The sequence below is a fragment of the Zingiber officinale genome, chromosome 5B (genome assembly GCF_018446385.1).
Source record: "Zingiber officinale cultivar Zhangliang chromosome 5B, Zo_v1.1, whole genome shotgun sequence".
NCBI classification, from domain to species: Eukaryota; Viridiplantae; Streptophyta; class Magnoliopsida; order Zingiberales; family Zingiberaceae; genus Zingiber; species Zingiber officinale.
In genome coordinates this window covers 118,993,856-119,065,221 of record NC_055995.1, presented here as the reverse complement: position 1 = coordinate 119,065,221, position 71,366 = coordinate 118,993,856, and the positions used below count along the sequence as shown (strand labels likewise).

Here is a 71,366-nt window from a genome sequence, read left to right as displayed (position 1 = left end):
ATTTTACTTAACTTTGAATTTAAGTTGTCATAATCAAAAAAGGGGAGATTGTTGGTGCGGAAAGCATCCGACGATTGAACCAGTGTTTTGATATTGGCAAAGGATTCAAAGTTAAGGTTATGTTGTGATCTAACAGTTTGAATGAATTTGTAGGAAAGTCCTAAGTGTACTTAGGCAAAAGTCCTAACTGAGGTTGGGTAGGTGGAAAACCCTAGCGGGTGGTAACCCTAGGTCATAGGGGGTGATAACCCTATGCGGAAAGTCTTGGTGGGTCGAGGACTTCAGGCAAAAGTCCTAGGGGGTGGTAACTCTAGGTGGAAAATCCTGGTGTCGCGAACCAGGTGGAAGACTGGACGGGTCGGGGAGCGGACGTCCAGCAGAAAGTCCGGAAGCATCAAGCGCTGAGCAAAAGCTCAGTCGATCTGGAGGATTGCACTGGCAACAGGTAACTCTTCTAAGTGGAGTAGGTGAGGACGCGTTCCCCACAGAGGGAACAGTAGGCGTCGGGTCGACCTAGGGTTTCCAGTCGGAAATCCGAAGTCAGACCCGGATAGTTCAGAGATTGTCAAACACTATTCTTATCATATTTATGTGTGCTAACTTTGTCTTGCAGGGTATATGTGTATTTTGTGGACTAACACGTTGTGCAGGGACAAAAGAGCACACTTGGCCTCGGATGAATAGTATCCGAGGCGCCTCCATGGAACTTGGAGGCGCCTCGGGTGCAAGCCAGAAGAAGTCAGCGCAGCAGAGCTCGAGGCGCCTTGGACTAGGATGGAGGCGCCTTGAACCAGGCCTTGGAGGCGTCTTGGACCTGCCTTGGAGGCGCCTTCAAGTGGATGAGGTGCGACCGGATCAGTGTTGATCCACGCGGCTGACTCGGCAGGTTGGAGGCGCCTCGGATGAGCTTTAAGGCGCCTCCAGCAGGGTATAAAAGAAGCTCTCGAGACATCACTCAACAACACCTTCTAAGCCATCCTTGTGCAACAAGATGCTAACGAGACCTTCCGACAAAGCCACAACTTGACGCCGACGACCCGGAGCTCAGAATCTTCAATTTTCTACCGTTGTTGGTATAATTTCGTTGGTTCTTTTTAATTATTGTGCTTCATCTTGTAAACACTTTAACGAAATTATAGTTGTTGCCCAACGTAAACGCTCAACGAGCGTGGGCCTTGGAGTAGGAGTTGCCACAGGCTCCGAACCAAGTAAACGACCTGTGTCTTTCTGTGTTTGTCATTTATTTTATTCCGCTGCATTATTCAACTTTTATGATTCCGAAACGAGTGAAAGCCACGAGCGCTATTCACCCCGTCTAGCGCTTCTCGATCCAACAATTAGTAGGTATAGGATGAATGTTTCTTCTTGTAGGGTTTCAAATGATCTGAATGATTGCCCTGTTTTGGCACAAGGTTTTCTTGATTTCTGCTGAGATTCGGGGAGGTGTTGTTTGAATTTTATGTTCGCATTGTCTCCTCGTAATAGTTTGATTCATTAGGACAGATTTGAGGGATTTGTGATCGGTTTGGTTTTCTTGCATTGCCTTTGGAAGGATTTTTTATTTTGGCTCAGATTAAGAGGATGTGGTTCAAGGTTGTTGATTGTTCTTGCTTCCCAACAAAAAATTAGTAGTTGTAATTTGCTTCGAGGCTACTCTTGTTTCCTCACAATGACCTCTGATTTCTGGATCAGATTGCGGTGAATGTGATTTGATTTTTAATGATGCTTTGCTTCTTCATAATGATTTCAGATTTTGTTTCCGAAACGGAATACATAGGTGGTAGTTCGATTATGTTGTTTTTCTTGTGGCTCCATGATAGCTTTGGGATTTTCAGATAATTATGGGGACTTTTGGTTCGATTTTGGTGATGTGAACGCTTTCTTGTGTTAGCTAAATTTCGTGGACAGATTTAGTAGGTGGGTAGCAAGATTTTAATGTGGGTTTGCTTTATGTGATGGCTTCGATTTATTTAAATAGATTGGAAGATGGGGAAATTGTTTTGACGATAATGATGCTAGGATTGGGTTAGACATGGTTTGAGAATTGGTATTAGCTATTTAATTCATTTGAAGATAGCTAATTTGTGTGCGCTAGTGCAGGACGTTGATTGAGACGGTTGTTGTGATGGGGCATGATTTGGTTCAAACTACATATTAAAGGCGTGTACTCTTACTTTGACTCTTTAGTTCTTTGAACTTAGTGCATGAGCTATCTTTGGATAGAAACTGTTTTTACCTTGACTCCACTCTTATTTTCCTGCGTTTGATACTTCCACTCGATCTTTGAAATATTCATTTCCATATCTCGTTGTTATCTATGATACGTAGAAGATACTAGATACCATGTTTGCATGTTTTGATTATTGTTTACTTATGTTCCGTATTGAGCATGCTAGCTTCATGTAGCATACCTAATTTCTGTTTATATTTGTATGATGACTGTTGTATGTTGCGCATCATATTATTGCATACGTGTTAACGATAAATTCTCCCTTGCAATCGAGAGAGTCGTTAACTAGTGCCGCACGCTCAACCACTCGAGAGAGTGGTAGCTGGAGTAGATGCCGCTTGTCCTGTCGTGCCGCACTCGACCACACATGGGTAGTGGTAGCTGGAGTTGCGAGCAGATGGAACTCCCCTTCGCTGTGTAGCTAGTTAGCTACTCAGCACCTGTCCACTCGGTCACTCGAGAGTAGTGGCGGCCTTTGAGTGGTACAGTTATCATCGATCCGGCCTCTCGACCATACAGGGGTCGTGGTGCAGAGAGGTGGGCGGGATGACCATCCGTGCATACGCTGTTATTATACTTGCTTTGGCTGCTGCTGTTTGCATATGCTATTGTTGCTTACTTATGCTGTTGTTGCTAGCTTATGCTACTGTTGCTTACTTATGCTGATATGCTTATATATGTTGAGATATATATCTGTTGTGTGTGTTTAGACTGACTTACCTATTGATAATATGTATATACCTCACATGTTACCGTTGTAGTTATAAGTAACCCTGTAGCAGAGTTGTTCTACTCCTGATTTTACTAGCCTAGGATATGGTTACAGGTACGAACATTTATTGTGATTTTATTTTAGTATCTGCTATCTTTTCCTTATGAGGCTGTATTTCTTTTGGCATTTTCTATTTATATGTTATGTTCATGCACTATCTTTCCTATACCCGCTGAGTTCCATTACTCACCACCTCGCAAACTGATTTTCTTTCGCTAGGTAACAGGTAGATGATTGAGAAGTTGCTTGGAGAGTCCCGGCTGCCAGTCCCACGTCATACTTGAGGATAGTTTTTTTTTTTTGGTCTTTGTTACTGTTTGGGTGGTATATTAATTTTGCGTATTTTTCTTTTGAATAAGTCAATGTGGATTTTAAAGTCTAGTGTGGTGGTTACAGGTATTTTAGTTAGTGACTTGTTGATTTTACATTCGTATTATTTTGTGGTTTTCCGATGCATTTACTTTCGACCGTGTAGACTTATTATACTGCGTGGTTGTGCTTATATCCAGCTGTGTGAGTTGTTGAATATGTTATATGTTATGTGTATATGTATTTATTACTTCATATTGTTACCGGTACAGGGGAGATGCTGTCGGATTTTTGTCTGGCAGGGACTCTTCTGGGGCATGACAAAATGATACCTTGGGTTTTACCTTGGAAGCTCCCCCTTGACTTGTGATTCCTCCCTTGATTTTGACCGCGTTCTTCCCCTTTGGACATTGACTTTTGTAATGCCCTTTTTGATTGCATGAAAAGCACACAATATGCTCCTTGCTCTTCTTTGTTGTGGGGATAGTCTCTTTGGGCTTCTCCTTGCCTTTTGGTGCCACTTGGCCCTTCTTCTTGGTCAATTTAGGACACTTGCTTTTGTAGTGCCCATGTTACCTACACTCAAAACATATAATATAATTTTTATTTTTAATTGAAATATTTTTACCTTCGCATGTAGGGATGACACTTGATCCTCCATTTGATATCTCTTGATTTTTGGAGGATGCATCATCTTTTTCTCCATTTGACCCGGACGTAGAGGCTTCTCCTACTTCTTGATCCGGTGTTAATGAAGGTCTCTTCCCCTCAATCCTAGAGGTAGAGGCTTTTTCATCTTCATCTTGTACATGGAACAAGGAATATGCTTCTTCCTTGCTCTTTTCATTGCATTCCTTTGAAGATGAGGCTTCTTGAACTTCCTCTTCGGAAATTGAGCATCTCTCAACTTCTATGTCCTCTTCCTCTTGGTCTTGATCCACTGAATCACCCTCTTTGGATTCTCCTTGGTTTGGTACAGTGGAGGGGATCTCATGAATCTTTACCAATTTGCTCTAAAACTTCTTGGCATCTTTAAATTCTCCAATTTGAGCCAAAATATTTCTTGGCAATAAATTGATCAATAGCTTGGTCACTTTGTCATTTGCCTCACTCCTTTGAATTTGCTCTTGGCTCCATTTGCTCTTCTTGAGAATCTTGCCTTTTGAATTTCTTGGAGTTTCGAAGCCTTCCATTAGAGCAAACCATTGCTCTATCTCCATCATAAGAAAATTTTCGATCCTTGATTTCCAAGAATCGAAGCTCATCATTGTAAATGGTGGAGGCACCATTGTGTCGAATCCGAATTCATCTCCGAATTCTATTTGAAGTTGAGCTCTTGATAAAATCTTTGGCTTGATGAAATTTGCTCCAACTTCTTCACCCTCTAGCCTTGTTGCCCTTTCCGGCGATGATTCCGGTGAAGAGCGACCTCACTCTGATACCACTTGTTAGGGTCGAAATGTAGCTTGGGGGGGGTGAATAGCTCGTCGCGCTCTTCGTGCTTGTCGTTGCTTGCTCCTTGATGATGATATGCAGCGGAAAATAAACAAGAAACAAAATACAACGCTAACACAAGGAATTTACTTGGTATCCACCTCAAGAAGAGGTGACTAATCCAAGAATCCACACACACGACACACTCCACTATGAAAAACACTCCTTTACAGTAACTACCGAAGGCAGAGAAGCCTTACAACACTTTCAATACAAAAAGAAAGAAAGAGAAGCAAATTCAAGAGAAATCTTACAAGATTTACACCATAAAATCGTATCCCTAGCTTCTTCTTCTTGTTGTAGAAATGTCTGTTGACTTGGAAGTGCACCAGCACTTGCCTCCAAGAAGTTTCAAAAACTAGCGGTGAGAGCTTGGAAGAAGTCGCTGTGTATCGCTGTGGAGAAGAATGGAAACTCTACCGAAGGAATCGCACGCCAACGACTAAAACATGCGCCAACGGTCGAATCCTAATCGATTGGATTGCTCCCAATCGGGGGGAGGCTTTGGATCGATCGGTCGATCGATCCAGAGTGCCTCTATGCTCTATAGAAATCGCCTGGATCAATTGCCCGATCGATCCAGGACTTATCGCGCGAAATTCCATTTCCCAATCGATCGCCCGATCTATTGGAGGCTCCCAATCGATCGACCGATCAATTGGGAGGCTTTTTGTGCGACGTTGTCGGCTTCCTAATCGATCCATTGATCGATTGGGAAGGAGATTTTCGCGGGGACTCACCTAATCGATCAACCGATCGATTGAGCATGAGCCAATCGATCGGTTGATCGATCCAGTTCATGATTTCTTGCCCAAACAAGTCCAAAATCCCCTAAAACCAACATCCGGTCAACCATGACCTGTTGGTACATTATGCCTAGCATCCAGTCACCCTCGACCCGTTAGGACTTCCTCATCAAGTGTCCGATCAATCCCTTTGACCCACTTGGACTTTTTCTCCTCGTGCCAAGTATCTGGTCAACCTTGATCCACCTGGATTTCTACGTGCCTGGCTTCACTCACCATGTATTCTCTTCTGCCTAGCTTCACTCACTAGGACTTCCCATCTGTCTAACTTCACTCACCATGACTTCTCATCTGTCTGACTTCACTCACCAGGACTTCCCATCTGTTTGGCTTCACTCACCAAGACCTTCACCTAGCTTTACTCACTAGGGTTTCCCATCTGCCTGGCTTCACTCACCAGGACTTTCACCTAGCTTTACTCACTAGGGTTTTCCATATGCCTGGCTTCACTCACCAGGACTTTCACCTAGCTTTACTCATTAGGGTTTTCCATCTGTCTGGCTTCACTCACCAGAACTTTCACCTAGCTTCACTCACTAGGGTTTTTCACCTAGCTTCACTCACCAAGATTTTCCCTCTGCCTAACTTCACTCACTAGGTCTTTCACCTGGCTTCACTCACCAGGATTTTTTATCTGCCTGGCTTCACTCATCAGGACTTCCTCAGTCAAGTATCCAATCAGTCTTGACCTACTTGACTCTTCTTCACATCTAACTGGTCAACCTTGACCAAAAGAGAACAATCTCCCCAAATGAATGATTGCACCTGGTCCATGTATTATCAATGTATTGTCAAACATCGAAACCCAAACATCAAGACTCAAGCTTGAGCCTTCTCAAGCTTAGTCAACCAGGTCAACCTTGACCTAGGGAATATTGCACAAGCAATACTCAGGGTAAAACTCTAGGTTTAGGGTTTACCAATCGACTAATGAGTTTACTAGTTAACTAGTCGATTGGTCCTGGCACCAGTCGATTAGTATTAAGCCATTGGGGGTGTAATGGTCGATTTTTCATAGAGGTCAGTTGATTGATGATTTTACTAGTCTACTAGTAATAGGACAATAGCTTGGATGCTTTTCCCCAAGCTCTATATAATGGATCTTGGGATGGCTAACTTGAGTGATGAAATTAGAAGTGGTTAACCCCTAATTAGAGTCTCCAAGCTCTTGTAATCCAAGTGCGCATGATTGAGTTTATGGCGAGGTTTCTTCATCAAGGAGTCATTCACTAGCTAGAGTTTGCCGGGGATTGATCCACCGAAGGATCGCAAGGACCGTCTATCTTATGGACAGTGGAGTGAGAGCCCTAATCTCCAAACTATGTTAAATCAACATGTTAGAGGTTTGATTTTTTATTGCCTCTAGATTTAAGTTTTCCTTTGTTTGTTTTAGTATTTTGCTGCGCTAACAAACATAGGAAGCGATCAAAATGAGTGATCGACTATTCACCCCCTCTAGTTGGGCTTCAAGGTCCCAACAAATCCCACTATCTCCTACTCATTGAAAAATGCCTAAGGGGTCGAGCACCTCACATTTATGATGAAGTGGAGGGGGCAAGTGTTAGCTATTTTTCGTTTGCTTATTCAGTGTTTTCCTGATAAGGCCTCGTAAAAGTCATGTCATTCAGAAGGTCGCCTAGCCAAGGGTTACACATGCTAGCTAAAATAAAAGTTTACCAATTGGTTGGGGTGATGCTTAATCATTTGACATCTGTTTGAGCCCTACCAACACAAATTTGTGCACACAACTTGACATTATTGGTGTAATTTGTAGGACCGATGCGGCCGGCTAGAAGGGGGGGTTGAATAGCCCTGAGTAAAACACAACCCTTTCTCGGACAATTAAGCTAACACTTGAAAAAAAATAGATTAAACAGAAAATAAAGCATAAAAACGAGGCACCGGATTTGACTTGGTTACAACCGGGGAGGTTGTTAATCCAAGGAAGATTGTTGCACTAAAAACTCCTTCAGGCGGAGAAGCCTCGTTTACAGCAGTGTAGGCACAAAAAGAAAGAAGCTAATCAAAGCAATGGAAGCACACAAGTGTTGTTACAATTTCTGAACTGATGAAAAGCTTCTGGACCAAGGCTATATTTATAGCCTTGGTCGGGGCGCCTGGAAAGGTTCCGGGCGCCCTGGGGGGGATAAAATTTATCCCCCAACGTTCAGATCGAGATAATTCTCGATCTGGTCAAAATAATTGTTCCGGGCGCCCGGAAGGGTTCCGGGCGCCCCGGACCCCGAAAGTCAACACAGTTGACTTTTTCATCCGGGACCGCTTCTCTGGTTCAGTCCCGCTTCGGTCCGGTTCTTCCGCTCCGGATCCGCTCGTTTGGGTGATCTCTGCCTTCCGGAAAAGGGCTCACCCGAACCCAACTTCCGGTCTTCTCGAGCGTGCTTCCCTCCGGCTTCTCGTCCCTCGGAATTGCCGCGTGTTTCCTTCTCGTCCGTCAGCGTACTCATCCGCAGTCTTCGTCCCTCGGTCGTCGACCTTCTCGCTAGCTGCGTCTCTTGCTCCCCGAGCAATCTTCCGCTCCGGCTTTCGTCCCTCGGAACCACCGCGCACTTCCTTCTCGTCCGCCGGTGTACTCTTCCGCAGCGCCTCGTCCCTCGGACGCACAACGTGCCGTCCTTCTCGCTAGCTGCGTCTTCCACTCGAGTACCTGTGTTCCTAAGCTCCTGCACACTTAGACACAAGGTTAAATACACAGGACCTAACTTAACTTGTTGATCACACCAAAACAACCTTGGGGTTCCAACAATCTCCCCCTTTTTGGTGTGATCAACCCAAGTTAAGCTAGGGTTAAAATAGACATAAAATTGAATTAAGTAAATTAACTTAAATTGCAATTTAAAAAGATAGAAAAAAAATTAAATCTATCTACCTCCCCCTAGACTTATACTTTCCCTTCTCCCCCTTTGATCACAAAAAAAATGGGGTTCCAAGAAAAATAATCTAAGGGTTAAAGACTTAGAAAAAGTATTTCAAAAAGAAATCTAAGTTTTTAAGAAATTTAGAAAATTTTTCTAAGTAATTAAAGCTGAGATTTCTAGTTTCAAGAAAAAAATTCTTAACTTAATTTTTTTTTTTTTTGAGAATATTTCTAAGTATATAAATAAAATCAAAAAAAATCCTAAGTAGGTAAATTGAAATAAAATGTTTTGAATAACCTTTTTCAAGCACTAATTAATTCTTGTATTAATGCTTCATTAGTAAGTTAATTAAACATTTATTTCAATATTTTGGCTTCCAGGTCGTGGCGAGGCACTAGGCCTTCTTGGTTATTGGAGCAACAACCACTTCCTTAGACAAAGCCTTATAAAGAAATTCTTTATTTAATTTTCTCACTTAAAGCGCTAATTTTACTTTTAAAATTAATTTAAGCAAGATTTAGGAACCCAATATAGGTTCCAGCCTACTGGATTAACTAAAAAATTTTTAGGGACATATTTTCTAGAGATATTTTTAATTTGTCCCTGGTGATATCTATAATACCAATTCAAATTATTGAACCTTCTAAAATTAGATGAGCAAGCAGAGTTTTTCAAGTTTTCTACTTGAATTTTTAAATTTTGAATTTCTAATTTTAATTTTTCATTTTCTAAATTTGATTTATCTAGCATTTCTAACGGACAAGATGTAGCTAATATTGATTTTAAATCTTTATTTTTATTTTCTAATTTGCAACAATCTTTTGTTAAAATTTTAATGAATTTAAACATTTTATTAGGAGGAAGAGATCGTACCTCACTTACCTTGTCGATCTCGTTGTCGGTTTCTCCCCCTGAACTGCTGCTCTCTTCGGACGTGGCTCCCCCTTCATTGATGCTTTCGATGCTCATTTCGGAAGAGCTTGATTCGCAGTCGTCGTCTTGATAACTCGCCATTAACGCGAGCCCGGAGAACTCCTTGACTTCTTATTCCGACGACGTATCGTCCCACGTCGCTTTTAGGGCCTTGCGATTTTGGATAGGCTTCTTACCCTTGTCCTTCCCGTTGTTCTTCAGTTTAGGGCAATTGTCCTTGACGTGCCCTTCTTCATCGCAATGGTAGCAGCGGATGGTTCTTTTCTTTCTTCCCTGCGGATGGTTAGATTTCCTAGATTTACAAATATTTTTAAATCGTCTTACCATCATTACCATTTCCTCGTCGTCGAGAGAAGATTCTGACTCAGGTTCGTCTCTCGAAGCTTTAAGGGCGACATTATTCTTGGGCTCCTTCGGACCTGCACATCTTGACTCATGCACTTCAAAAGTTGAAAAAAAATTCGTCTAATGAAATTTTCCTAGATCTTTTGAAATGTAAAAGGCATCTACTAGTGATGCCCATTTTGAGTTTCTAGGAAAGGAATTTAGGGCATACCTTAGCGAATCTCGGTTACTTACCTCTTCTCCGAGATTCGTAAGTCTGGTGATGAGTTCCTGAATCCTCGAGTGTAGATGTGCAATTGTTTCACCTTCTTCAAATCGGAGGTTTGTAAGCTGGTTACGAAGTAAATCCCGTCTTGCAAGTTTGGCTTCGGATGTTCCTTCGTGTAACTCAAGGAATTTCTCCCAAAGCTCCTTTGCCGAGTTGTAGGTACCGACTGGATTGACTTCTTGTGTTGGAAGTACACTTAGCAGATGAAATTCTGCTTTCTTGTTTGCCACGTGGTCAGTCTGCTCCTTCTTTGACCATTGATTTCTTGCTTTGCCCTCTGGTGCTTCATAGACAAATTCCATTGTTAGTAATAAATCATAATCTGTTTCAAGAAATACCTCCATTCGCTTTTTCCAGCTAGCGAAGTCCCCTTCGAATTTTGGTGCGTGGATGTTGGATCCGGCCATCTTGTTGCTTCCTCCTGAAGCGCCTCGGCTCTGATACCACTTGTAGGACCGATGCGGCCGGCTAGAAGGGGGGGTTGAATAGCCCTGAGTAAAACATAACCCTTTCTCGGACAATTAAGCTAACACTTGAAAAAAAATAGATTAAACAGAAAATAAAGCATAAAAACGAGGCACCGGATTTGACTTGGTTATAACCGGGGAGGTTGTTAATCCAAGGAAGATTGTTGCACTAAAAACTCCTTCAGGCGGAGAAGCCTCGTTTACAGCAGTGTATGCACAAAAAGAAAGAAGCTAATCAAAGCAATGGAAGCACACAAGTGTTGTTACAATTTCTGAACTGATGAAAAGCTTCTGGACCAAGGCTATATTTATAGCCTTGGTCGGGGCGCTTGGAAAGGTTCCGGGCGCCCTGTGGGGGATAAAATTTATCCCCCAACGTTCAGATCGAGATAATTCTCGATCTGGTCAAAATAATTGTTCCGGGCGCCCGGAAGGGTTCCGGGCGCCCCGAATGGGTCCGGGCGCCCCGGACCCCGAAAGTCAACACAGTTGACTTTTTCATCCGGGACCGCTTCTCTGGTTCAGTCCCGCTTCGGTCCGGTTCTTCCGCTCCGGATCCGCTCGTTTGGGTGATCTCTGCCTTCCGGAAAAGGGCTCACCCGAACCCAACTTCCGGTCTTCTCGAGCGTGCTTCCCTTCGGCTTCTCGTCCCTCGGAATTGCCGCGTGTTTCCTTCTCGTCCGCCAGCGTACTCATCCGCAGTCTTCGTCCCTCGGTCGTCGACCTTCTCGCTAGCTGCGTCTCTTGCTCCCCGAGCAATCTTCCGCTCCGGCTTTCGTCCCTCGGAACCACCGCGCACTTCCTTCTCGTCCGCCGGTGTACTCTTCCGCAGCGCCTCGTCCCTCGGACGCACAGCGTGCCGTCCTTCTCGCTAGCTGCGTCTTCCACTCGAGTACCTGCGTTCCTAAGCTCCTGCACACTTAGACAGAAGGTTAAATACACAGGACCTAACTTAACTTGTTGATCACACCAAAACAACCTTGGGGTTCCAACACAATTGACACCAATGATCAAACCTGAAATTAGAGTTTTCAAAACTACATGGTCCCCCCCCCCCCCCTCTCACGTGCGCTATGGTTCTATAGTCATAACATAAAAGAATGAATGCATGAGTTAAGAGATAGTAAAAGAATATTTATGACAAAATATCTAAGTTTTTACAATATTGCTCAGGGGATACAACCCTAAGAGGAAAAGTTCTTCTAAAAGAACTAAGCAGAGCCTTAATCAAAATTTGGGAAGGCATCATCTAGAACAACTTCTAAGATCTTTTATTTGTTGATGAAATTGACTGGGAGGTCCATTGTAAGGTGGTCGGCCTCTCCGAGCTGCTTGATCGCACCTTCTACTCCAAAGGTGAACATCTTTGAAGTTTGTCAGCCAATGAGGAAGTTAAATTCACGGGGACGGAGATAGCCCACTCTATTGACTTTGAGTCAATTGGCTTCTCTTGCCTTATGTTGGCTAGCTTAGCCTTTAACGCCTCCATCTTGGCATCCTTGTTATCCAGGGCTTGTTGTTTCTCCTCAAGTTGTAGATCCTTCGTAGTCAGCTCGGCTACCTTGCCGGCCAGTTCAGAAGCGTGGGCATTTTCTACTTCTTTCAGCTTCTCGGCAAGTGCCTTGGTCTCGACATTTTTTTGGTTTAGATCGGATATGACCCTTATTTTGTGAGTAGTCTCGTACTTAAAGTGGGACTTGACGATTTGTACTTAAGGCAGGACTTTGCAAGTATGAAAGATGTACAAAATATAAAATCGTTACCAACACTTACGAATATAGAGTATGAACGAGGTCATGTGTTGGTGTCTCTCTTAAGACAGTGGTCAGATGTCATGGAGCAGTAGCGTAGCAACAGTACGACGTGTTCGAAGTAGAATAAGAGTCATAGTAGCTTGGGAAGAAGTTGATACTTTGGCTGGAGCTCGACACTATCTTTTATAGCTAATTTGAGGCACCTCCTTCCCTTGGAGGCACCTCCGATCAATCTGATCTTCACTGAAGATAACGTTTTTATCCGTACGAAGGTGAAGGAGGCTCCTCAGTTCACCAAGGCTTTATCCTTTGCAGCCGCAATCCTTATCCGTGTGAGGAGGCACCTCCTTTCACCTGAGGCACCTCCGTGCCTTCTACATTGAGATGCATCCTTACCACTGAGGTGCTAGTATTAGCCCTAGTACCAATTATGAGATGATTGTAAAGGATTCATTTTGTATCATATATCATTATTAATAAAAGGTAAAATTAATTATTATATTTATTTCAGTTTAGTGTCGATTGAATAAGTATAATAATGTCCTTGGGTAGTAGGTTCTTATCTACAGCATATCAATTGGTTGAATTGATAGTGAGATACTGTAGATATACATAAAACACTATTCTTAACTATTCCTAGTCGAGCATTAATATACAAGGACAATATTAATGCGTTGAGACTAGCATGTAGGTCAACGAATGACTTAATCTCACAAGTCATGGATATGAGATATCAGGTTGGCACATAGGTATATATTAGAGAATATATACTGAATGATCCGCCATGAGAATATTTCATGGATCGTTATATGAGTGTCATAAATATTCTCATGTGACTATTGGTATGAATAGTTCTTAAACCTAAAGTTGCTACGGTTCCCTACATATAGTTGTGTACTTTGGTATCAGCAAACGTCACTTATAACAAGGTGGACAATAAAGTCAATCACTGGGTATGCAATGAATTATGTGGAGGGATTTGAGTGATGTAGATGGGATCTACCCCTTCTATATGACGGAAGCGATATCTGTGGGCTCCTTGATTAGTAGGACACAAGAAAACATGGTCATACGCAAATGAGTCAGTATGAGATATTGAGCTTATTTGATTGAGTGTGTCTACTTAGAGATCAAGAAACACAAAGGTTGATAAGAGGATGACATGGTCTATGCCTCATTGATCAATCTACATATCAAGGATAGAGAGACAAAGTCATACAAGATAATAGCCACGGACATGTTAGGTTGGATCTCGAGTTTCTCGTTACTTGGGTAGCAATGATGTCTTGCTAGATGTCACTCATTGCTTATGTATCTAAATGTTGATTTGGGTGCATTGTCAACGTTACAAGAACCTATTGGGTCACACACAAAAAATAAGTAGATTTGGAGATGGGTTCATATGATCAATCATTGGATTAAGTCTTATCCGAATTGAACTTATTGAGTTAGACTCAATTGGATCTAATTATTGGATTAAGTCCAATTCAAACTAGACTCAAGGAGTCAATTCAAATTAATGAAATGTGATTCATTGAATTTGAAATTGCATGAGATTAATTGAGTAAGACTCTATTAAATTAGACTTGAGTTAGACTCAAGTGAGGAGACTTGAGTTAAACTCAAGTGAGGATTAATGGAGAGATTTGTTGAATTTTGAAATTCAATGATTCATTTCATTCAAATTTTGAAATTGAATTTGAAATGAGGACTTTCAAGAGTGGTCCTTAATAAAGTGTAAATGCTCATTAAGGTTATTAATGCTAATTAATTATTTTCATTGGATGAAAATACTTAAGTAATTTCTCTTCATTTTTTGAGTTAGTTCTTCATTCTCCTTGCTCTTCTCCTCTCTTGGCCAAAATCCTTTCTCTAGGTTGCTAACACAACCTATCTCCATTTTGTGAGTTTGTGAGACAAACGATCACTTGTTCGTGTGGATACTGTAGAGGCGCGAACGTATGATCGTGCTGAGATCCGAGCTGTCGGGAGATCGTGTGCACGTACCAAAGGTGTAGGATCGAAAAGAATTTAGATATCTCCATAATGGTATGATATTGCCCACTTTGGGCCTAAGCGCTCATGATTTTGTTCTTGGGCCCTCCCCAGAAGGCCTCATTCCAAATGGAGATATCTTTTCTCTTATAAACTCATGATCTTTCCCATGTGTTTTCAATGTGGGACTATGTTTGTAACCTTGCAACCCCAACAATCCCCCCTCTCAAACAAAGGACCACAGACTTCCCACGTCCGATCCTCGACCCACCAGGTCTTCCTGCCTCTCGGTCCACCCGACCTACTAGGACTTCCTTTTCTAGTCGCAACTAGGACTTCCTGCTTGGTGTCTGGTCCTCTTGATCAAAACATAGGAGCTCTCACTTTCTTTGTTCGAGGTCAATATTGTACTCACATGACTCAATCATACCATAACTCTTGTGCACAGTTGGTGGTTAAACGTTCTAGTAGTCCAGGCTCTGATACCAATTATTGGATCGAAAAGAATTTAGATATCTCCACAATGATATGATATTGTCCACTTTGGGCCTAAACCCTCATGGTTTTATTCTTGGGCTCTCCCGAAAAGGCCTTATTCCAAATGGAGATATCTTTTCTCTTATAAACTCATAATCTTTCCCCTGTGTTTTCAATGTGGGACTATGCTTGCAACCTTGCAAACCCAACAAAAGGTATAACCTCTCATAATCTTATTCAAAACTTAGTATATTTTTCTTTCCCTTCACATGGATCTCCGGGAAGGAACTAGATGGTTTCCGCTGCGCATAAGCGTGTTTAGCGCTCTAGTTCCTTACATGAGGCGTCTCCATGCCTCCAACACAGAGGCTTTGGCCAGCTGCTTCAAGGATCCTCCAATCCAACCGAGTCATCTCAGGTGAACAATATTCGAGACTTCTTTTGCTTCTAACTCCTGCAGAGACATATTAGTGCACAGAAAAAAAATAGAACCTATAAAATAAAGTTAGTACAATTTATAAGTATTATTAATTAGATCTTGTCCTTCAGACCAGGATCTAGTCTTGGTCTGAGCTTAGACTTCCAAAATGGATCTAAGCTAGATTAGCACCTAAAGTCCTTAATTGGGACTTATACTCACTGGATCACTTTTCTCTAGTGACTTACCTCACTTACCATGTAGAATCACTTGACTCTCTTTAACTTACCAGGTCTTCCTACCAATTATCAAGTCCACAGACCCAATTGGACTTCGACCAACTGTCAGGTCCCGTAGATCTAACTGGACTTTCTGCCAGATATTAGGTCCTCCAAACCTATTTGGGCTTCCCACTAGCTATCAAGTCCAACAGAGTTAGCTAGATTTCAGCCTGGTGTCAAGTCCTCTAGACTCGTTAAGTCCTGCACACTTGGTCACAAGGTTAGATAACACAACATCTAACTTTAATCTATTTATCATTAATCAAAATCTAAGTTTGACCATTGATGCTAATGTTACAAACAATTGGGAGCTACCTGTTGGAGGGGAATATAGAAATATCTACAAACTTCGGAAAAGAAGGGGTGCAACCGAAAACAAAGGACGACAAAAAATTGATCCTTGAAAAAGGTAATGTAGCCGACTGGAGGAAGGTTAGGACGATCATGGGTTGAGGGTATGATGATGTGGTGGTCGTAGGTGATAAAAATTTAATCCACTTCCCCACCATTAAAATTTGAGGCGTTGGAAGTGTACCACTGACTGAGTACGGTAGCAGGAGGAACATTGGCCATGATGGAGGAGAAGGGGGAGCAAAGGTGGTGAGGGAGAGCAAAACTTACAACAGAAGATGAAAACTCGAAAAATGTCAAGGCGACCATGGTGAGAGTCAAGGAAGAAGATGAAGGCGAGAATGAGAAAAAGATAGGATTTGCATCAAGTGTTACAAACCTTAAAACCCTTAATAAAGCCCTACGGGGGACTGTTTGATTATGGGAGTATGAGAGAGAAGAAAAAAATCAAGGTTGTTGAATTTGAATGATCGCTTGTCACATCAGATCCCTATAGTAACCTATCTTTTCATATCTTCTTTTTATAGGCATGTGCCACATGACGTAAAAGTAAGACCCATATTTATTAGGGATGAGAATCGGTAATCATTATTATGGTCAAAAGACATGCTTACCGCACTAAGCATTAATTATAAGTGATGTGCCCTGTTTTCAAAGGGCAAGTGTGGCGATAGGGAAATGACTTTAGCATGAACCAAGTGTCTGATCAGGGAGATATAAAGGAACATATGAGTCTAGTTAGTCAAGTTTGTAGCCTCTTTCGACTAGATTTGAAGGAGGGACTTGTGAGATGACGAATAAGGTAGGGCCCTCTAAGTTAGGACCAAAGTCAAGAAGGCTAGCTGATATGATGATCAATGTTAAAGAGGGGTTAGCACTAGAGGGTAGCATGGTCGCATGGCCGGCCGAGCACTCCAACCGATCAGATCTTTTGTCTGATCGAATTTCGAGTCCTCCCGGCTCAATGAAGCTCTAGTCCTCCTAGTTCAATAGAGAACTGAGTCCTCCTGGCTCAGTGGGGAACTGAGTCCTCTTGACTCGATGGGGAACTGAGTCCTCCTAGCTCAATGGAGAATCGAGTCCTCCTCGCTCGATGGAGAGCCAAGTCCTCCTAGCTCAATGGAGAACCGGGTTTTCCTGACTCTTGGCTTGATGTTGAGTTAAGTTTTCTTGGTTCAATGGGGAATCGAGTCCTCCTGGCTTAATGGAGAACCAAGTCTTTTTGGCATGATAAGAGCTTCTAAACATATGGCCCAATCAGACTCTTGTCTGATCAGATGCCAAGTCCCCAAGATAGTCAATCTTTCGCAGGCGACTCAACTTGTCCAAGGGTAATGCCCGACCAGACAGCAGATAAGACTCGGCCAACCCACCGTTTTTATGATTAGTAGCTTCTTAGCCTAACAACCAATATTTCTTTTTGTCATTTTATGTAACTATTGTTAAAGATCAAGGGAATATTCCCTGTGCGACATGTATAGTGAAAACTTCCACCCTGTAAACGCAGAGGTGGCGGGCCTAATTTAGGAAAGATTATAGTATATCATATTGGTTGGTCATATTTTAAAATGCATTGATATTCATGTAAAGAGAAAAATAGTAATATATAAAAAGTCTCCATCAATAGAAGCATCCAAGCTTCACTATAATGGCCTTGGGTCGGGTGCGGCGGGGACGCTAGGGACGAGTAATTTCGCCTTTTGCCACATTCAAGCTTCACTATAAGAGTTTATTGTTCATTATCTCTATTCTTCGTTATTTCCTTCGTCTTCGATTGAACGTCAAAATACATGTACCGAAACGCTTCCTTGATCCGATTGCTAATATTTTCTTCATCCTTTATTCTTCTTTGATATGCAGGCACAATCCGGGCACTAAATTTCTCCAGCTCCAAATTTCTTCGGCTCGAAGTCTTTCACGGTCAACTTCAATACCACCTCACCAGCTCACAATTTTTCTGAATTTCATACATGATCAACAAGTGTTTGCATGCATGGGCATGAGACAATGCCCCGCATTAGGCGCATAAACAATCAATCTCATATTTATAATCGTTTAATCATCGCTGGAGCTGGTCCATGTTCGTGACAGGAAAACTTATTAATAATGGAGCATGACTACAAATTCAGGTAGGCTTTCAATTAAACAATCTTTAACTTCTTGTGAAGCAGGAAGTTGCATGGTCACGCTCATTAACTATTTCTATGAAAAAAATTATTGTTATGTGATGTCAAAGTATCAAATGCAGATCAGATCAGACAGCTGTTTCTTCTCGTATATTAAATTGTAAGGGTTAATGATTCGGCTCATTTCAGACAGCTGTTTCTTCTCGTATATTAAATTGTAAGGAGATATGTGCATTTTTATTTTTATTTTTGTGTATGTGCGAGGGAGGTTAAGCCTGGGACAACACGTGCCAAGGAAGGGATTTGGATAAGGCTCTCATCTCTATCCTCCCCTGCGTCTTGCTCCGCGGCGATGGTACCGAATAAAACCGTCTCCTTCGGAAACTTCACTGCTATGTGGAAGCCAATCTCCGCCGCCGGACACTGATTGTTTATGGCTGAGATCCCCTTTGCTGGACTTATTGATCTCCGCCTCTCTCCTGCGTATTTCAAGCTCTCGCCGCCCGCTCCGCCGCCACCGCTCCCACTGCGCCACTCGCTCTCCGGCCCGCCTATCCATCTGCCGACTCAAAGGTCGAGGATCGCTCCTCATTCACTGTCGAGGCCTTCACTGGAGCTGTTGTCTACTTCCGGTACTGAAGATTCCTTTGACTTTTGCTTTTTGATCTTCTAATCTACGAGGATCGGAGGTCGAGGCCGAGTTCTGACGCCTTAGGGGTATTGTGTTATTGTCCGTTATGCTGGTTTTTTTTATTGGGGTTTTGTTGGTGGTTTCCTCAGAGTGTTCGGACGGCAGCGTCGTTTTCAAGTTCGGTGATGCTAGCGAGGTGAAGTTGGAGGAGGTCGCTGTTTCTGAGAGCTCTCTGCTCGGGAGGGATCAGGAAATTTTAGAGAAAACGGAAGCAAAAGATTCCAAGCAGAATGATTTCCGTCAGATGAAGCAGGAAACAACAAAAAGGTCTGGTTTCGAGGCGCAGGAATCGGATTCGGTGGGTGAAGTAAGAGACGAAGGGTTGGAGTTGCTTGAGTCGATCGCTAAAACCGAAGTCGGGATCTGTCTGGAGGAGAAAGGAGTGGTCGGAGAAGGAACGGTTTCTGTTTTGGAGATTGATATGCAAAAAATGGACGAAGACAGTGAAGCATCTAGGACAGCTTCAGAAAGTTTTGTCTCCTCAGGAGAAGATGTTGAATCTTTGATCAAAGGTCAGGAAGAAAATCTTGGTAGAACTACCGAGGAGGAGTTGATCCATGACTTTGGAAAAGACAATTCTTCCATGAAAGTAGAGGTACTAGAAGCTATTGACTTGAAAATTCTTGCTCAGCAGGAAAACCGACTGGTTGAGTTGGCAGATAGCAATTCTGATTTGTCTGTTCTGTCATCGGAAGATCCCATCTCTCTAGTTGATGGCAACAAAATAGAGCTGAACTTTGTTGGTGAAAATTCACAGTTGTTCTGTTCTGTTCCGGATGAATTGGAGGAAGACCCTATAGTTGTAATTGCTCCAGAAGAACAGTTGGAACAAAGTGAAGAGAGAATTTCTGACAAGGATATCAAATTTGGAGGAGGCCACCCTAGTAGAATAAACTCTGAATCAATTCAAGATTTTAGCCAATTGAGTAGCACAGATGTAGATCCTGAAACAAAAGAGGAATCTAATGGTGGAATGCTTCAACATACTAGTGGCACAGAGGTTCTAGAAAAACCAGACCATGAGAAACTTCAACCTATGGAAGATCAAATTGAACATGCTGATTATTCACAAGTTTCTAGTGACTCTGAGGACATCAAATATGTGGCATTGGAAGAAATTCCTTCCTGGGAAGATAATTCTGATAACAGTGATAGCAGCGGAAGTGTAATTGAAGTAATCCTCAAACTCAGTAATCCTCTCTGAATTATTCATCCATGACTATTTTGAGGAACATACATAACCTGAAAAATAGTAAGAAACATTTGTCAAACAATTGTTGAAATGCGCCCTGTGGTTGAGTCAAATATCCTTAATTACAGTTATCCTACCTCTTGATTTGGTCATAACATACCCCTAACTAATTACTTGCACAAGTTTTGCAATATTACTTCTTTGACTTCCATTTGTCTTATAGGTTATGGAAAACATATTTGATTAAGTTGGCGGTGAAAGGTTAAAAAATGTTTATGCAGTAGCCATGGTTTGATACCGTAGGAACAAATACCATGCTGAACAGCTTTCTTCCCTTGTCAGGCTTGCTCACTTTTTACTTGGTGATGGTAGTCCACATTGAATTAGTGAATCTTTTAAAATTTCTTCATAGCCTAAGATAATCTGTTGCCTTTTTTATCCAACATTGTTGCCCCTTTTGTCCACTCTTATATTTCCTCAGCTTTCATAGGTGAATTAAAATAGGTTGTAGATCTACAAATATAAGAAAGTGATTCCTTGTCTTACAGAAGTATTAGATGAATGTTTTTATCAGTAAGCTTAAGTTCATTGTTTATTTGCACATTTCAATGACATGTGATTATCTCTACATGTAAGCTTAATTTCGATATTCTTTTTGTGTAAAGGCTGAAACTGCTGTAGAGGGAAACCATCAGGAGAGTGGCGCGGATGAAAGTCCAGATAGGTACACTAATCACTTTTCGTTGATTCGGAGTCGATACAATGAGATCATAGACTGCATGTTTGTGCATGTGCATAAAAAATATATATGTTCTTTCTGTTAGATGTTCATGGTCTATACATGTTTTGTCTCATGCATAACACTTTTTATTTCTATTCTATCCAGGGTGGACCAGGCACCTGCAGATTTACTTTTCTTGTCTTCAGGAGCTTCAATCTTACCCCATCCTTCAAAGGTATTATTGCAACAACAATTATATGAATTAAATCCTTTACAAAATTGGTCTGTTGTTCATGAACTCTTTGGGAAAAGAATGGAAAAACTGTTAGATTGGCAAGTTTTGTTCTTGACGTTACTTCTTCAACTGCTTCCTCTTGTATTTGGTACTATCTTATATCACTAATTTCTTTTATGAGATTTCTTGATGAAACATTCTTGTTGTTTCATGGAACAAACAGTGAACCTTTAGTTTATCAAATACTTGATTCTTTACAGCGTTGTGCTTGATTGATGATGCATCGCAAGTAATTTGTTTTGGTGTCGATCCATCTCTCTCTCAGATCTTCTGCTATTTTTTTTTCACCGTCAGAGATTTTTCCATCATTAAACATTTTGATCATGTGTGAGCATTTGACCTTTTCATGCTTTTTAATAAGTGAATTCCAATTGCACATCTGGCCTTTTTACAAAGAGAATTACCTCAGGTCAAGTATGGATAAACGAACTACTTTCCTTGCTTTTGATTAAATCGCTGCCGAATGGTCATAATTGGTGGAAAATGGAAATAGACAGAAACTTAGGATGTGTTACTGCATTTCAGCATTTAATTTTGAATGTGCGAAATATCTCTTTTTCACTGTTCTCAAATTTTCTTTCAATTGTCTGTTGTATTTTGTTATGATATTTTTGAACAATAATGGCTTTCATAATGTTTCATTTGCCGTTTTGAAAATATTCAAGGTAGTGATTTAAAATTGGAATTCCAGGCGTTGACAGGTGGTGAAGATGCTTACTTTGTGTCATCAAATAGTTGGTTTGGTGTAGCCGATGGAGTAGGCCAATGGTCTCTAGAAGGTGTTTCCCTTGTTTTGAGGAATTTTTTATTGCCTGGTCATTCTAGAATCTACTATTGTTTAGCTACACATACTCCTATAATAGTTTATACATTTAACATTCTCTTGGTGAAAACTGAAAACTATTATCAATCCTATTTTTACTGTTTAACATATGAGGATTGAGTTTGAATCACAAATATAGATCTTTTAGTTTTAATGTTGTAAGGTATCATGCTATCTTGGTGGTTGTTGAGGAATCTTTGAAGTATCTTCTTGACAAATTAGTTTAAGCTTTAATTTGACATGTCAACATGTTGTATCAACTTATTGCAAGTGTAACTCGTCTTTAGTCTGGGGTCTCACTTTATTATTCAAATTCCTTAAATTAGAAACTTTTTAGACACTTCAGCAATTAGCATCTTGGATGTGAGAATGCTCGGTTAATACTAGAATTTCTATTTGCAAATTAACTGAGCACTGGATTGTCATCAGGTGAACCTGAGATAAAAAGCCTTCCTTGGTTCAGGTTTTTCACCACCCAAATAAGCCATCAATTATCCTCTTCTTACCAAAGCTGGATAGCACCTGCCGCTGATTTAGGTGCCTATTGGTAGTAGATTCTCCTCCATCCAAAAGTCTATAGTCCATATAGAGAAAAAGTGAGCACTTATCTCATGGTTTCCACAAATGACCCAAAACAATGGGTTACTTGGTGGATTTTCTGCATTGGCATAAACCTTGGATTTGTGTGCCTTGTATTTTAGGTTGGATTGAGCTTCAGCATGGTTCTAAAGCTAGTCCATCTCTTACGATGTTGAGACCAGGGGGGAGAGAGACTAAGAGATGACTTCCCCTCAATTGCTCCACACCAAAGTGCCTTACCATTTTGGAATTAGCTTGGGCGTCACAAATAAGTACAATGTTTTAGTTCCTTCTATGAGAAAATGATTCCTGAGAATTGTCATTCTGAATTTTATATTTGGATTTAGAATGTAGAAATAAGAAATATCAAAACCATTCCTTACTAATCCATGGGTATGAGCCCATTGGTTGTTGCCCAGTGGAAGAGAACCTGATAGTTCTTTACATTGCTCTTTCTTATTATATGATGTAGAAAAAGAATTGAACTGTCTAAACTACTTCTTGTGCTATGTCAAGTTTAGGATTGAAGATTTACTAAAATAAGTTGTTCAGAATTACCTCATGAGGTTAAGGACTTTGAAGTAATACAAGTTCCTGCTCCTTGAAGGCATGCACATTTAGCTTATCATTGGAATAAATTTGATCATAAGGTTTTTTTTTTCTTTTTATAGAACAATGGACGCTACCTCATGGCTACACCCTGTGCTGACAACAACTATTTATATTGTCTAGTGAGGATGCATAAGGCAGAACAAAGATGAACAGACCAATTTTAAATATAGCTGGAGGATACAATTATTTGGATTAAATTTTCACCCTAAGAAGGATGGTCTTAGAGCCTCTTAAAAAAGTAGACTATCTATTAAATACTTGAAAATATAATCAGTATACTTAATTTTGGCCCTTATTCTTGAGGTTTGATTCTGTAATGCTTTATAATTTCTTCTTTTGTTTTATTATTGTAGATCTCCTGTATATAATAAAGGCATCATAGGATGCCAATTCAATAAAAAAATTCAGACTTCCTGTGAACACCATATTGTTTTGAAATTATCTACCTAAAAAGATAAGAGCAAAAAGATCTATTGTCATAGATTTACATGTGTCCTCATTATGCTTCCTCTAAGTTTAGAACTCATATTCAAACTTATGCTCCAGGAATCAATGCGGGGCTATATGCCAGAGAACTGATGGAGAGTTGTCAGAGATTTGTTTCAAAATATGAAGGATGCAATCCAAATGAAATTCTAGTCAAAAGTGCTGCTGAAGCAAGTTCTCCCGGTTCCTCAACAGTTTTGGTTGGTTATTTTGATGGACAGGTGTATTTTCTAGAGCATTTGTAGTATTTATTTAGGCACATTAACAATTTTACCTAATATTCTATATGATTGGCAATCTATAGGATCTTCACGTTGCCAACATTGGAGATTCTGGGTTCATTGTGATAAGAAATGACACTGTTTTCAGAAAATCCACTCCGATGGTTTACGGTTTCAACTTCCCTCTGCAGATAGAAAGGGGAGAGGATCCTACAAGGTACATCGAGGTAACAATCTGTGCTTTTCTCCTGTCAATTAACCATTTCTTCTATACTACCCTTATGCATCGTCGAGAATTGCAGACCTACAAAATTGGCCTGGACGAAGGCGACGTGATTGTGACCGCAACCGATGGCCTATTTGACAATCTGTATGAACAAGAAATAGCAGCCATTGTGTTCAAGTCACTGCAAGCAAGTCTAAAGCCAAGGGTCAGATCCTAACACGAACTTATAAAACCTACCTGTTTTGATCAACTTTTCATGTATTTTACGATGATGATTTTCAATACTTCAGGAGGTTGCAGAATACCTGGCGAAGAGGGCGCAGGAAGTAGGGCGATCCGCAACAGCCAGGAGTCCATTTGCAGATGCAGCCCTTGCATCTGGATATCCTATGTTCACGGGAGGTAAACTTGATGATGTAACTGTCATAGTGTCCATTGTACAGAGAACCAACTGATCCTCAAAGAACCCTCAATCCTGTAATTTCCAGATTTTAATTCTGGAATTTTATTTCCGGAATCCAATTCTCTCTGCATTTCCGGAGTCAAGATTGAGCCAGTGGTGCTATATCTTCTTTGTTTGCCTTTTCTGTTCTATGCATCTATTGTGCTTGATTAATGAAAACGATTCTGATAATTTGAATGAGATCTACCAACTATTTGGATATTGCAAGGCAATATTTCAATTCGAAACAAACGCCAAAGATATCGTTTAAGTGATACATGATGATCCTAGACATATGCGACTCAATTCTGGTTCAAGTCATGCCGTATTGTATTTATTTCTCAAAGTAAAAAAATAAACATGATATCCCAATAATGAACTCTTTGATTTTTTTTTTAATATATATAAAAGTTTTTCACCGATCTAAATTCAAAAAAATATAGTTGGATTTGGATGGTCCAACATTATGAGTGGTGCCAACAGTATAGGTATATAATATACCTGGTAAGAGATTCAAATTTTCGTTGCATGGAAGTCCGTCCCATTCTTTACTACCACGTCTGTGAGCTTCACGTCAAAGGCGTTGCCGCGTTGCCAGGGCACAATGCAACTTTTGAGTTTCACATCAAAGGTGATGCCCCTAGGATATAGCGCAAGTAGAGTAAAGTCGTCAATTTGAATTGGATTCATCGTTCGCTTCGTCAAATAATGTAAATAAGTTGAGTTGAAATTTTATCAATCCATTTTAAGGTGAATCCAGGCAGAGTGATCCACCTAAGTCCGTGACCCGCGTAGATTGGCCAGTGGATTGAATTTTTTTTTTCTTTCTAAAATTTAAAATTAAAATGGAAAACTCAATGGACTCATGGGTATGACCCATCTAAATCGTAACCCAAACTTAAAATTTTCAATATTTTGAATATTTTTTAACAAACTATTTAACTCGCCTAAACTACAATCTAAATTTAAAATTTTCAACCTTTTTGATATTTTTTTATTATTTTTTCGACATACTCATGGGTTGGTCTGCCTAACACACAACCCACATTGGGTTGAGGAATTTCCAGCCCGCCTTGCTAGAATTGACCCGTTCGATAGCACTACACAGAAGTCGGGAGGCATAATTACTTCCTTGGGCATGTTCAAATCACGGGGTTGATAGTCGAGGAATACCCTCCCTCTTGGGCTTACTGCGTACTTGATTTATCTGCATGTATCTTACAATGGAGATGACAAAACTGGATCATTTGGAATGAGTGAAATCATCATGTAATTCTTTAACATTGAAGATGTTTTTGAATAGAGTTGTCAGATGAACCAACCTGTAATGGACCGATCATTTAGGGGCGAGGCGAGTTGACCCGTCATCTTGATAGGTTGGAAAATTTCTAACTCAACTCAACTTGAGGAGGGTTGCCGGTTAGATGCCCAACCCACACATCCACTAAAAAAAAAAAAAATTATATATAAAAAATTTAAAAAAAAATAAATTTGGATTACGAATCAAATCTGTGATTTAGCAGATGTGATTAATAGTATCTTTTCAAATTATTACTTTTTTTCATTGACAATTGTTATTTGATTTAAGTATAAGAAGTTGGCGGAGTTCGATCCGATTCAAGTTAAAGACTGGTGTTCGAAATTCTTAAAATTTTTATCGGTTTTTTTCTAAAAAAGTGTGGTCATAGTTTTTTTTTATTTATCTAAAAGAACATCCTAATTTTAAAATTATCAAAAAAGGCATAAAAAATAATATTATTCCTTTCCTATCCCTCCCGCCAACCTCCTAAATCTCCTCCCTCTGTCGTCGTTTTCCAATGCATCACCTCTCTCCAGGATTAAAAATGATCCGATATTTTGTCATATCAAGCTTACTCTGGGCCTAATATGGTTCAATATTAGGTCCAACGTAGGTTTGATATTTTCCATATTAGGTCTATACTGGGCTTGATATTTTCTATATCAGACCTACACTGTACCTGATATTTTCCCTGTAATGTCCCTAAATTTTCCTCTTTTTTTTTGGAAAATAAATCATATATATTTATAAACTTAAATCAACATTGTCAACATGAAAGAAAATACTGAATTCTTAACATGAGCTCCTGAATTTATTTACAAACAAACCGCTACTAGATTATGCGAAATGATAAACTAAAGTAAGTTTTCGGGTTGCATGGGAGGGCTTCAAGGAGGTGTTCTATGCTAAATACTTCACGGAGGACGTGCGATCGAGGTTGACCCAAGAGTTCATGACGTTGCGACAGGGTAGCTGCACTGTTGTCGAGTTTATCAGGAAGTTCGAGTAGGGGTGCCACTTCATGCCCATGATACCTGACAATCCTAAAGAAAAATTGAGGTACTTCATCGATGGCTTACGGCCTATCTTACGCCGCGATGTAAGGGTGGTCAACCCTAAAAGTTACGCAGATGTCGTGACTAGGGCCCTAAGAGTGGAGCAGGATTAGAAAGACATAGAGGCTGATGGAAAAAACAAACGATCGTGCCCTGCAACCTATCAGCAGCCGCCTCAGCAGCGAAACAAGAGGGAAGCTACTGGACTCCAAAAGGGCCAAGAGGAGTGGTCGCAGAAGCAAGTGGATCCAAAGCCTCATGAGCTTCCGATATGCCCGACATGCCAGCGCCCACACTCAGGAGTTTGCTTAAGAGGATCAGGCAAATGCTACAAATATGGGGCTACTGACCATATGAAAAAGGATTGTCCCTAAACCCGATCGCTCATACAAGGGAGGGTATTCTTGATGCGGCCGAAGAGATAGATCTGGACATTTCAGGTAAATCATGAATTTAACGTTTGTAATTAAATAGTAGGCTTAAAAGTGTTAATTTAGCATGCTAGTTGGGCTTGTACCTAAGGAGCTACTACCTAGGATGAACTTGGTAAGTGTTAATTTCGGGGATGAAATTTTATTTAAAAAGGGAGAGGGGGGAGAATTGTAGTGTCTGGAAACTCAATGATTTAATTAAAAGCGTTCACTTAATTTAATTAAGAATTTATTTAATTAAATTAGTTTATAACTAGAGAATTTAGATTAATAATAAAATATAAATACATGAAATTTTTATAGAGATTATCCATCTAAAAGATAATTGACATATTATATATATTATAACATAAAATATATAATATAGATTATATAAGAAACGTATAGCTAAATTAGATTATATATATAATATATATTTAATCTCTATAAAAAATATATTATATATAATATAAAGAAAATATTATCAATATAATATAACGTATAGATAATTATAATATTATAATATAGGAATTATATATATATGGAGTACAAACATTTATATGTGATATAAATTATATAAGAAATGTGTACCTATAATATATAATGTATAGTAAGAAATATGTATATAAGAAATGTGTAAATAATATTTTGATATATGAATCATATATACAGATATATCTAGATATATATGGATATATATAAAAATTTGATCCATATAAATAATATATTATACATAATATAAAGAAGAAAAAATAGGATCAACATAGATAAAAACTAAGAAATTATAACATTATAATATAGGAAATATATCTGGTATAAATGGATATGTATATAATGTAATTGATAGAATATAGGCAAAGTCCTAATCTTCCATCTCTATAAAACCCCTACCTTCAAAAGCACTATCTTTTGATTTGAATCAGCCGACCCTAGGAAGCTCCACCCTCTTCATTGTTCTCTGTCGATTCTAGAGCTCTAAGGGAAGATAAAGACGGGAGAGTCGATAACTAAGAAAATTAAAGGCATGTTCCTTACTTGTGTAATGCTTTATTTAGTTCTTATATCTTGTGGAAATGCGAATACTATAGGGGTTGGTTTGATCATTGCTTTAGGGCATATTATGTTGGCTTTAATCCAGTTTTTTTTTTTATGAGTACCCTGGTTTTAAGCCTGTGTCGATGAGTGCAATCATCATGGTTTGGATACAGATTTTTGAGCAAGATATTAGTTGCATATTCTGTTCTTTGTGTATGCATACATCCTAGAAGAAATCACCGTGTTATTTTTAAAATGAGTCACGGTTCCAATTGTCTCAACGTGCAGTACATTAATTAAGTATGCAATCATGTGGCAAAAGGCGATTCGCTCGCCCCCAGCACTCCCGCCAACCCGTCCCTAGGCCAACACGGAGGAGGTAAATCACGGGTGACTACTAGCCATTAGTGCAAATGACCAAGATATGGGGGAGGTTATGCTCGGTCACGCCGAGTTTCGACCCCAAAACCTCATGTGGCAACACCCCATGGCTTAACCATCGTACCGCCCCAAGGGGACAATTAAGTATGCAATCATGGATGTACAACGCGTTGTTTTAAAGGGTTAATCAGATTCTTAGTTTCATGTTACACGAGTTAATTTAAGTAACTAAATCCATCTATTACTTAATCCTTTATATATTTACTAATCATGTTATACGTTAATTTCATAGGATACTCTACATTTTTATTTGTATGCAATCCATTTGTCATGCATCTTAGTTTCACATTTTTCTCGATCTGTTCCCAAATAAAAATTAGAGAACTATGTATGCTTAAATTATAGTGTAGGGATTTCAAATTTTGGATTCATAAATTCTTAAGTTCTTTTACTTTAGAAGATGACATCACATTAGCTCCTATAATATTGGCGGGTTTTAGAATTTGCTTGGAGTGCTTGTGCCACCCTTGCTTCACGTCATGAAAATTTAGTAGGTCATATGTATGATATGAATTTACATGTTTATATTTAAGATTATAATTATGTCATGTCTAAGTTGCGATACATGCTCATGCTATATTGATGCACAAGTTTACGTTTAAGCTTATGTTATGAATTTGCATGCTATGTTAAGAGTTAAGTTTATGTCCATGTTTAAGTAGTGATTAAGTTTATGTTATGTGCATGACTATGCTTACGTCCATGTTTATGTAATGAACGTGGTTGAGTGTGACCAGTGTCCTCAGCCCGGGAGCTCACCAAATCTACGTGGTCGAGTGTGATCGGTGTCCTCAGCACGAGAGCTCACCAAATCTATATGGTCAAGTGTGACCGGTGTCCTTAGCCTGAGAGCTCACCAAAATTCTATGTGGTTGAGTGTGACCGGTGCCCTTAGCCCAGGAGCTCATCAAAATTATATGAGGTTGAGTGTGATCGGTGTTCTTAACCTGGGAGCTCACCAAAATTCCATAAGGTAGAGTGTGACCGGTGTCCTTAACCCGGGAGCTCACCAAACTATGTAGTTGAGTGTGACCGGTGTCCTTAACCCGGGAGCTCACCAAACTATGTAGTTGAGTGTGACCGGTGCACTTAGCCCGAGAGCTCACTAACTCTATGTGATTATGTTTATTTTCATGCTTAGCTTATGTACATGATGATGCTTATGATTATGCCCATCCTTAGTATATACGTTTATGTCATGCAAGTATGCTTATGTCTATATTTATATACATGCTCATGAGTATGTCTATCTCATGCTTAGTTATTTACATGTTTATGCTTATGTTTCTGTTCATCTATAGTATATACGTTTATGTCATGTAAGTATATTTATACCTTCGTTTATTCACATGCTCATGATTATGTCTATTACATGCTTAGTTATTTACATGCTTATGCGTATGCGAATGTCTGTATGCCTATGCCAACGCATGTGCTCATGCCCATAATATCTCAGTAAGTCCTAAGTTACCTAGCTTGGGCACCCCGTAGTACACTAGATTATGGGCGCTACCTATTGTATAACACGGTTCGGAATATGCTAAGTCTCTCGACTCACTTTTTTAGGGGGATAAATCATATATATCTATAAACTTAAATCAACACCGTTGACATGAAAGAAAATACTGAATTCTTAACATGAGTTCCTAAATTTATTTGCAAACAAATAGCTACTAAACTATGCGAAAAGATAAACTAAAGTAGGCCTTCGGGTTGTACTACCATGGTCCCGAGCTTACTCACTGGTCTTTGCCTCCTGCTTCATTCATCTCATTTTCTGAAAAAAAAAAGTGATAATCTGCTAGTCGAGAGACTCAGCATATTCCAAATCGTGTTATGCAATAGGTAGCGCCCATAATCTAGTGTACTACGGGGTGCCCAAGCTAGGTAACTTAGGACTTACTGACATATTATGGGCATGAGCACATGCGTTGACATAGGCATACAGACATTCGCATACGCATAAGCATGTAAATAACTAAGCATGTAATAGACATAATCATGAGCATGTGAATAAACGAAGGTATAAATATACTTACATGACATAAACGTATATACTATAGATGAACAGAAACATAAGCATAAACATGTAAATAACTAAGCATGAGATAGACATACTCATGAGCATGTATATAAACATAGGCATAAGCATACTTGCATGACATAAACGTATATACTAAAAATGATATAATCATAAACATCATCATGTACATAAGCTAAGTATGAAAATAAACATAATCACACAGAGTTAGTCAGCTCCCGGGCTAAAAGCATTGGTCACACTCAACTACATAGTTTGGTGAGCTCCCGGGCTAAGGACACCGGTCACACTCGACCACGTAGATTTGGTGAGCTCCCGGGCTGAGGACACCAGTGACACTTGACTGCATAGATTTGGTGAGCTCCCGGGCTGAGGACACTGGTCACACTCAATCATGTTTATTACATAAACATGGACGTAAGTATAGTCATGCACTTAACATAAACTTAATCACTACTTAAACATGGACATAAGCTTAACTCTTAACATAACATACAAATTCATAACATAAGTTTAAATGTAGACTTGTGCATCAACATAGCATAAGCATATATAGCAATTTAGACATGGCGTAATTACAATCTTAAATATAAACATGCAAATTTATATCATACATATGGCCTACTAAATTTTCATGACGTGAAGCAAGGGTAAGCACAAGCACTCCAAGCAAATCCTAAAACCCGTCAATATTATAGGAGCTAATGTGGTGTCATCTTCTAAAGTAAAAGAACTTAAGAATCTATGAATCCAAAATTTGAAATCCCTACACTACAATTTAAGCATACATAGTTCTCTAATTTTTATTTGGGAACAGATCGAGAAAAACGTGAAACTAAGATGCATGACAAATGGATTGCATACAAATAAAAATGTAGCGTATCCCATGAAATTAACGTGTAACATGATTAGTAAATATATAAAGGATTAAGTAATAGATAGATTTAGTTACTTAAATTAACCCGTGTAACATGAAACTAAGAATCTGATTAACCCTTAAAACAACGCGTTGTACATCCATGATTACATACTTAATTAATGCACTACACGTTGAGACAATTGGAACCGTGACTCATTTTAAAAATAACATGGTGATTTCTTCTAGGATGTATGCATACACGAAGAACAGAATATGCAACTAATATCTTGCTCAGAAATCTGTATCCAAATCGTGATGATTACACTCATTGACACAGGTTTAAAATCAAGGTATTCGTACAACAAAAACTAGATTAAAGCCAACATAATATGCCCTAAAGCAATGATCAAACCAACCCCTATAGTATCCGCATTTCCACAAGATATAAGAACTAAATAAAGCATACACAAGTAGGGAACATGTCTTTAATTTTCTTAGCTATTGACTCTCCCGTCTTTGTCTTTCCTTGGAGTTCTAGAGTCGGCGGAGAAAAATGAAGAGGGTGGAGCTTCCTAAGGTCGGCCAATTCAAATCAGTAGATAGTTCTTTTGAAAGTAGGGTTTTTATAGAGATGAAAGATTAGGACTTTGTCTATATTCTATCAATTATGTTATATACATATCCATATATATCATATATATTTCCTATATTATAATGTTATAATTTCTACAAATACGTTATTATGATCCTATTTTTTCTTCTTTATATTATGTATAATATATTATTGATATAGATCAAATTTATATATATATGATTCATATATCAAAATATTATCTACATATTTCTTACTATATATTATATGTACACATTTCTTATATAATTTATATCATATATGAACGTTTGTAATCCACATATATATATATTATAATTATCTATACGTTATATTATATTGATCATATTTTCTTTATATTATATATAATATATTATTTATAGAGATTAAATCTATATTATATATATAATCTAATTTACCTACACATTTCTTATATAATCTATATTATATATTTTATGTTATAATATATATAATATGTTAATTATATTTTAGATGGATAATCTATATAAAAATTTCATGTATTTATATTTTATTATTTGATTAATCTAAATTCTCTAGTTGTAGGTTAACTTAATTAAATAAATTTTTAATTAAATTAAATGAACCCTTTTAATTAAACCATTGAGTTTCCGGATACTACAATTCTAGAGCAAAAGTTCCTAGAAGGGTTGTGCCTACCGCTGGTTCTGAGAAGCTCAAAAAGTTAAGCATTAAGTCCTCAAGTCTGTAAGTTAAAGCTTTATATCCTACACGTTTATTTAAATATTAAGTTAGAAACTTGATGTAGTATGGATAAGTAGACAAGTCTTAAACTTAAATTAATCTCTTAATGGTTCGACCGTTTACAGCCATCCGCCTAAGCATTATGATAGAGGGAACAACATCGCGATGGTTGAATAGTATGACCAACTACATATCAATCTAATAAGTCTTTTGTTGTTTCCATGGTATAGATATAGCAGATCTAAACACATGTTAACTTCATAGTAGCTTGGGTTGCATAAAGGTATGCCTCCTAGACATCACAATGGTGGGACCCCAGAAGAGAGGCAAGAGGTAGTACCCCCGCCACCGCCTCAAGTGAGCCAGGAGCAAGTGCTTGCAGGAATGAGTCAATTCTTTGCACAGTTTAGTGGGCCTAATGCAGGGTTGCGCTATAGGGTGAGGCCAGAGGCAGGTTACGAATGTGTTTCGTAAGATGAACCCAACGAACTTCACTGGAACTACAGACCCGATGGTAGCGAAAAATTAGATCAAGTCCGTAAAGGTCATCTTCCGATTCATGGAGTTGGACTGTGCGGATAGGGTGACGTGCGCCACTTATCTCCTCAAGGACGATGCTCTGCTATGGTGGGAGGGGGCAACCGTAGGTCTGAACCTAGCTACACTATCATGGGAGGGCTTCAAGGAGGTGTTCTATGCTAAATACTTCACGGAGGATGTGCGATCGAGGTTGACCCGAGAGTTCATGACGTTCCGATAGGGTAGCTGCACTGTTGCCGAGTTTATCAGGAAGTTCGAGCAGGGGTGCCACTTCGTGCCCATGATAGCTGACAATATATCTAGGGGCTTGACTTTGTATATGCTTTAATTCAGGTGGCGGTAGAGTTTCAAGGGTCGGCGCCTAAACTAGGAAGTCTTTTGACCGATGCCCTTAGCTCGGGAGTTCACCAAAATTATATGAGGTTGAGTGTGACCGGTGTCCTTAGTTCGGGAGCTCACCAAAATTCCATAAGGTGGAGTGTGACCGATGTCCTTAGGCCGGGAGCCCACCAAACTATGTAGTTGAGTGTGACCGGTGCCCTTAGCCCGGGAGCTCACTAACTCTATGTGATTATGCTTATTTTCATACTTAGCTTATGTACATGATGATGCTTATGATTATGTCCATCCTTAGCATATACGTTTATGCCATGTAAGTATCCTTATGCCTATGTTTATATACATGCTCATGAGTATATATATTTCATGCTTAGTTATTTACATGCTTATGCTTATGCTTATGTTTCTGTTCATCTATAGTATATATGTTTATGTCATGTAAGTATACTTATGTCTATACTTATTCACATGCTCATGATTATGTCTATTACATGCTTATGCGTATGCACATGTTTGTATGCCTATGTCAACGCTTGTGCTCATGCCCATAATATGTCAATAAGTAAGTCCTAAGTTATCTAGCTTGGGTACCCCATAGTACGCTAGATTATGGGCGCTACCTATTGCATAACATGGTTCGGAATATGCTGAACCTCTCAACTCATAGATTATCACTTTTTTTTTTTCAAGAAATGAGATGAAAGAGGTAAGAGGTAATGACCAGTGAGCCAGCTCGGGACCATGACAGTACAACTCAAAGACCTACTTTAGTTTACCTTTCCGCATAGCCTAGTAGCTGTTTGTTTGTAAATAAATTCAGAAACTCATGTTAAGAATTTAGTATTTTCTTTCATGTCGACGATGTTGATTTAAGTTTATAGATATATATGATTTATCCCCCCCCCCCAAAAAAAAAAAAAAAATTAGGGACGTTACATTCCCATATCAGGCCCACCAGGAGATGCACTGGAAAAATAGCATACGGAGAGAGGATATTTAGGAGGTTGACGAGAGGAGCAGGGATCCTCTAGTCCGCTTATAGCGGACCAAGTCCTGGTATATTGTAGTGATTGGAAGAATTTAATGGTCTCCACCTGTTCCAATCATTACCCCTGGTCCAGGGGTAGACCAAGATAGACGGGACCAGAGGATCCCATCGTCACTGACGAGAGAGATAGGAAGGGAATAATATTTTTTTTGATGTTCTTTTTGATAATTTTAAAATTAGGATACCTTCTAGTAAATAAGGAAATGTTACAATTCCCTTTAATAAAAAAGTCAATTTTTATTTTTAATTTTTAGCTTTGGAGATTTTTTTTCCTCGATTCACATATCAATCTAAGCCCGTCGTGGATCATAGACCCAAGTGAATTGAATCATCTTGAGATATTTTTAAAAACAAATTATAAAATTTTAATTTAGTTCGTTTAAATTATTTAACTGACTGTGTTCTTTGAAGCTCCTCACGCTTTGACCAGGTTGAACTGGATCGGAGTGGACTTGACCAGACCGTTCGGCTTAACGGGTTCGGATCCTCATTTGTGCGCTACGTTCGGACACGGACGGGGGAGTATAAATATATACAAGCTAAGGCAGCCGTCGTCCATTCCGACCACAAACCCTCGCCCTTTCCTCTCGCCTCTCCGCCTTGCCTATCGCTCCGCCTTGCACCCGTTTCTGGAGCCAAATCGATAGAGAGAGCGAACAAGCCCTGGAAAAGGACTATCCTCTAGCGCTCGCTTGCTACCCGTAGAGATCCTTCTTCGTCCTTCATGTTCTTCGTGGATTACAACCTTCAATTTTATATTTTTTTTGTTTTTTTTTTCCAGGAAGAAAGGAGATTGAGGTGGCTATTACCTTCCTCCCTGAGGTTCGTTTTTTTTTCTTTTTCGATTTAATGTCTATTTGTATTTCTTTTCATGAAACTAGGGTTTCTCATTCTGGCTTCTTCTGAATACTCGACCGTTTTTCTTCTCGGAGAGCTGCTTTCCTGGTGAGTTCTTGGTTCTGGATGGTGTTTGAACGAAAGTAAATATTTTGGAGCTCGCATTTGAGTTTTGGTTATTCGTGACCTTTTTGTCTGGTGAATAGGTTTTGTAGTTCGTTTGTGTCTGCATTTCGCAATGTTGCCCAAAAAGTCAAGCTTTAACTTCGGTTTTGTAAATCTATTTTGTTGCCTTTTGCAACTTGGCTGATGTTGCTTATTTCTGCTTTTTCTTTGACTATCGCAGATTCTCACTTCCAGAGCTAACTTTTCTTATTTCAGGTATGATCTTTTATGTTTCAGTGTATGGTAGTTGCAATTTTTTTTTCTAGATTTTGGGAATTTTTCTCTTCTCCTTTGTTAGATAGTCCTGCTTCATGTTTTACTATTTATCATTTGAAGAAAAACATGTGTTGTAGGACTGTAGCCTAAACAGTATGTCATCGCCATATCCTGTGCTCAACAACAAATCCATTGACCAATGGAAGGTTACTGAATTGAAAGAAGAGTTAAAGAAAAGAAAACTACCAGTAAGAGGTTTGAAGGATGAATTGGTACGGAGGTTAGCTGATGCAATGGATGCCGAGGTTGTGGAGAACAAAAAGAAAGTTGATGATGAAGTCAAAGAAGATGAACCTAAGGTGGCAGAAAATTTTGAAGTAGAAAGTGCTACTATGGTTGGCAAAATTAAACATCCAAATGAGCAAGATGACTTCTCCAGTGCTTCTATGGTTGACAAAGTTAAAGATCCAGATGAGCAGGATGACTTCACCAATACCACTATGGCTGTCAAAGATTCTGATATCACTGGCATTGTGAAAATTGGCATATCTGATGATCATTCGGATGCTGGAAAAACTGAACATGATGGTGCAACAAAAGCTACTTCAGAAGTGACCAATATAGACATCAACCAAGATTTGAAAATGGAAGATGCTGGGGCAGTTTCTTCAGGATTGGATGCATCCATTTTAGAAACAGAAGCTCATGTGGAAGCCTTGGAAGATGATGCAACTGAGAGCCACACTGTGACCTTGCATTACGATTTAGATGCAGTTGTAACAAATTCTGAAGAAAAGCTCGATGAACTGATGCAGGACGATTCAAACCTCCCCCTTGAGGAAATCAAAGCCGGCCCTGAATCAAACAACCAGGTATCTGTGGTCAGCCTAGACTTAGGATCCCAGGTTAAGTGTGAGTCCCTTCCTATTGATTCTGTGTCAATTATTGAAAAGAATAAATTAAAGGATAATTTAAATGCTGCTGACTTTTATTTAGAACAAGAGGTTGTTAAGCAGGAGATGGTTCAGCCATCATCCAGCATTGTTCCTTCACTAGGTGGCGATCTGCAGACTGTGCATGATGCTAAAGAGAAAGTTAATCACCTGGTCTCCGTGGAAGATACAAATGTTAAAAAAAATACATTTGTTGATGAAGGCAAGAAAGAAGATAACCTTGATGAAGAGTCTCCAGAAAAACTGAACTTAGATAGGAGTTCGAGTGATGAATTGATGGAGGATGATGTATTGGAAAGTAAAAACATTGATTCCAATATCCAATCTGAGGAATTAGTTGAAAAAATTGAGGTGATACAAGAGCTTGTTGTTAGTGATACGAGAAACATTGACGTTAAGCAGGATGGGTTAATTCTGGAGGTAACTATTAATGAAGACATCAAGAAGCCAGCACTCCTTGGTGAAAAGAGAAAATTAGAAGGTACTGACAGTGGATTAGAATATTAATTCTGTTAAATCATTTGATCTTATTTGCTTGTTTTTCTTGAATGATATTTATTTCAATACTAAGTGTGATGGCAAATATTTGCTCTATCAATATGGTATAGTCATAATTCTAAGTCTGAGCATGTTTAATGTGTTCTATTTTAATAGAGTCAATGAACTCATATATAAAAACATATGGGATAAGCTCCCTTCAAACAAATCTCTGACATTCTTTATGACCCCAGGTATGAAAATGGCTAAACTTTATAGGTCTACGCTTTCCAACTTGGCCTAGTCACTTGAATCCTATTTGCATTAACAACTTGCTCATGTGCCAATTTCTTTTCCCTGATCGAAATTAAATTTTTTATTTAATTAACAAACAATTTATAACGTATATGTGATATTTCGAACAGACTTTTATAAATTTTAATTAGATTATCCTAATAAAATATATAAAAAATATTTTAAAATTAAAGTAAAATTTATTAATTAATATTCTGAAAATTTGTTTTTTAATGTTTTAAATTTCATATAAAAATTTTAAAAATCTAATAATTCTGATTTATATTCGAATATATATATTTTTTTATTATTTTAAATATGATTTAAAATTTAAAAAAAATTCTTTAAAAATTCTAATTTTTTTTAATAAAGTAGATTTATATTCTGATATTTTTTTGTATTTTTTTACTATTTAAAATATATATTATTTAATTAATAATTAATTAAATGAATAAACAGTTAATTTATATAATCTTATATAAAGTAATATCTTTATATTAATTTATATACTTATTATTATAGACAAATTAATTTTAATTTGAGTTATTGATAGATCAATTTTCTTTAACAATAACAACAACCAAGCCTTATCCTACTAGGTGAGGTCGGCTATATGAATTTTTTTACGTTATTGAGTTATATCTCCTATTATACCATCATCTATATTTAAATAAATTTTTCTTATTTTATTGTTGCTAACTAAGTATTAAATAAAATTGTATTTAATTATTTTTTTTCTAACAATATTAAGTTATTCAATAATTGAGAACTTATACAAAATCAATATACAACTTATTTTTATATGCACCATAAACATATTTATTTTATAATTACTATATATATATATATATATACATTGGCACGATATGATACCGAAATCGTATCGTTCCAGTATGAGACTGAAATTTCGGCACGGTTCGAAATTTTAAACCTTGCTTTGTATTGCTGCAATAACAAATTTTTAACGGCTAAATTCTTTTGTACTGCACTGGAAAACTTATGTTTTTTTTTACCAGGCAGCATTTTGATGTGCATGCCGCACATTGAAGTTTATATGCTGCTTTAGGTGCTCAAAGTCTTTTATTTAATTATGTCGATCTTGGAGGAGCTTTTATAATTAGATAAGATAATCTGGTTAGAGTACTAAAAGATTAACTTGATGTACCCATTAAACTGTAGGTGCAAAACAGTTATCCTGATATGCTAATTTGTTTTTCATTATGGTAAAAAGAGATAGTTTATTGAATTTGACTTGCAATCGACAAATTTGTCTGTGGTCTGCTTCTTATCTTTGTAGTTCAATGGAAACACTTGATCTTATAGTAGAGTGTTTGAATAAAGTGTTGAAATAGTACATTGGCTACATTAGCTTGTTATATAATTGCATTCAACTATTTCAAATCCTGTATACTTCCATATTCTTCGTTCAGTTTTAGTTGTGTTTGGGATGCTATATGTCAGCTATTCATGGTAGCAGTTGCTCTGTTCATCGAGTCATCATTCAACATTATATGCTACTATTTTGCATTTTATTTGCTTGTACTATTCCTTTTTCTGGCATGTCTTGCCAAATGGCATCTCAGTAGTGAAGTAATCAATTTAATGGCCTTTTTGGGTCAGACCAAGAAGCTGCTGCAAGCAATGAGGTTCCGAAACGGCAGCGGCGTTGGAGTTCAGACACTGTTAAAATTCCAGAACGTCAATCATCTAACCTCAGTACATCAAGTGCACCTAAGAATACATTTGAAATTACTTCTAGACGCACATTCAATAAACCTGATTTAAAGGATGCTGGAGGTTCTCAGAAGGAACGGATTGGTGAGATTAAGTGATCTGTATTGTCTGTCTAATTTTATTTCATATTTTGAATAATTTTGTTTGACCAGACGCTGTTCTGAAATGCAGTTCCACCATCACAGAAACCTGCAACCACTTCACTACGAATTGACAGATTTGTGCGCCCTTTCACTCTGAAAGCTGTGCAAGAGCTGCTTGCAAAAACTGGAACACTTTCCAGTTTCTGGATGGACCACATTAAGACCCACTGCTATGTTACTGTATGTTCATGCTATGTTATGTATCCTTAGCTCCACTTTTCCTTGTGTACTGTAACCTTGTTGTTTTTTGTGTTTGCAATGTTTTGTTGCAAGTTTCTTCTTATTGAATTTGATTAGTATGGTAATTGTTCTTTATATAATTATATCTAATTTACTTATAAATAATCTTACATTTTAAAATTTTAAAATGAAGGAATTAACATCATCCTATTATAACAATATGGAGATATAAATTTATGAATGTTTAATGTTCAGTATCTAACCTGTAAATTTTTTAGCAAAAAAAATTGATCTGTTGTTTACTTCATTATGTCTTTTGACTAGGCCTCTATGGTCCATTTATTGATCAACACCCTGGCAGATTTCCAACTTCTTGTGCAGTCTAAGCCGGACTTAGTATGGCTGTTTGTTGAAATTTGTTGCATGTTTTTGGCCATGTGCTTTAATTCTCTACCCGGAGATAACCAGGCCAAGAATTCCCTATAGGATGATGCTACAAGCATGTTTGATAGTAGCACATGCAGATTTGGCTTAATCGCCCAGGTCTAGACTAAAGAAAAATTTTAATGCTTTATCAACCATAATATGCTTTTGATTGGTAGTTGGTAGGAAAGAAAGTGAAATTTCTTTAGTCGTGAGGAGGATTTCATATGGAAAGTTTAGTGGAACCTTCAAAGTGTTTTGTTCAGTGACGTGATTTTGGAACTTCCTAGTGATAGAATGCTACCAGATTAGAGTTTGATGCCTGATGCAACTGACTATAGAGTTCAATACTCAATAAAACCAAGTTTCATACTTGCATTTTTCTGTAGATTTCCATTTTTTTTCATTTCTTCCCTGTTCTTTGTATTTCTTATACTGTCATCAAAGATTGAAGTGGGAAGGAGAAGATGAAAGGAGTGAGGATAGTTAAAAAGTTTGAGGAGATATTTTGCTTCAAATAAGTTATCATGCATATTCCTTGACCAGCTTCATTAGGAACTTTTGTTGCTAAATGTTGCTGGCTCTGTACTTTTTTCACTAAATGCATCCATGAACATAATATTATTTATATGGTGATTTAGTTGTAAATCTTCAAGCTGCAGGAGAGTGAATATATTTTTTGATGCTTTGCTCACTGATACATGATAAGGTCTGAATAACCAATAGCTGACCCCAAATCTCAGGACTTAAAGTTGGCTTGTTATTCTTATCTTTGTTTCTTAATTTTAGGAGTTCAATCTAATTCCAGCTTGGTCCTTCTAGTTTTTCACTAATTAGGACTAATAATATCAGATTAAACCATGGTAAAAGCAGGAATGATTTTGTTATTTCCTGTGATATTATGTTATGCACCATCACAGCCTTTTATTTGTTTGCAATCTTCTGTATGGTCAAATTTATGTTTTATTCTTAATATTCATAGTTAACTTTCTGTTTTAAACACATGCTCTACTTTTGTATATATTATGTTAGTTATGTTATCCACTTATTTAATAGTTTCTTATATTATATTATCTACTTGACAGTTTCTGGCAAATAAGCTGCCATCATAACTAAATTCATGTAATTCACTCTTCTTTATCCGGTTTCTTGTACATGCACTTTCTTTGCTATATAACTCCCATCATTCACAGTATAACACTGTAGTAGCAGCATTAGCATCAGCAGCCTCCTATCCAATGAAATCATTTTTTCCCTCTTCTAATGTTGCGTCCGGTTTTCAAGTGTTTGAAGGGGTTAACTGGTTTTATGGAACATCATCACATCATCTTAACCCAAGTCAGTTCCGATCATCTTTTGACTTTATAGGGGATTTCAGTGTTCAACTATGTATTTTCATTATTTCTCCAAGCGATGAAAATGGAAAGTTTTCTCCAATTTGATGTTGGTCAACTTTTACAAAGCCTTACGGTTATGTTTTGCAGTATTCTTCAGTGGAGGAAGCCACTTCAACTCGCAGTGCTGTTTACAATCTGCAGTGGCCTCCCAATGGTGGAAATCTTTTGGTTGCGGAGTTTGTTGATCCCCAAGAAGTCAAGGCACAAACTGAGGCACCGCCACAGGCCCCAGCTTCAAACCCAAACACACCCAAGGCTACAAACTTTCAGCAACCTCAGGCTGCTCAACCTCCAGCTCATCAGCATGCTCTGAAACAATACCAACCTTTGCCTCCCATCACAAGACAACCTGATCCACAGCCTGTAAGAGAGCGACTCCCCCCACCTCCTCCACCTCCAAGGGAGCCCGACCCACCTGCTCTGACACTCGACGATCTGTTTAAGAAGACAAAGGCTGCCCCAAGAATCTATTATCTGCCCTTGACTAAAGAAGAGGTGGCATCAAAGCTTGCAGCACGTGGTAAAAACACCAAGAACTAGCAAGTTCAGCTCCAGGTGACGCTGGAATTTTTTTTTTGTTTTTGTGATGGGTTTATGTAGTTTGACAGATCTTTGATGCTTTTGTTCAAACACTTATTTTTCAGTGACAGAACAAGGGTGAATCGAGGACTGTGTTTCAAATTGATTAGTTAGTTGTGTTGTCTTGTAACTCCAGGAACTAACCAGTAGGAGAGTAAACTCTGTAGGTATCAAAAACTTGTTATCTTTGATTGCCAGAAAGAAACAATTTGTGGATGTAATCAGCAGTAGCTATTCACGATCTTCCAAATAGCCACATGTTTGACCTAGAAAAGGTTTTGATTGGTCGATTTTTCATATTTGTGTGTGATGATGAGATGATCAACCTTAACTAGGTTCACTGCGTTTCAATGTTTCTAAATATTCGAGTAGTTGATTGGTGCAGAAGAAAAGGTTGGAAGTGACAATGTACCCCGATGGGTACATAGTAATGAACTTATTCCTTCCTCTATTGTAGCTCGTTGACAATAATCATCTAGCATACCAAAAGCACAAGGTGTATTCATCATTGTAATATCCGAAGATTCTATCAATCTGTTTATTATTCAGATTTTACAATTCTGGCCACACATTTCGCTCACCAACAGCATTCTGCTTATTTGGTAGGCAACTGTGGTTGATCTAATTTTTAGTAGGATGAAATTTAAAGGAATAAAGGGCCTTGTGATGAATGCTGCACCTTCAAATTCGACTGGAATTTAATGGCAATGATGGATTTGATACGAGAAACGTTAGTGAACATTTTTGACCGAAGTCTTAAGGAAAAAAGAAAAAAAATAAAGGAGGGGACTAATGATGTATAAAATAATTCAAAAAAAAATTCTACGTACTAATGGTAGCAATAAGTGGAAAATGAATTTAGAAGATATAGTCTCTAGTATAAATGTCGAGAAAATGAATTTAGACGATATAGACATTTAAAAACTAGTTAAAAACCAGTTCAAAAAATAAACTTTAATTATTACAATAAAAATAACTTAATCGATTTAGTGTAACCTTAAAATAACAATAGTTTGCGTAGAACACATGGGATCTACGCATGGGAGATGAAGCGAAAATTACACACAAAAAATTAAGCAACAAGATATATGAGGAAGAACATACAAATTTGAGGAAAAAAGACTTAAAGAGAGAAACAAAACATGCAATAGAACAACATTTACCGGGAAAAGCTCAAAAAATGAGAGGGAAAAACAGGCAGATGAGAGAGAATCTCAGTGTGGTATCTAAAATTTGTAGAGTAAAAACAACAATCAAAATCACAATCATCGACGTCAGGTCATAGATGCTCTGATCGAAGAAGTATTATAGATCACAAAAGAATTTTATAAAATTTCCCTCAAAATTATTGAGAAAAAATGAAATACCTGACCATGATGGCCAATTCATACCAGAACTGTTGCCTCGCTACAAAAACAACTCTACCACAATGGCTCATTCATTGTTTGATAGCAACATAATTGTGCAATCATTAAACTACAATCTATTGAGATTTGTCATCAAAATGCAATCGAATCGCTCAAAAACACCATGATGCCAAAATAAATGGTGAGCAACAGAAACAATTTTGCATATTCCAGACAAAGATTGATCTTAATCAACATAATCGAACTAATAAAGTATGTCTCTTTGTTACCAAAGCCACAATAGAAACTATAAATAAAACTACGTTTATCAATATGATTAAAAGTTCATGCAAAAAAGAACTAGCAAGCGAAGCAAGATTGGAACTTTCCTATGAATGACGAGCTCTAGCGGTAGGACTTCTGGAACCGAGCACGAGCACCCCGACCACCGAACTTCTTTGGCTCGCACCGGCGTGGATCGGCGACGAGGAGAGTGCGATCGTAGCGGACGAGGATATCCTTGATTTCCTGCTTGGACTGCTCGTCGACGTACTTCTGGTTGTAAGCGACGAGGGCCTTGGCAATGCTCTGGCGGATAGCATATATCTGGGAGGTCTTGCCGCCCCCGCGGACGCGGATACGGATATCGACGCCCATGAAGCGCTGCCGGCCGAGGAGGAGGATGGGCTCGAAGGCCTTCAGGCGGAGGATCTCCGGCTTCACCAGCTCGATAGGCACGCCGTTCACCTTGATCAGTCCACGTCCGCGCTTGCAGTGCGCCACCGCCACCGCCGTCTTCTTTCTACCGAAGCACTGCACCGACTCCGCCGCAGGGGTCGCCATGGTCGCCGCTCGAGCACGGGGAGAATAGGCGAGATGAAACCCTAGGCTAGCGTATCTATCGGTTTATATAGTGGTCAGTGGACGGGACTAGCAATTCGGAAGCGGTTTTGCCTCAGCTCGGTCCGGTCCGGTCAGGCCGGTCCGATTTAATAAAGTTGGCGGTCCGGCTAACCTTTTAAACGTTGACAGCAAATAGTCGAACACTTTTATACAGAAATATAAATAGCTAGAGATCTCCATGCACTTCGTAAAGAAAATAAAATTGTCCGAGGCAAGATCGAGCCAATGAATTATCTAAGAACGTTGGGATTGAGCATCACTACTGCGCTTTCTAATTTATATATAAAAAACTTTTGCAACACTGAATCACCCCAGCATAAGTTAAGTTCTGTATCTTGTGCCTAATAAAAAAAAAAGTAAAGATGAATAAAATTAATTGGAATTAACAACTCATATAATTATTAGCAAACCATTTATAAAATCGTTTAGTCAGATGACTAAGTTATTACAAGCATTCAAAGTATGCTTTTATTTATATAATTATATTCATTGTTAATTTGTACATCTCCCATTTTCCTTCGGAGTCGCATCATCAAACACATGCCTATCTCGACGTAATTCAACGCTAAGACTATCAATGGCACGAATCGTTGGTGCTTCTGGGCTTTATGTATGCAAGCATAGGTTCAAGCTTAAGGTTTGTGAGCTGAACAGTGACGACATTAGCCTCTTCTCCTTCCTTCAGCCTCCACTCGAACTCCTGCACGAAACGCCCGATGGCAGTGCATGCAATCAACGATGCCTGCAGAGATCCGGCACAAATCCTCTTTCCAGCTCCAAAGGCCATTGTCTTGTACATGTCCATTTGCTCATATTTGCTATCTATAAACCTCTCAGGCTTCCATTCATCAGGTTCATCCCATTGCGTCTTGTCCATATTGCATCCGTAGAGATTGATGGCAATCTGTGGTTTGGAAGTGTTATGAAGAGGTCTGTTGAGTGGTAAAGCAAAACGATAATTTAAAGGATTCATAAGGGAATTTTCACCACCTCAGATCCCGCAAGGACGTTGAATCCTCCGATCTGGGTATCTTCATGGGCATACCGGAGAGGTACTATAGGAACAGGGGAATGACGTCTTAGGGTCTCATGGAACACACAGTTCAAGTAGGGCATCCGTGACAAATGCTCATCGGTAACCTTTTCAGACCCACATACTTGTTGAATTTCTCGGTAGAGACGTTCCTGTAGAGAATTTGTCTCATGATTAAGTGCTAGTTATTCATACATTTTGCCAAAAAAAAAGGGAGGTCATGATTCTTCACTACCTGTTTATTTGGATTCTTAGATAGCTCAAACATAGCCCATTCTGTTGTGACTAAAGTTGTATCGGATGCCTCAATTACCGCTTCCCATACTAATGACATTATCTCTTCGTCACTCAAAGTGCTCTGAGACAGTAGAAAGTCCAAATAGCAGCTTATCTCCTACAAGTTGAATATTCAGATTCTGTGACATTTGATTTAAATAAAAATAGTCACACAAAAAATTCTCTGCAAATAAAATAGATGAGCAGGACCTCTTCGGATTGTCTACTGTTCTTTCTTTTTGTAATCAGAAGCTGCATCACTGCCGCCCTGCGCGTGAGCATTCTCTTCAGCCTAATTTCGAAGGTTCGATTAGGGACCCATCTCAAGTAAGGGAAAAAGTCCCTCCAGTCCACCTCTATGGCACCCATCATAGGGTCTACCACCAACACATTGAATATTTCTTCCTTTGAAAATTCCTTCCCAAGTTCCTCTACATAAATGGATTCTGGTTCCAGGTTCAAAGCCTGCAAAATTTTTGGGTAATACAGCAAAGACTTTTCTCTTATATTTAACATATAGCATATCCAATGCACGTACCAAAGTAGCAGACACACTGGGATATATGCGAGAGATGTGGCAGCTAACCAGAGTATAGTGAAAATGGTTCGAGATTGGCTTGCAGAAATTCCATTACTATTACTTTTGCATGGTGACATTTCAATTTTCCATTGGTTTGCAGTCATATTGGCCTCAAAATTGTAAATAAGAATGCCCATGCTCTTAAAACCAAGAACGTTCATTACAAATTTACAATCATAAATTCATTAATATGTTCGTAGTAACCAGATACTATTTGAACAATTTCAATCTTACTACGAGCTTGCAGGAATTCTCATACTCTTATGGACAAGAATAAATTACTAGCACAGCATTCATAAATATAATAGTAGTGACCAGTGACTTCAAATGTGACATCAGAAATGCATAGGTTTTTTACATTTCTCAAATAAAAAACGAACTAAATGGACTTACTTGCTTCATGGCTAATCGGAATAACTCCGCCTGAAATGGCTTTCTGAGGTTTACCACATCATTAGGGTTATCTTTCAAATCCGAATACAGAAATTTTACCACATTATTAATCAGTGTCTCCCTGATACCACAGTTTTGCTTCTGAAGATTGATAAACTAATAAGTTAGACCTCATTGCTACTAAACAGAGAATTAGAAATTATCCTTTGATAATTTTGGCTTGTGCACCTGAGCATTTGCACCTAACAAACTAGTCATTATGTAGCGTTTCACCATTTTGTGGAACTCTCCATAGTCACTCATAGCAACCATACGTTTATTTGAAGTGAGCAATGTCAATGCCTTCGACAATTTCCGATTTGAGATGGATGAATATTTTGCCACCATTGCCTGAGAAGAATTCATAAAACAGCTCAGGAGTACCATAACTGGCCAGAAGAAACAAACTTAGAAAGCCAAGGTTTTACAAATTGTGCCCTTTTATGCATGCAGGCATATCCATACCTAGGACCGAAATCCCTTTTATCAGTAAAAAATACTGTCAATGTTAACCTGACATTCAGGTGAAATGTAAATGTCATTAATTATTGCCTCACCATTCCTAGCTATAGTAGTATATCTGCATATCCACAGTACCGAATGCATCAATTAGCAAAATCTACTCTTATGAAATTGATCATTGGTATATTCTCTTGTGCTCGGTAGCATACATCTTGAATCACTTATATGCTGACTATAAATCTCTCAAATTAGTTCAATTTTATTGCTTTGGCATTCCTTATGACTACACATTTGACATCAATATTAATTTGTTAAAATTAATCCTAGTTTCTCGAACTAGGCACAACAATATAATTATGATAGGCCTAAAATATTGGTAAAAAAAGATAGCCCGATGCACAAAGCTCCCGCCATGTGGGGTCCCGGGGAAGGATCCATTGTACGCAGTCTTATCCTACTTTTTGCAAGAGATTGTTTCCAAAATTCGAACCCGTGACCTTTAAATCACAAAGCAACAACTTTACCGTTGCGCCAAGGTTCTCCTTAAGGCTTAAAAATATTGGTAAGGATCACAAATCTTTCTATTACAATTTTATCATGGAACAAAAAAGCACTAGAACTCATGAGTAACAATTTTTTTAATTATAGGTGGACCATCATTACTAATCAAGACATACCAACAAGATTGAAATGGGTATGCACAACATGGAGAAAATACAAAAATAATTGAGCAAACATTGTGTCAATTTCTTTTCAATAGAAAAAAGGAAAAAAAGGCTCAGAGCTAAGAAATTATTACTTAGATGAGTAAATAAATAAATAAGGACCATGCCATTTTTTCACCTTGATTATTACTTCGATCAGCCAAACATCATAAGGAATAAGAATGTTAGATAACTAATTGAATCTTACTACGAGCTAACCCAAAAGAGAGCTAATACACAATATTTAATCACAAACAATCTTGTACCATGAATTTTAAACTTCTGGAAAATCAATTTTTCATGATTGCCTGGAAGGTCGAACTTTTACCAGACGATCTACTTGAAAGATCAATTTCTCAGGTCTGTTTAAAGGATAAAAAAAGGTGGATGAATGAATAAGCATGAGTGGATGGAAAAATGAAAAGGAAAAAAAAGGATAATTTAGATAATCTACATCAGTTCTTGTTTATCAATCCATTCACTTTTCCATTTTTTTTTAGAGTAAACTGAACCTCAAAGATACGATGCACGTGATCCCACTTCAAACAAGCTCCAAATTTTTATTCCCACCGTGTGGGGTGGTGATCTGCTCTAGAGGTTGACTTTTTTTCACAAAAGTAACACCCAGGTCAAATATTCTCTCCTATATTAGGTTTGATAGGGACAAAGAAGAATTCAAATTCAAATGGAGGCAAATTCATCAAGTAAATCAATGAAATCTCCGATATTTAATACAGAATACTTCGATCACTAACTCCTATTTAGTTTATACAAGTTAAATCCATCAAATAATCCTGCCGCATATGTCTATCACCTGTCACTTCAGACCCCCAACAAGATTTCTAAACTAGCATACGAACTGAAAACCTCAGGCGCGAAGAATAGTTTATTTAAGTAAGTACCTCTTTGGCAACCCCAGTCGAATTTAGAACCACCATTGTGGAAGCGCCCGTCTTGATGGTATAAATCGGGCCATAAATCTGCGCCCATTTCATGAACGTCTGGTGAGGTTTCTTGTCCTTCAGCTGGAGTAAATTCCCAATCAAGGGAAACCCGGGCACAGCTACACCGCCACACATCTCCGAATCAATCCACAAATACAAAAGAAAAGAAAATGGTAAAAGAGTGGAGAGGGTTAAGTTCATACCCGGCGGAAGATTGGAAACGCGACTGCAGCGGAGGAACTTGATGAGGATGAAGACCGTGAAGATGGCGGCAGCGACACTCGCGAAGGTCATGGCTCCGGCGTCGATTCCGAAGTGGGCCGGGGTGGTTGCCCCAACCTTGCCTGCTCGACTGTTTATTACGTAGGGATGGAGAGAGAGAGAGAGACAGAGGGGACAATAAATCGGCCAAGGATTGGAAGCACGTCACTTAAGCTCTGTTTACTTCAGAGGAGGTAGACAGATTATACAACGTTTAAAAAAATTTCTTCCTTTCAAAATAAAAGGAGTAACATTTTATTCCTATACGATCCCTCTTTCAATTATCCTTTCTACGAAGTAAACTAGATTAACAGAAAAGACAATTGATCAACTTATTTTTTTAATTACTCATTTATTTATTTTAATCTTTTTATATATTTATACTTTTAATTTATAATTACGGAATACTACGATACAAAAGAAGATGCATGGAACCATTGCTATAACATCCCTGCTATATTCCTTTCAAAAGGAGACGAACTAGTATAGTTTTCTAAGTAATAAAGTGCGTCGATTAATTAAATAGAGTGTACTATAGTCCATCATCTAAATTGTACTTACTTAGAAGCTCATAATGATTAAAACAAGATTTTAAATTGATTTAAAACTTAACTTACAACTTGACAATTGCTATAAATGAGTAAAACGACTTAAAATAAATGCAAACTGATTTACAAAACGACAATTCACAAAAGTTGTTTTTCTATAGAAACATGGCTCATCAGCACGTACACAGTAGTTCCTGAAACTACAGCACCAGGAAACTATCTGATTATTGCATCTGAAATATATTACATATATACGTATCATTGATTATTCAAATGAAGACTGAGAAGTTAGAAGAGAACTCGCTTTACTTCTTAACAACGGTGACAGGGCACAGAGCATTGGCCACCACATGGCTGCTTACGCTTCCCAAAAGTGCCCTGCAAATCCACCAGAACACAACCAGAAAGGTACGCATCAGCTGCCGGCATGCAGTTTAATGCCCAAAGAAGAAAACAATGCGACACAGTCATCAGCTCATTTGGACATGCAGGTGAAGTGCCAATTCAGTCTGTTCTATAAACAGAGTGATGGATAGCAACTTAATTATGCGACAATGATTGATGATCTGTACTAGCTAGCTAAATTTTACCCAACGGCTGGGATTGAGATAATTAAGAGACCTCTTGAGTTTGCTTAGTCCTCTGCTTCCAACAACGAGACAATCCAACGGGACCCTCTCGATGGCCTCCAACAGCTTGGCCTTCGCATCACCGTAATACACCTTCGCCACCACCTCAACCTTTATGGGTGAATCATCAGATATATAATAAATTAGTCAAACTGAGAGCGACAGAGAAAGATCGAAAGCGTCTAAATAGGCTCAATTTGGTTACTCTCTTCTGGCTGGCCATTTGCTCAAGCATCTTCAGTGTCTCAGAGTCCGGTTCCACAGCATATTGCTTGCAGACGTTGGGAGTGCACAACTCGTTCAATGGAATGAGAGCTTATATATCGATATACGTACGTGCATGCATAGATCAAAGGATTAGTCGAATAGCTAAGACTGTAGATTATAAACAGATGTGTATACGTACGCGATCCGGATCGTTCCCAGAGGTTAATAACTCCTTGCTCGATTTGGTAGCAGGAGACGGCATGGACGAGAACGACGCGATCGCCTCCTCTCACCAGGTTTTCCGACGCCCAGTGCACCGCCGCCTGGCTGCACGGAGAGAAGTCGACTGCTATACCTACATTCCTCTGCCCCGCCATGCTAATTATCGATCGCTCACTGAACTATAAGTGCACTGATTAGGAGTAGCTTCTCGTTTATATATATACAGACATCGAACTCACAAGGAATCAAAAAAGAAGAAAAGAGGGATAGAGATGTGTAGGAATATTTGAAGTACTCCTTTCGCAATGAGATTGGTATTTTTTAGCCTTCTTTAGTTTAATTTATTGCATATATTCCTGCATGTTGTTTGGTCTGTGGGCAACGAGGAGAAAGCGTTGGCCCTGTTCAAAATGATCAAAGAATGACAGCGAGGCGTGAGAGTGCAAATGAAAATGAGAATCCGATTCGGAAGAGACGACACGTTGGAAGATAAGATAAGATCTGGACTTGGGTTGGGAGTTTGTCTACATCTTCCCCGCCCACTGAATTGTGAAAACTTTGTCTGCTCCCAGTTGAGTTGTCCTGTCTCTAAATAAGTTTAAATTTTTTGAATCCTCGATCGATTGTTAATAACTCTCTGTTATCAAATCACACCACTTTATTTATTATTTATTTATTTAATATAATTCTTATTGAATATTTTTTTATGGTCCCACTCACAATTTTTTATTTAGAGGAAAAAATAATTTTAAAATTTCACTACTATTTTTAAAATAAAAATTTCAAACCTCACCCTTATAAAATTTCACTACTTTCTCCAATTATTAAATTTTAAATGAGCGTTTTTTTATAGTGTTAGTATGTCACATTAATATTATAAAAATTTATTAAAATATCTTAATTTTTTTTTATCCAATTCTTAGTATGTATTACATCAATTTTAAAATAAAAATATATATTTAAATTTTTAATACTATTTTTAAATTATAAATCTCAAATTTTACCTCTACCATAATTTAAACTTTTTTTATTTTATAAATCTCTTAAATATCTTGCATGGGATGTCCCGGATCAACGAAGTCATTTATGCCGCCATCAAATTTTGTTCTTATTATCTCAATTATTTATGCTGGATGAATGAAATTATATCATTTTATCTCTAATATAATCTATAGAATAATTGTATTTAGATTTCATAAGCAACCGATGACGTTGACTCATTTGTAACTTATGCATGGACACTACACAGCATTTTTTCACCTACAAATAAATAAGAAAAAGATATTGCAGTGATTTTTTTTTCTAAAAAATTAGGGCGCATTAATCATCTTAATAGTGATATTATGTCTGACCCATCGTTCGTGATTGAATGGTCAGGACGTTCAAAAATAATTCAGGGCCCCGAGCACATTTACTTCGAAATATTCGAATCAATTTCAGATGTCTCGACTACTCAATCGTAAACATGTGTCGCAGACATGCGTTGCAAACGACGATTCAAGGAGGATATCAAATTCTTAAATGAGTAGTGATATTTTGCTTAACTCACCGTCTGCAATGCACGTCTGTGACTGAGTGGTCAGGGTACTCGAAATTGATCAGGACACCTCAAAGTGCATTCACTTCTGGGTGCCCTAACCACTCAGTCGCAAACGTTGAGTCAGGCAAGATATCACTACTCATATAAGGTTTGATATCCTCCCTAACTCGCCATTCGTGACGTCCGTTCGTGATGCCCGTCCGTCACGCCCGTCCGCGATGCCCGCCCGCGACTGAGTGGTCAGGGCATCCAAAAGTGATCCTGATGGCTCGAGTGCATTCACTTTCGGGTGCCTCGACCACTCAGTCGTGGACGGCGAGTCAGGTAGAATATTATAAGTACTCCTGGTTAGTTTTGATGTAATCAACTGAGTTAAGTTAAGTTATGTGTCATTTTGATATCTTGTGTTTAAGTGTGCAGGAACTTAGAAATACAAAAAGTCGAACGGAAGACGCAGTGAGTGATAAGGGTGGCACAGGAAATGAATGGATGGGCTCGGTACATCCAAGGGTTGAAAAGCTGCTAAAGAGTACACCGGTGGATGAGAAAGATGTACGGGGAGCGTTCGAGGGATGAGAAATCGAGATAAAGTCTGCTCGAGAAGAAGATCAGAGTTGAGTTCAAGTGAGCTCAACTCCGGATGGATGGAGCATCACCCAAGCGATTGGAGTTGTTCATTCTCGTATGAACAATGCTCGATATGCCTCTAATGGAGCTAGAGGTGCCTTGGATGAATAGTATCGAGGTGCCTCAGGGTAACTAGAGGCGCCTTGAATCTACAGAGCGTGAGGGCGCCTTAGGTGATCTAAGGTGCCTCGAATGAATAGTACCGAGGTGCCTCCAACCAGTCAGAGTCATTAGCTAACCGTTGAAAAGTGGATAAAATTTTATCCTCTTGGATGCACCCTAGCTAGCTTTGGAAACCTCTCCAAGCAATGGTAACTTATCCTAGAAGGCTATAAAAAACCCCATGGAATTAGGAATTTTATATCAATAATTATATTCATCTTCCTAGTATTCCACCTTCGCGAATGAGATTTTTAGTGGAGGTTTTAACTGCCTTGGATTAACAACTACCTAAATTATAATCAAATAAAATTCCTAGGTTCTCTTACTTTATTTCTTTTGTTTTTTTTTAAAATTAATTGTGAATCCTTGCTAAAGCAAAAACAAAAGATATTTGTCTAATTCATTTTCAGGGCTAGCCAGCCCCTACCGGGACCTATAATTGATATCAGAGTGAGGTTCGCTTTAGAAAGATTAACCGCTAACTAAAGCATTGAGGAAATAGTTGGATCTAGCATCTACCCGCCAAAGTTCGAGAGAGAGTTTGCACTATAGAAGTAAAAAATGGAAGTATACTTTAAAACTAATTTTGATATTTTACTAACTATAAAATATGATTTTGAATTGCCTAGAGATGAGAATGGAGATGAAAAAGAAGAGCATCTTTGAAACAAAAAGCACAAATCAGGTTCATGGCAAACTGTAAGGTTGAGTTTCACCTTCTGAGTGTGCTACCACCTCTAGAAGTCAACTGAATCAAAACCTACAGTTCATCAAAAGAACTCTATTGGTGCAGGGAGTACCAGACGATCAAACCTGTATTTTGATAATGACAAAGGGTTCAAAGTTAAGTTGTCTTGTTGTTTAACAAGTGTGACTGAGTTTGCAGGAAAGTTCTAAGTTATCTTAGGCAAAATTCCTAGTGAATTTTAGGCAGGTGGAAAGTCTCAGGTGCAGTTACACAATGAAGTCCTAGTTCGGGGGATTGAGCATAGTCTTGGCAGGTCGAGAACGTTGGATGAAATCCTAGAGTAGAGAACTCTAGGTGAAAATCACGTTGGTCGCAGACACTGGGTGGAAGACTGGACAGGCCGGGGATCGGAAGTTCAGCATGAAGTCCTAACGTCTTGGACGCTGAGCAAAAGTCTAGTCGGTTTGGAGGACTGGTCTAGCAAAAGGTAATTTCTCCTGAGAGGAGTAGGTGATGATGCATTTCCCATTGAGGGAACAGTAGGCGTCAGTTCGACTTAGGGTTTCTGGGAAATCTAAAAGTCAGAATTAAATAGTTTCGAGACTGTTAAACAGTTCTATTAATCATATTTTATCATGCTAACTTTATTTTACATGGTATGTTTGATATTTTGGACTAACGTATCTTGCAGTGAGTGAAAAGCATACAAAACACTCGGATAAACAGTGTTTAAGGTGTCTCCGGGGTTGTTGGAGGCACCTCGGATGGCTTGGCCGAAGGACCGCGCGGAAAAGACACGGAGGCGCCTTTGAAGTGCTTAAAGGCGCCTTGGATACTAGATGGAAGACACATTCCATGAGCTTAAAGGCGCCTTCGAAGGGATAAAGTTCACAGAATGCGGGAGTTATCGTCTCCATGAATTCAGGGATAAGGATCAGAGCTGGAGGCGCCTTCAATGCGGTTGAAGGCGCCTTCAACATCCCATAAAAGGAGTACTCAACCAGATGCTCAACAACAACTCCAATTTACGATCACTTTCTTACGTGCTACTCCAAAAGACTTCCTGTGACTCCACGATGCGACTCTGATGATCGATCGACGTGATTCTGATGATCGAAAGCATGACCCTCCAGATCCTTAAAACTATTGGGTCGAGATGCGCTAGAGGGGGGAGTGAATAGCACTCATGGCTTTCACTCGTTTCGGATTTGAAAAACGTTCGAGTTAAAGCAGCGGAAATGATAAACGAAATAAGTACAAACACAGAGAGACACCAAGGGTTTACTTGGTTCGGAGCCTAGGGCGACTCCTACTCCAAGGCCCGCGATCGTTGATTGCTTTCGGTGGGCAACAACTATAATATCGAGAAAGTGTATAAGTATAACAGTTACAACTCAAATTAAAACAATACCGACAACAAAATTAAGGAAATGAAGCTCCGGGTTGTTGGTGACTTGAAACAACACTCCTGGGTCGTCTTGTTAGCAACGCGTTGATGAAAGATAGCTTGATAATTGATGTCCCTGCTGCTGCCTCGAGACTGCCTTTTATTGGGCGTTGAGGGCGCCTCCAATGCCCCATGGAGGCGCCTCGGACCCAAAAATATATTCAGAGTTGATCGCTGCGATAAGCCTTCGCCGCTGCCTCTTATCCGCCTGAGGGCGCCTCCAATGCCTTATGGAGGCGCCTCCAAGAAGCAGTCCAAGGCGCCTCCAGCTCCTCTGCGCAGACAGCTCATCTTTGCACCCGAGGCGCCTCCAAGCTCCATGGAGGTGCCTCGGACACTCTTTATCCGAGGCTTAAGGTTGCTTCTTTGTACTTGCAAGATACATTAGTCCAAAAGATACCTTGCAATACAAAGTTTGCACATAATATCATAAATATAAAGTCTGACAGTCATTGGACTGTCTGGTTCTGACTTCGAATTTTCGACCGGAAACCCTAGGTCAAACTGACGTATACTGTTCCCTCTTCCGGGGAACGCGTCCTCACCTACTCCACTCAGGAGAGTTTTACCTTTTGCCAGTTTGGTCCTCCAGACCGACTGGACTTTTGCTCAGCACTCGATGCTTCTGGTCTTCATGCTGGACGTCCGGTTCACGACCCGTCCAGACTTCTACCGGATTCGCGACACCAAGATTTTAACCTAGGGTTACCACCTCTTAGGATTTTTGCTCGAAGCTCTGACCCGTCAAGACTTTCCGCATAGGGTTACCACCCTCTATGACCTAGGATTACCGCCCCTTAAGATTTTCCACTTGCCTAACCGCAGCTAGGACTTTTGCCTAAGTATACTTAGGACTTTTCCTGCAAAGCTCATTCAACACATCAGAAAACAAAACACCTTAACTTTGATCCCTTTGACATAATCAAAACATAGGTTCGATCGTCGGATGCTTCCCGCACCAACAAAAACTTGTCGGTATTATAACACTTAAATTACTTGAACTTGTCATTTTTGTGTATTTAATTTTTGTAAAGATTTTTGAAACTATAGTAATTTCCCAACGAAAGTGATTAACGATCGTGGACTTTGGAGTAAGAGTCGTTATAGGCTCCGAACCAAATAAAACTTGATGGTGTTAGCTTGGTTGTTTTCTCCTTCCTTATTTATTTTCTGCTGCACATACTCTTTACACGAATGTTTTCCGAAAGTGTGAAAAAGTCGTGAGTGCTATTCACCCCCCCAACCCGTCTCGATCCTACAAACTCTAGGAAAAATTCCTAAAGCTACACGAAGGAACATTGAAAGCAAAACTGGCTAAGAGAGATCTTCTCCATAACCAACTTAGTAATCTCCAACTTGAAGAAGGGGAAACAGTTAATCATCTACATGTCAAACTCAAGGGGCTGATTGTTGGAGCAATCCCAATGGTCCATGCGATCATGTGTTTTGGTATTTGGGCAAAGGGTTTAAGTTATGTTCACCCTTATATTTGATATGTGTATTTGAGTTATGCAGGTTTGCAGGATACATATAGGACTCATCTTGATGACTTCGGGTCCGGTGAAGGATGGAGCATCCGAGGGATCGAAGACAAGGTAGCAAGGACAAGGGCCAACAGAAGCGATTTCGAGGCATACGCGAAGGATGACATTGGGAACGAGTCGCGGGCTTGAATGCATCCGAGGCACAAGAGCCAAAGGAAGTAGGTTTGAAGGCAAGAGGTCAAAGCTGTGAAAAAGAGTCAAGTGAGTCGTGAGAGTCCGAGTGCGAGAGAAATGTACTCGGGAAGGGAAACCCTAGGTTTAGGATTGTGTTGGTCGACTGGTACTGGACCAGTCGAATGGCGTGAGCATAGAGAGGTTCTGTGCCCAAACGGCAGAGATCAGTCAACTGGTGTTGACACCAGTCGACTGGTAAAGAGTCTTTAGAGAGTTGTTAGCCAGGCACCAATCGACTGGTGTAAGAACCAGTCGACTAGTAATGGTAAACAACTTTGTTGTTTCTTCCCAAGCTCTATAAGATGGAGTTTGGGATGGCTGGCCAAGGTGATGAATTAGACTTGGTTAAAGTCTAATTAAAGTCTCTAAGCCTACGTTGCAATTCGTGTATTCTTGGTCGAGTTGTGGTGAAGTTTCTTCACTGACAAAGAGGATTATGCTAGACAGAGTTTTCGGGAACTAATCCACTGGCGGATAGAGACCGTCCACCTTACGAATAATCATGGAGTACGTAAATCGTCGTGTTGTGGTTTGCATTTCTCTTATTGTCTTTAGCATTCATATTTGTATTTGTATTCCGTTGTGATAAAGAATATGTATGGAACAATCGATTTGGGGGCATCGTCTATCCAACCCCCCTTCTAGCCGACCATCTGATCCTCAACAAGTGGTATCAGAGTTAGGTTGTACTTCACCGGACTAACCACCGAGAAGAGCAACTATAAGAAGATGACTAGCTTGATTGATCCGCTGAAGTATGAAGGAGGAAGCTTAGAGGACATCACATTTTGGATGATGAAGATGGAGGTCTTCTTCGACACTGATTAGGACAACATGATGGTGATCAAGGAGTCGTTCGAAGTCTCAAAAGATAAGAAATGGAAGAAACTTTGACCACGATATACAGAAGAGCAAACCTCATGATTGGAGGTAAACTCAAGGGTAATATCAATCTTAATAGATATATTATCGTCTAATGTGATAAGTTGTGTAAGTGAATATGAGAACATCCACGATTTATGGAGTAAAGTGAAGATGGTTCTAGAGGAAGAACCTAAACCTACACAAGAAGAATAAGAACCCAAGGAGATGGGTTTAATGAATGATAGACCTAGACAAATTAAATTCTCATTACCTAAGGAGAAGAAGGTAATGAAGAACCAAGACATTAATCCTAAGAAGGGGAGACATATATGTAGGAAGGATAAGTTTAGGAATGTACAAGGTGGACATGTTGACTCTAGGTTTATGAACCTAGAAATTGAAAATCAAACTTTGAAGGCAAAGCTTGATAAGTTAGAAAAATTCCTTAAGAGATTCAATGTTAGATCTAAGGGATTATGTATGATGTTGGGTAGCTAAAGACCCAACAATGATAGATCGGGTTTAGAATACCAATCTAATGTCTCTAATGCTAAGGAAAAGTCTTATGTTAGGATTGCATATGAAGGAATCTCCTAAGGGACATCATTGTGATTTAGCCACAATAGATGAGTCACCTAAGGAGGTGACTAAGGTTAAGAGCTCTAGGGGGAGCTTAAAGAGTTAATTTGGAACCCATGACCAATGGATCTCAGGTGGGTATTGCTTGGGTTTCTAAATGGGTCATGGAATGTGCCAAGAGGTTTTGGAGACGGACTTGAATCTCAAACCTAGGGAATTGACACACATGGTATGTATTTCATGCAAGAAATATGACATTGAGGTCATATTACATAATAATTGATTTTGGATGTATAGATGTCATATAAACCAATGCTAGGGATGCATTATGGTTTAGTATAGGTAAATACATCAAGAGGAAGCCAAAACTAAAACTTTAGGTCAAGGTTCAATTGAACCATTTATCTAGTTTTAGATTTTGTGTCAATCTTAGGATCCGAGATATATATACATTTTAAATATATTTTTTACAAATAGACATGTGTAAAAAAGACCTCTCCATAAAATTTAAGAATTTTTGGATGTCTGTAGAATTATTGGTGCATTTCTAAAATCGGGTTCAGAATGTTGAATTAGGCTGGAAAAAGGTCCTAGTCGACTGGTCCAGTTACCAGTTGACTAGTAACAGTATTTTTCGACCACATAATGCTTCTGTGAGGATGTGTCGAAGAGAGCAGTCGACTGATGTTGGAGGCAATCGATTGATACCAGTCTGAAACTATTTTTCAATACTGATTTTGACCAGGTCAACTGGTATAGGTGTTTGAGATCCATAGGGATAAATACACGAATTTATGATCAGGTTGATGATCAAGTTTTCGACAATTGAGATATTGTTGGAAGTTTTTTTAATATTAGGCAAAGGGGGAGAAGTAAGGTTTAGTTGGGAAAACCTTAAGTGCCTTTGTGCAGGGGGAACCTTGTAATAGGTTCTGAAATATCCCTGTGGTAAAATTCCTAGCTCAATGGGGAGTTTAAATGTAGAGGAAGCCTTGTGATAGGTTCTAATGCATGTTTTTTTTTGTTTCGGTGGTGTAAGTCCAAGTGTGTAGTCTTAGCAACGTAAGTTCATTCAACAGTATAAGTCCAAGTGTGTAGCCTTGACAACGTAAGTTCATTCGGTGGTGTAAGTCTAAGTGTGTAGCCTTGGCAACGTAAGTCCATTTGGTGGTGTATGTCCAAGTGTGTGCATCCTTGACAATGCAAGTCCATTCGGCAATGTAAGTCCATGTCTGTAGCCTTGGCAACATAGGTCCATTTGTTTTAGCATGTTTATTTGCTATTATGTTTTCCTTAACTTAAACGTATTACTAAATATAAAAAAAGGGGAGATTGTTGAAGCAATCCCAATGGTCCGTGCGACCATGTGTTTTGGTGTTTGGGCAAAGAGTTTAAATTAGGTTCACCCTTGTATTTGATATGTGTATTTGAGTTATGCAGGTTTGCAGGATACATATATTGTTGGTACAGTTAGCACTAACGATCTAATTCAAGTTTTGATGAATGACAAAATAGGTTAAGTTAGTTTTGTTGTGATCTAACACTCTGACCGAGTGTGCAGGAGAAGCCCAGACAGGTCGACGGACTGACTTGATGTCTAGCACGAAGTCCAAACGGGTCGACGGGCTGATCGGACGTTTGGTACGAAGTCCAGCTAGGTCGACGGACTGACCGGATAGCTGACACGAAGCCCAGACAGGTCGAAGGTGTTGATACAGTCTGACCTGGCTGTTGTTTTGATGTTGACACTGATTTAAGTTTGTATCAGATAGTGTTTAAACTCAGAATGACTACTGATCGAGGTTGATCAGTTGGGAGGGAAAGTCCTGGTGAGTGAAGCCAGGCAAGAGAAATCCAGATGGGACAAGACATCTGGTGAAAAGTACAAGCAGGGAGCTTGACACGGGAAAAGTCCAAGTATGGTGACTTGGCACGGAATGGTCAGAGAGGGTTCGGTAGCTCGTTCTCTGGACCGGACGAAGTCGGAGAGGGCTCGGTAGCTCGTTCTCCGGACTAGGTCAGAGAGGGCTCGGTAGCTCGTTCTCTGGACCGGACGAAGTCGGAGAGGGCTCGGTAGCTCGTTCTCCGGATTAAGTCAGAAAGAGGACTTTCAATGGCACATTGGATCGGTCGGTAGACCGATCCAGTGACACAAGAATCAGTGGATCGGTCGGCAGACCGATCCAGTGAAACTAAGTTCCACGGATCGGTCTGATGACCGATCAGATGACACCGAGCACAGTGAAATCGATCGATCGAAAACACTCGAGCACGAGGTAATCGATCGGTCGGGAGACCGATCGGAGAAAGCTGCAGAAGAAAGAAGAGGTGGATCGGTGCGTGGACCGATCCACTCAATCGACCGGTCTTCGATCGATCGAGAACACTCGATGCACATCGGGTGCAATCGATCGCCGTGAGACCGATCGAAGAAGAGAGCGCAAAGAAAGAAAGAGGTGGATCGGTCGTGGACCGATCCACACTCAATCTGATCGGTCACTACGACCGATCAGAATGGTCTCACCGACCGATCCAGCGATCGGTTGTGTATATGATCGGTCTGGTGACCGATCCACACACTCTGATTTGTTCGTTGTATCAACGATTCCTTCACTGCTTTTGATATATCTCATTCATTTATGTGATGTAATCATCTGTGCTGTTAGCTTTTGAGTTTGCAGGTTAACAGGTATCGTTCCAAGCTTAATTTCAAATTAAGTTCATAAGAGGAATGCGACAAATGGTCTTTCTGTTGGTTTCAGCGGCGCGTGGTGCATTTCAGGCATCAACGGATACTGCTGTGATCTGGCTGCGATCTGCTTGACTCCTGGGGATTGGTTCGAGCTCAGAAGACGCCAGTGTTGACTGTGATATCATTGGTGTGAGTTCAGAGAATCAGAGAAGGAGGAAAAGGGATTGGTTGCAGCGCTGATTTGCGCAGTTTGGACCAGATTTGTGACAGCAGAGATCAGGTTTTGAGAAGCAGTAAAAACAACGAGAGGGGAACAAGAACAGAACACAAAAGAAAGCTTGAAAGAAAAGTCTGTGCTGTTGTGCGAAGTTCTTGAGCTCTCGGGTGAACTGCGATCTCTGTTTCCTTCACTGATCCTCGCGTGGTTGTAAGCATTTTTCATTCTTCTCTGCCACCGAGATTCTGTAAGTCTTGTGCTTTAACTTAGAAATTTCTTGAGACTTTGTAGGAAGGTTACTCCACCTAGAAGGAGGATCTTTAGCCGGAATTCTTCCGGGGTGCGATCTACCGAAGATCAAGGAGTCGTCCACCTCACGGACACGCCGAGGAGTAGGGGCAAGTTATCCCCGAACCTCGTAAATCTGTGTATCAGTGTTTGTGTGTTTGTTTTTATTTTGTTTTAGTTTGTTTATTCCGCTGCGCTAACTAGTGTCTGTGTAGAACTCTTTGCTTAAGTTTTTAAAGAGGCTATTCACCCCCCCTCTAGCCATCTAAGATCCCAACAAGTGGTATCAGAGCCTGGTGCTCTTCATTTCGGCTTAACAACCCAAAGAGCTAAACAATGGCCATGAAGGAGGGATTCAGCACCAACCGTCCACCCTATTTCGAGGGAGCAGATTTCCAATACTGGAAAAGCCGCATGGAGTATTACCTCAAGATCGATATCTCCATGTGGTTTTCCGTCAAGGAGGGTTTTACACCACCAAAAGATGAAGAAGGTAAGGAACTTGATTCGTCAAGGTGGTCTACCGAACAACTCCGCAAAGCACAAGCCGATGCCAAGGCTATGGTCACCTTGCAATGTGGAATCGCCAAGGACCAACTCGTCAAGGTAGGTCCGTTCTCGAGTGCAAGAGACCTATGGAACAAACTCATCGAGCTCCAAGAGGGAACTCGAGATTCTCGGATTGCCAAGAGGGACCTATTCTTGAATCAACTTCAAAATCTAACCATGAAGGACAGTGAAACGGTAAGTGAACTTCATGGGAGATTCAAGGAGATCATCAACGGTCTACACTCTGTGGACGAACGAGTGGAGAATCGCGATCTAGTAAGGTATGCTCTAAAAGCTTTTCCTAGAAATGCCTTGTGGTCATCTATGGTAGATGCCTACAAGGTATCCAAGGATCTTTCCATTGTTAAATTAGATGAATTTTTCTGTGAGATGGAACTTCATGAGTTTGCTAACAAAGGTCAAAAAGAGAAGGGTATTGCTTTGTTTGCAGGACCAAAGAGCAAGGATGAAAGAAGGAAGAAGGAAAAGAAGAAGGAAAAGGAGATTTCCTCATCCACCTCTTCCTCAGAATCCGATGATGAAAGTGGATCATCATCAAGTGAGATGGCGAATTTCGTAAGAAGAATCATGAGAAGGAGCAGGAGATACAAAGGAAAAGGTAAACCTAGTGAACAAAATATTGACAAAACTAATGTTACATGTTATGAGTGCAGCAAAAAGGGACACTATCGAAGTGAGTGTCCAAAACTTAAGAAGAAGGAGGAACGAGCCAAAAAGAAGGAGGAAAGAGCCAAGAAGAAGAAGGCTCTCAAGGCCACTTGGGATGAGTCCTCATCAAGCTCATCGGAGGAAGAAGAGAAGATGGAAAAGAGCACACGACAATTAGCACTCATGGCAAGGGAGGTTTCGGACTCCGGAAGTGAGGGAGATTCGAGCGACGCCTCAACCGCGGCTTCATCATCGTCGGATGATGAAGAGGTAACCTCTTCTCATATAGAAAAGTGTTATAAGACTATCACTCATTTATCTACATTGCTTAAAAAGTCAAAAACAGAAAATAAATTGTTAAAAGAAGAAGTAAAAACCTTAAGGACCCTTAGGGAAGATGAGGTCGATGACCTACATCTAGAAGTTCTTGAGGATGAGAACAAGGCTTTAAAGGGTGAGGTTGAGAAACTCAAGAAAATGCTTGAGAAGTTCTCAACTAGCTCTAAGACTCTAGACATGATTCTAAATGCCCAAAGGGCGGTCTACAACAAGGCTGGATTAGGATACCAACCTAAGGAGTCTAGCTTTATTTCTTTAGTGTCAAGAACCCAATTTCATAGATCGCATGTTTCTAGGGTTCATGAGACTAGGAAAAAGGTAACAAAGGCATGAGTGCCTAAGTCTTTCGTTGTAGAAGCATTAGGTCCCAAGATTTGGGTACCTAAAACCTCTATCTTCCGTGTCTTGTAGGCATTGGTCGAGGGGGAGCATCTATCAACTTGGTTTGTTGATAGTGGATGCTCCAAGCACATGACCGGGAACAAATCACTGTTTACAACCATTCAAAACAAAAGTAGAGGTAATGTGTCTTTTGGTAATAATGGTAGCCTTAAGGTTGTAGGAGTTGGAGACATTCATATATCCGAATGTCTCCATATCAAGAATGTCCTTCTAGTCAAGGGGATGACTTTTAATCTCCTAAGTGTCAGTCAATTGTGTGATACGGGTTACACAATTGAATTTCATTCAAGTCAATGTTTGGTTAAACACATTGACACACTTGACACGGTACTAGTAGGCACAAGGGTTGATAATATTTATCAAGTATCGTTTAAAAGTGCTACTAATGCTTTGATTAAGTGTTTCATGTCAAAAGAAGAAGAGTCTTGGCTTTGGCATAGAAGGTTGGCACATGTAAACATGAAGAACATTCGGAAGTTGGCCAACAAAGGACTAGTACGAGGCTTACCAAGCATCAAGTACCAAAAGAACAAACTATGTGATGCATGTCAAATGGGTAAGCAAACAAAAGGTGTTCATAAAGGTAAAAGCACTGTAAGTACATCTACTGCTTTAGATTTATTGCACATGGACCTATTTGATTGCAGTAGTGTAATATCATTGAATGGAAGTAGATATTGCTTGGTAATCATTGATGATTTTACTAGATACACATGGACTTTCTTTTTGAAAACTAAGGATCAAACCATAGATATTTTTATTTCTTTTTGTAGAAGAACTGAAAATGAAAAATCAACAACAATTAAAACCATTAGAAGTGATCATGGTGGTGAATTTCAAAACCATAGGTTTTTAGAATTTTGTCAAGCAAAAGGGTATAGACATGAGTTCTCAACTCCAAGGACCCCACAGCAAAATGGGGTTGCGGAGAGAAAGAACCGAGTCTTACAAGAGGCTGCACGAAGCATGCTCAATGAGTACTCACTACCGAGTTACTTGTGGGCTGAAGCTGTGAATACAGCTTGCTATGTGCAAAACCAAATCCTGATACATAGGTTTTTAGGAAAGACTCCCCATGAACTTTGGTTTGGGAGACCACCTATAATTAAACATCTTAGGGTGTTTGGTTGTAAGGTGTTTATTTTGAACACCAAGGATCATCTTGGGAAGTTCACGGCTAAGGCTGATGAAGGGATACTGGTCGGGTACTCTCTCACCAGCAAAGCCTATCGAGTCTACAACAATAGGACTAAATTGATTGAAGAGTCCTCAGATGTAGCGTTTGAAGAAATCCCCAACTCAAATGATCAATCAAGGGATGTAGGAGAAATTCAATTTGAACTTAGAAATCTAAGTTTGAATGATCAAAATGAAGAACGAGTCGAAGTTGACTCTGATGTTGATGAGCAAAGGCAACAAAGAACTCAATCTGATCCTTTGCCTGATATTGAGTCCTTGCCTGTGCCTAGTGAGACCATTCATGAGGCACCATCAACACCAAGACAATCTAGGATAGCCACTAGTCATCCCCAAGACCAAATTGTGGGAGACATCCAACAAGGGGTTAGGACTAGGTCATTCTTTAGAAATGAGTCAAATGAAGTCGCATTGATTTCAGAGATTGAACCGAAATTAGTTGATGAGGCATTGCACGATCCTGATTGGATCTTAGCTATGCAAGATGAGTTAGGTCAATTTGAAAGGAGCCAAGTGTGAGACTTAGTTCCTAGACCTAAGAAGACCACCATTATTGGAACTAAATGGGTCTTCAAAAATAAGTTAAATCAAAAGGGAGAAGTTGTAAGAAACAAGGCAAGACTTGTAGCCAAGGGCTATAGTCAAGTCGAAGGTCTCGATTATGATGAGACTTATGCTCCCGTGGCCCGATTAGAGTCCATTCGTTTGATGCTAGCTTTTGCTGCACATAGAGGTTTCAAACTCTATCAAATGGATGTTAAATCTGCCTTCTTAAATAGTTTTATTAAAGAAGAAGTCTATGTTGAACAACCACCGGGGTTTGTGAATACCGAAGCTCCAAACCACGTGTACAAGCTCAAGAAAGCACTTTATGGGCTTAAACAAGCACCACGAGCTTGGTACGAAAGGTTGTCAACATATTTACTAGAGAAGGGATTTGTAAGAGGTCAAATAGACCCAACACTATTTCTACGTAGAGATGGTGAAAACATTTTTGTAGCCCAAGTATATGTCGATGACATAATTTGTGGCTCAAATAACAAGGGCTATTTGAATGAATTTATCTCTCACATGGAAAGTGAGTTTGAGATGAGTCTAGTAGGAGAGTTGACATTCTTCCTCGGACTTGAAATCAAACAAACTCGAGATGGAATTTATGTCCATCAGACAAAATACACTCAAGAGATGCTTAGAAAATTCAATATGAGTGACTCTAAGGAAGTGTCCACTCCAATGGCGACAAACACTCGCCTTGACAATGATGAGAGTGGAAAACCAATTGATCTAACGCAATATAGAAGCATGATTGGTAGTCTTCTATATCTCACAGCTAGTCGACCGGACATACTCTTTGCTGTGGGCATGTGCGCTAGGTATCAAGTCTTTGCCAAGGAATCTCACTTAATTGCAGTTAAGAGAATTCTGAGATATCTCAAAGGCACAATTCGAGTAGGTCTATGGTACCCTCGTACAGAGTCTTTTGACTTGGTAGGCTATACCGATTCCGATTATGCTGGATGCAGATTGGATCGGAAAAGCACTAGTGGGGGTTGTCAATTCTTAGGTTCATCATTAGTTAGTTGGTCAAGTCGGAAGCAACATTGTGTTGCTCTCTCCACGACCGAGGCTGAATACATTACCATGAGAGAGAGTGTATCACAATTGTTGTGGATGATACACACCCTAGAGGATTATGGACTTTCTTATAAGGGTGTACAAGTGCTATGTGACAACATTAGCACGATCAACCTAACTAAAAATCCAGTCCATCATTCAAGGACCAAGCACATTGAAGTGCGTCATCACTTCATTAGAGATCACGTAGCTAGGGGTGACATTGTGCTCACATATGTGGAGTCAAAGTCAAACCTAGCCGACATTTTCACCAAACCCCTTCCGGAGAATGAATTTAGTCATTTAAGGAGGGAGTTGGGAATGTGTTTGGCTCCTTAGGTCCTTAGGACTTCATCATGATCAATAAGGACTATTAAAATGACAAGAGTAATTGGGACAATAATTTGGGCAACTTGGGAACATCTCACACAAACTATAAGGTTTAACAAAATATTTTTGTTTGCTAGAAATGGGGTGAGATGCTAGGATCAATCAAATTATTCAAAATATATCATGCATCCCTTGAATAATTAGGTTGAAGAGACATAAATTGAGTATGGGGAAGGCCATTACATAATTCATGTGTATTTGGCTCCTAGATCTTACTCATATATTCCAATCAAGGAATCTTGGTTGGACTTTTGCCTAGAAATTATCTATTTATGGTTGTTGGTTGATGTGTTGATTGATATGGTTGTTTGATTCATTTCATGACTTTGATTGTCAATACGATAGGTTGTTTAAGGAAATAATATTAACTTGGATATATTTTGACAAACTTGAAACTGATCATAGCAATTTTAAGTCTTAATTAATACCTTGTTTCACTATATGGTTTTATAAGGTTTTCTGAGATTGGAATTCTAAGATTCCAAATGTCTGAATTTTTGGATTTAAAATCTGAAACTTTCGGACTCTACACAAGCTAAGACCATAAGAGCTCATATTTTTTTAATATACTTGTGGGTGTTGATTCTAGGTTATGAATTTGGGAGATTCTGAATTCTTGAATTCTGAAATTTTCAAAATTCCCGATAGATAACGGATCATATTTTTAGTTACTGAAAATTATATCAGACACTGATCGGTCCAGGGACCGATCAGGATGATGCCTGATCAGTCTCCACGACCGATCAGGAGATTTGACGATACCTGATCGGTCTCCACGACCGATCAGGACAGGAAATTCCTGACAGTTCACTGATCGATCCAGGGATCGATCAGGAGACACCGGCACAGATCGCAGCCCACTGATCCACATCTGATCGGTCTCCACGACCGATCAGGACGATCACTGACCGATCAGGATGTTTCCTGATCGGTCAGGATTTCTCTGTTCGGACAACCGTCCGATCAGATCACACTGTGCACTATCCCCTCATTAACACCTCCCGACCCACTCTCTTCCCGATCTTCTTCCTTCTCAAAACCCTAGCCGACCGACTCATAACCTAGCCGACGCCCCTCTTTTCCTCCCGTCTTCTCGACCCATCATCTTCCCGAAGGTCACAATGGCGCCCAGGTAACTCTTCTTCCTCCCGAGATTTGTTCATTCTTAGCATTTTTAGCTTCTTTTCACAGTTTCCCTATGTGTGATGTCTCGGTTCTCTCTGTGTGGCTCCCGTGGACTCCCATTTGCCCCGACCGTGTCCAAATCTTTATCTATTTAGGAAGAAAGCAGCCGGTGAGAGTTCTTCTAAGTCCCCAGCTGAGAAATCCAAATCCAAAGCTCCTGCTCCCTCTCGACCCCAACCAGCTAGTTCCAGTAGATTCCCAAACCGCCAGTTTGAGCTAGCATTTCAACAGAGGACATTCAAGCTGCTTCCATGTCGATCTGTGGATCGAAAGTGGATGGATGAATTTTGTCCCTCAGTATCCGAAACCCTAGCCTATTATAAACTTGATTCGGTAGTCTACTTAGAAAGGGACATCAATCTTGACCTTATATCTGAATTCTATAACAACCTTCATCAAAATCATGATGGTGTTTATACCACTCGAGTCGCTAAAAGAAGTATCGATTTCTCCATCAGAGAATTCTTTGGATATCTAGGTTGCCGTATGTGTTCAGGAAATCCTTTTTCCTTGTATCCTGATTTACCAGAGTCACTACCTCCTCCACTTGATGTCTCACCTGACGATATTTATGAGTACTTCTTCAGGCAACCTAGACCGGATGGACTAGATGAGCTAGATGTTGACTTCCCTACTTTTGCAGCCTTGAGATTATCTCCTCAAGACTACATTCTTTTTAAGATTGTCACGAACTGCCTTCTACCTATCACATCTAAACCATTATCTGAGATCCGATCATATCATTGTCTTATGCTTTATGGTTTGCGTCGACGTCTCGATTTTGAAATCATGTCGAGCATCTACTCCTCGATCATATCATATTCTAGGCCTAGCGGCTCCACTATCTATATGCCTTATGGGCATATAATTACTGATTGGCTCGAGACCCTTCAGGTTGATGTCTCTAAGGGCAGAATAGTCAAAATGGTCAAGCAGGATTGCCGACTTGGGAAACGGGCATTTTCCAAGTCTGGCATCATAGGGCAAAATGGGGATGTTCGCTGGAAGGATGGGAGAGCTTTGGGTGAGTTACCACGGGGACCTCCACGACAGGTTGCTCCTGTTGCTGCTCCTCCTGCTGCTGCTGACGATGGAGAGGACGATCCTGATCTGCGCTGGCAGATCGCCGAGCTGGAGAGCCGTTTTGATCGGCATGATGAGATGATATCTGCTGAGCTGGATGGCTTGCGTATTCGGATAGACCAGCGCTATGATGACCTGCGCGGGCATATTGACCAGCGCTTCGATGATATGTGCAGTCATCAGGTGGTGACACAGCAGTTGCTACTCGGATGGATGGCACGCTACCCGCCTCCGCAGTCTTACCCAGGCTATCCATCCTCCAGCGTGCCGCCTCAGGATTTCACCCCTCCTGCCGATGATGGTGATGTTCCTCAGTGTGAGGATGTTGATTGATACAGTTTGTTTGTTGACTGTCTATATTTTGGATGTTTTTTTTAGTCTTTATGACTGACCTGGATGTTTGCACTTCTGATGCTACTCATGTATTTATGGTACTCAGTTTTATATTTGCTTGCTCTTTATTATATTTCATTTTCTATCCGTTATTAGTATGCTGTTCACTTGCATGTCTTGTTTGTCTTTTATTTCCTTATTACTGTCTTATAATACACTTAGAGGGAATTCTCAGTGCTTTAAGAACCAGACAGTAAGGGTTAAGGGGGAGTTCTTTAAGTTATCTTACCTTATTCGCACATTTTCGGTGTTTGACAAAGGGGGAGAAGATAACTAAGTTTAGATGAATGCAAATGTGAAGACCCTCACATAGTGCTGTATCCGTCTTAGGGGGAGGATCTTGATTCCCCTAAAATTATGAAAATTTGAACAATTCTGATCTAAACTTAAATCGTGTTGTCAAACAACAAAAAGGGGGAGATTGTCTGACCTGGAGGTTGTTTTGATGTTGACACCGATTTAAGTTTGTATCAGATAGTGTTTAAACTCAGAATGACTACTGATCGAGGTTGATCAGTTGGGAGGAAAGTCCTGGTGAGTGAAGCCAGGCAAGGGAAATCCAGATGGGACAAGACATCTGGTGAAAAGTCCAAGCAGGGAGCTTGGCACGGGAAAAGTCCAAGTATGGTGACTTGGCACGGAATGGTCGAGAGGGCTCGGTGGCTCGTTCTCCGGACCGGGCGAAATCGGAGAGGGCTCGGTAGCTCGTTCTGGACTAGGTCAGAGGGCTCGGTAGCTCGTTCTGGACCGGACGAAGTCGAGAGGGCTCGGTAGCTCATTCTCGGATTAAGTCGAAAGAGGACTTTCAATGGCACATTGGATCGGTCGGTGGGACCGATCAGTGAAATCGATGGATCGGTCGGCGGACCGATCCGGTGGCACAATCAGGCTCGGATCGATCTGGATGACCGATCAGACTCGAATGCCCCATAGCTTCGATCGATCTGCGGACCGATCGGCAGCTCTGTAGCTCAGTTGGGAGGAGACCGATCGGGAGAAAAGCCTGCAGAAGAAAGAAGAGGTGGATCGGTCCGTGGACCGATCCACCCTCAATCTGATCGGTCTCCGACCGATCGAGAACACTCAGTAGCACACTGAGTGCAATCTGATCGGTCAGAGAGACCGATCAGGAGAAGAGCCTGCAGAAGAAAGAAAAGAGGTGGATCGGTCTGTGGACCGATCCACACTCAATCTGATCGGTCACTACGACCGATCAGAATGGTCTCAGACCGATCAGGCTTTTGCCTGATCGGTCCAAGGCACTGTGATCGGTCTGGTGACCGATCCACACACTCTGATTTGTTCATTGTATCAACGATTCCTTCACTGCTTTTGATATATCTCATTCATTTATGTGATGTAATCCTCTGTGCTGTTAGCTTTTGAGTTTGCAGGTTAACAGGTATCGTTCCAAGCTTAATTTCAAATTAAGTTCGTAAGAGGAATGCGACAAATGGTCTTTCTGTTGGTTTCAGCGGCGCGTGGTGCATTTCAGGCATCAACGGATACTGCTGTGATCTGGCTGCGATCTGCTTGACTCCTGGGGATTGGTTCGAGCTCAGAAGACGCCAGTGTTGACTGCAGTGTGAGTTGAGAGTAAGGAAAAGATTTGCAGCGCTGATTTGCGCAGTTTGGACCAGATTTGTGACAGCAGAGATCAGGTTTTGAGAAGCAGTAAAAACAGCGAGAGGGGAACAAGAACAGAACACAAAAGAAAGCTTGAAAGAAAAGTCTGTGCTGTTGTGCGAAGTTCTTGAGCTCTCGGGTGAACTGCGATCTCTGTTTCCTTCACTGATCCTCGCGTGGTTGTAAGCATTTTTCATTCTTCTCTGCCACCGAGATTCTGTAAGTCTTGTGCTTTAACTTAGAAATTTCTTGAGACTTTGTGGGAAGGTTACTCCACCTAGAAGGAGGATCTTTAGTCGGAATTCTTCCGGGGTGCGATCTACCGAAGATCAAGGAGTCGTCCACCTCACGGACACGCCGAGGAGTAGGGGCAAGTTATCCCCGAACCTCGTAAATCTGTGTATCAGTGTTTGTGTGTTTGTTTTTGTTTTGTTTTAGTTTGTTTATTCCGCTGCGCTAACTAGTGTCTGTGTAGAACTCTTTGCTTAAGTTTTTAAAGAGGCTATTCACCCCCCTCTAGCCATCTAAGATCCCAACAGAAGGGCTGACCAGACATCTGAC

General features: G+C 39.7%; 5 protein-coding genes across 11 annotated transcripts; 2 read left to right on the top strand and 3 right to left on the bottom strand.

Annotated features, from left to right (window-relative positions):
- Nucleotides 1–18,153: 18,153 nt before the first annotated feature.
- Nucleotides 18,154–24,294, top strand: LOC121985579 (probable protein phosphatase 2C BIPP2C1). The gene is made up of 9 exons (XM_042539130.1): nt 18,154–18,534; nt 18,683–19,767; nt 20,451–20,509; nt 20,672–20,741; nt 21,493–21,580; nt 23,362–23,522; nt 23,606–23,749; nt 23,825–23,953; nt 24,039–24,294. The coding sequence occupies exons 1-9, from the start codon at nt 18,336–18,338 to the stop codon at nt 24,201–24,203; spliced, it is 2,100 nt and encodes a 699-aa protein (XP_042395064.1). The 5' UTR covers nt 18,154–18,335; the 3' UTR covers nt 24,204–24,294.
- Nucleotides 24,295–35,150: 10,856 nt separating this feature from the next.
- LOC121985578 lies at nt 35,151–42,263 on the top strand. 7 transcript variants are annotated; one of them, XM_042539126.1, is made up of 8 exons: nt 35,151–35,292; nt 35,373–35,389; nt 35,473–35,536; nt 35,775–35,809; nt 35,947–37,243; nt 39,154–39,351; nt 39,439–39,590; nt 41,498–42,263. In XM_042539126.1, the coding sequence occupies exons 5-8, from the start codon at nt 35,965–35,967 to the stop codon at nt 41,948–41,950; spliced, it is 2,082 nt and encodes a 693-aa protein (XP_042395060.1). In that variant the 5' UTR covers nt 35,151–35,292; nt 35,373–35,389; nt 35,473–35,536; nt 35,775–35,809; nt 35,947–35,964; the 3' UTR covers nt 41,951–42,263. The 7 variants fall into 7 exon arrangements, with proteins under 7 accessions (XP_042395060.1, XP_042395063.1, XP_042395058.1 ...); XM_042539129.1 differs by having other exon boundaries at nt 35,930–37,243; XM_042539124.1 differs by lacking the exon at nt 35,473–35,536 and having other exon boundaries at nt 35,373–35,413; nt 41,498–41,965; nt 42,055–42,263.
- Nucleotides 42,264–43,531: 1,268 nt separating this feature from the next.
- Nucleotides 43,532–44,224, bottom strand: LOC121987786 (40S ribosomal protein S16). The gene has a single exon (XM_042541512.1). It carries the CDS (start codon nt 44,176–44,178, stop codon nt 43,741–43,743), a length of 438 nt encoding a protein of 145 aa, XP_042397446.1. The 5' UTR covers nt 44,179–44,224; the 3' UTR covers nt 43,532–43,740.
- A 409-nt stretch (nt 44,225–44,633) lies between these two features.
- LOC121985575 (ent-kaurene oxidase 2-like) lies at nt 44,634–49,064 on the bottom strand. Its single transcript, XM_042539120.1, has 8 exons — nt 48,873–49,064; nt 48,628–48,788; nt 46,749–46,910; nt 46,521–46,661; nt 45,758–46,012; nt 45,507–45,665; nt 45,229–45,423; nt 44,634–45,142 (listed from the first exon to the last, which is right to left on the bottom strand). Exons 1-8 carry the CDS (start codon nt 48,961–48,963, stop codon nt 44,813–44,815), a joined length of 1,494 nt encoding a protein of 497 aa, XP_042395054.1. The 5' UTR covers nt 48,964–49,064; the 3' UTR covers nt 44,634–44,812.
- Nucleotides 49,065–49,615: 551 nt separating this feature from the next.
- On the bottom strand, nt 49,616–50,827 carry LOC121985576 (universal stress protein PHOS32-like). Its single transcript, XM_042539121.1, has 4 exons — nt 50,514–50,827; nt 50,313–50,422; nt 50,100–50,218; nt 49,616–49,856 (listed from the first exon to the last, which is right to left on the bottom strand). The coding sequence occupies exons 1-4, from the start codon at nt 50,689–50,691 to the stop codon at nt 49,784–49,786; spliced, it is 480 nt and encodes a 159-aa protein (XP_042395055.1). The 5' UTR covers nt 50,692–50,827; the 3' UTR covers nt 49,616–49,783.
- Nucleotides 50,828–71,366: the final 20,539 nt, after the last annotated feature.

Bases quoted from the DNA above. Each gene is read 5' to 3' on its own strand.
- LOC121985575 (XM_042539120.1), bottom strand. From the start codon at position 48,963: ATGACCTTCGCGAGTGTCGCTGCCGCCATCTTCACGGTCTTCATCCTC. The intron at 45,424-45,506 runs GTAGTGAAGAAT...AATTCTCTACAG, and splicing joins CTAAGAATCCAAATAAACAG to GAACGTCTCTACCGAGAAAT. The intron at 45,143-45,228 runs GTGGTGAAAATT...TCCAAACCACAG, and splicing joins ACGTCCTTGCGGGATCTGAG to ATTGCCATCAATCTCTACGG.
- LOC121985576 (XM_042539121.1), bottom strand. From the start codon at position 50,691: ATGGCGGGGCAGAGGAATGTAGGTATAGCAGTCGACTTCTCTCCGTGC. The intron at 50,219-50,312 runs GTAACCAAATTG...TCACCCATAAAG, and splicing joins AAATGGCCAGCCAGAAGAGA to GTTGAGGTGGTGGCGAAGGT. The intron at 49,857-50,099 runs GTCTCTTAATTA...GTGGATTTGCAG, and splicing joins GGACTAAGCAAACTCAAGAG to GGCACTTTTGGGAAGCGTAA.
- LOC121985578 (XM_042539128.1), top strand. From the start codon at position 35,965: ATGTCATCGCCATATCCTGTGCTCAACAACAAATCCATTGACCAATGG. The intron at 37,244-39,153 runs GTACTGACAGTG...TTTTTGGGTCAG, and splicing joins TGAAAAGAGAAAATTAGAAG to ACCAAGAAGCTGCTGCAAGC. The intron at 39,591-41,497 runs GTATGTTCATGC...TATGTTTTGCAG, and splicing joins AGACCCACTGCTATGTTACT to TATTCTTCAGTGGAGGAAGC.
- LOC121985579 (XM_042539130.1), top strand. From the start codon at position 18,336: ATGGCTGAGATCCCCTTTGCTGGACTTATTGATCTCCGCCTCTCTCCT. The intron at 20,510-20,671 runs GTACACTAATCA...TATTCTATCCAG, and splicing joins GCGGATGAAAGTCCAGATAG to GGTGGACCAGGCACCTGCAG. The intron at 23,954-24,038 runs GTCAGATCCTAA...TCAATACTTCAG, and splicing joins AAGCAAGTCTAAAGCCAAGG to GAGGTTGCAGAATACCTGGC.
- LOC121987786 (XM_042541512.1), bottom strand. From the start codon at position 44,178: ATGGCGACCCCTGCGGCGGAGTCGGTGCAGTGCTTCGGTAGAAAGAAG.